At 30.5% G+C, this 72,089-nt stretch overlaps 4 protein-coding genes and 1 long non-coding RNA gene across 7 annotated transcripts; 3 read left to right on the forward strand and 2 right to left on the reverse strand.

Moving 5' to 3' along the window:
• Positions 1-3,974: 3,974 nt before the first annotated feature.
• Positions 3,975-8,361, forward strand: LOC114190846 (phosphatidylinositol 4-phosphate 5-kinase 5-like). The gene is made up of 8 exons (XM_028079892.2): positions 3,975-5,366; positions 5,470-5,637; positions 5,708-5,873; positions 5,955-6,071; positions 6,420-6,613; positions 6,750-6,880; positions 7,387-7,456; positions 7,719-8,361. Exons 1-8 carry the CDS (start codon positions 4,165-4,167, stop codon positions 8,005-8,007), a joined length of 2,337 nt encoding a protein of 778 aa, XP_027935693.1. The 5' UTR covers positions 3,975-4,164; the 3' UTR covers positions 8,008-8,361.
• A 332-nt stretch (positions 8,362-8,693) lies between these two features.
• Positions 8,694-12,225, reverse strand: LOC114190847 (glycerol-3-phosphate acyltransferase RAM2-like). The gene is made up of 3 exons (XM_028079894.2): positions 11,726-12,225; positions 10,633-11,013; positions 8,694-9,798 (listed from the first exon to the last, which is right to left on the reverse strand). The coding sequence occupies exons 1-3, from the start codon at positions 11,954-11,956 to the stop codon at positions 8,884-8,886; spliced, it is 1,527 nt and encodes a 508-aa protein (XP_027935695.1). The 5' UTR covers positions 11,957-12,225; the 3' UTR covers positions 8,694-8,883.
• Positions 12,226-18,582: 6,357 nt separating this feature from the next.
• LOC114167304 (uncharacterized) lies at positions 18,583-21,186 on the forward strand. Its single transcript, XR_014996618.1, has 4 exons — positions 18,583-18,881; positions 18,953-19,063; positions 20,373-20,474; positions 20,549-21,186. It is a non-coding gene; the product is annotated as an uncharacterized LOC114167304 (long non-coding RNA).
• Positions 21,187-24,759: 3,573 nt separating this feature from the next.
• Positions 24,760-29,499, forward strand: LOC114190059 (sucrose-phosphatase 1-like). 3 transcript variants are annotated; one of them, XM_085675528.1, is made up of 10 exons: positions 24,760-24,917; positions 25,002-25,051; positions 25,485-25,611; positions 25,695-25,994; positions 26,145-26,246; positions 26,546-26,740; positions 26,846-27,133; positions 27,506-27,692; positions 29,024-29,070; positions 29,157-29,499. In XM_085675528.1, exons 3-10 carry the CDS (start codon positions 25,552-25,554, stop codon positions 29,175-29,177), a joined length of 1,200 nt encoding a protein of 399 aa, XP_085531654.1. In that variant the 5' UTR covers positions 24,760-24,917; positions 25,002-25,051; positions 25,485-25,551; the 3' UTR covers positions 29,178-29,499. The 3 variants fall into 3 exon arrangements, with proteins under 3 accessions (XP_085531654.1, XP_027934621.2, XP_027934623.2); XM_028078820.2 differs by having other exon boundaries at positions 24,761-24,917; positions 29,173-29,499; XM_028078822.2 differs by lacking the exon at positions 25,002-25,051 and having other exon boundaries at positions 24,763-24,917; positions 29,173-29,499.
• A 19,386-nt stretch (positions 29,500-48,885) lies between these two features.
• On the reverse strand, positions 48,886-51,962 carry LOC146884570 (uncharacterized). Its single transcript, XM_085675334.1, has one exon. The coding sequence runs from the start codon at positions 51,960-51,962 to the stop codon at positions 48,966-48,968; it is 2,997 nt and encodes a 998-aa protein (XP_085531460.1). The 3' UTR covers positions 48,886-48,965.
• Positions 51,963-72,089: the final 20,127 nt, after the last annotated feature.

Below are 72,089 nucleotides of genomic sequence, written 5' to 3' on the forward strand. Positions count from 1 at the left end.
CATAGGCGATTACTCTAGGTATGCATAATTATAGCTTATACATGAAAAATCTCAATCTCTAGACGTATTCAAATCATTTAAGGCTAAAGTTGAGAATTAACTCAACAAAAGGATTAAGAATGTCAGGTCTGATCGTGGTGGTAAATTCTATGACGGAAATGACTAATTAGGTGAACAACGTCCAGGGCCTTTTGCCAAGTATCTAGAAGAATGTGGAATCGTCCCACAATACACCATGTCGAGTTCACCCAACATGAATGAATGGTGTGACTGAAAGGCAAAACATGACTCTTTAGGATATGGTAAGGAGTATGATTTATCATTATACCTTGCCAGAGTCACTATGGGGAGAGACATTAAAGAATGCAACTTACATTTTAAATAGAGTGCCAACAAAGGAACCTGTTACAACACCTCATGAGCTTTGGATTGGGTGAAAGCCTAGTTTAAAAAGACTTTCTCACAAGTTTCATTGAAAGACAATTTTAGAACAATCATGGCTCTTGTTGCACATTATGATTTGGAGCTTCATCAAATGGATGTCAAGACGATGCTTCTCAATGGCAACAGTGACGAGACAATTTATATGGTGCAACAAAAAAATTGTGTCAGGAGACCTAAAGAATATGATTTGTGAATTGATAAAATCCATTTATGGACTAAAACAAACATCTCATCAATGGTATCACAAATTTCATCAAATGATTCTTTCATTTGGTTACGGTACGATTAAAGCGTAAAATGTAAGTGATTGAAGCGGAAAAAATAATACTCCAACGCGACATAACAGAAAAGCAAACTCCAAAACAAAATCATGTCTCTGCAGTCACACTTAAAAAGAAGAGGAACGAATAAGAACAAAGAAAAATCATGGGAGGAAGGTTGATGCCAACAACATGCCTCTTACTCCTCAAAGTCTTATAGATAAATACTCTTCTTCCTAATTCTTTTTGTTCTCCTCAATTCCAAAGGTGGCTAGGCTTATGCCACATATGTTTCTGTTACAACCAATTCTGCTTCCACGTTTCCATGGGCCAACTCATTACCCCTACCTGTTACATTTGCTCTTTAATTATTAATTGTTAATATGGATTGGATGCATAATCTAAACATTACCCACTAAACCCTTTCTCAAATAGTTTCTCATTTTATGCAACTCTTGATCTTCCTCTTGTGCACTTTCTACAACAAAAAAATTACCCGATATCCTAATATTAACATTTTGAAGCTTCAAATTCCTACCACATTCATAATAGAAATCTCTTACACATTAACAAATATGTAAAACCTAAAACTAATCTCTCTAATTTTTAACTTATAACTTATAACCTCTCTTCTAATACAATATTATTACTTTAATTAATAATATATCGTATTATTTCTCATCATTTCCCTTCTTTTCCATTAAATCTTTATCATATTATTTCTCAACCATGATGTCCTAGTTTATAGAGTGCTTTAAAATTTAGTAACAAAAGGACTTCCTTTCCCACACATGACAATCAATTAAACACTCCTCAATTTCTCATTTTCTTATAAGGTTGATGATAGTCACTTTTCTTTACCCATTATTCAATTGGAACTTTTTCATAAGTCACAAGTTTTATGAAACTTCCTATCACCTCTAATTAACATTTGAATTGTTTGCTTACCCTTGAAATTGTAATTTTGTTGATGATTCATCAACTTTTTATTGTTTTCAAACTCAAAAGTATTTGCTTCTGACTGATATAACACAACACTACGAGTTCAGATTTTTTACTGATTTTTTTGGTGATGTTCTTTGCTGAACATTAAAAATATATTGTATTGACATTTTAAATATCTTTTTAATATATTTTAAAACGTCAAAATTAGTGATAATCAGTGTATTATGAAGATACAATAGAGAAACAACATCAAAAAACCTTGTAGAGAATCCAAATTCCGACACTACACCTTAGGCACAATGAAACATCTTCATCACCTTCCTTCTTACAATTTAAAAAAACTTAAGGATTCATTGAATTTCAAAATAATGTATCTTTTTAACTTAATCAAATTCTTCGCTTTTTTACTCCAAATTTTTCTAAAGAAAAAACATTCAAACCTTACATTTATAGTATCTTTAGTAACATCAATCATCATGATTGGAATGAATTTAATACCCTCAACATTATCCACAATCATAAGAGATGGGTTTGATATGGATTTGTATTCATTTTCTTTGACTTCTCTTCAACCAATCTTCCTGTTCAACACGTTCTTGAAATGAATACAATTATTAGACTAATGAGCATAAATATTATGATGCTTATAATATTTCCTCCTCTTTCTTTGTTCTAAATATTATGATTATCCCTCAATTTAATTTGTTTATATCCTTTAACAAAATATAAAAAAAAAATATTGGTTTTTGTCACATCAAAACTACATATTTGATTTATCATTTTATCTTTGACATGTTGTAACAATTTCCAAACATAAAAAGTCCTATTTTATATGAAATATTTACATCATTGCTTTCACAGAACATTTTGTTTTCATCCATTTTATTCAATTCTTTATTATTAATTGAAGTTCCTAGGTATGCTATTTTTCTCATTGGTTTATAAATTTTTTCTATATCTCTCTTTCTCAAAGATTATTTATTCAATTCTTTCAATTTTATTTGTCAATGGCGCCATATCTCTTAAATGTAAATTTACCAATTTCTTTCTTATAAAAAAACGTAACCTTCTTCTAGTCATACCAACCCAACTCAAGTTCAATGATTTGCTCATAAAAAAAATTGTTCAATGATTTGAATATAACATCTAGATTTTAATTATTTAACTTGAATTAGATAATCATCAATATTCTGACTATTATAAATATTCATCAAATCAATTAGACTTATTCGAGTTTTGTTGTCTAAGAATTTGCTGACCAAAAATTCTTTCCAATTAAGCCTATAATTAAATTTGGTGGTAAATCGGTAAATGAAGTAAAAGAAATTTTTGTAATAAACTCATAAAATACTTCACTTTTAGATTTTTGTTAAATGTCATCATCTCCACATTCTATTTAATATTGAGCTATATATCTATTTTTCTTCATTTCCCTATAGAAATGGTAAAGTTTAAAAAACTTATATCCTTTGAACACTAATTTCGGGGGATACAAAATATGATTGGTTGGTGTATCTCATTTTCAATCCTTATTGATTCATCATATATTCCATCATCTAATTCATTCGTAAATTATTTTATTTTATTTCTTAAAATTTTAGTTGTTTTCTCTACTTGCATTACCTAATAAAAACTTGATCACTACCTACAACCAAAAAAATAACTCGATATCCTAATATTAACATTTTCAAGCTTCTCACATTCATTATAGAAATGAAAACACTAAAACCAATCTCTCCGATTTTTAACTGATAACTTATAACCTCTCTTCTAATGCAATATTATTATTACTTTAATTAATAATATATATCAGTTATAATTTCATTTAAATATATATCCCATATCACCACAATTTATGGATTGTGTATTGAATCATAGATAAATAAATGTAATTCATTTAAATTCTTTCTTCTCTCCATCCAAATTTTCCATTGATAAAACGGAACTTAAACATCATCTAATTTAATGTTAATCGTAACAAAAATCAAGAAATCTTGAAGAGGTGTTGAGGATGGTGAGACTCTAATAAATTATATTTAAGGTTAATTATGTTTCAAAATGGGGAAACGAGTTAGAGTGTGAGTAGAGTAGAACAGTGACTGCGAACGCTAAACGAAATTTATCGAGAAGCTAATAATAGTTAACAAACCCCCTGATTTAGTACATGTCCCATGTCGCGGTTCTTAGAGGTTGTAGGAGATCAAACATGGGAGGAAAACGCTGCACCTCTGATGAATAATTTTTCACGCTTTCGTTTCATGAATATCAAAATCGACCAAATTAAGGAACGGCTCCTCTACCGAACTCTCTCTGCCATAGCTGTTTCATCCACCACGGAGCAGTGAACGTGAAAAATGACCCAACAGGAAAGAAAAAAAGAGTTAGAACCTTGACGACCCACCAAGAACTTTAATGCAAGTTGGTATCGGGTTGGAACAGAAAAAACATGAGAAGAAAGGTGGTGTTTGAGAAGGTTAAAAGTTAAGATTTTTGAGGGAGAAGGAAGAGAAGCACGATGATCGGCAGAGATAGTAGTGTAATGAAGGCATGGGAGGCGACGGTGAGAAAAACACAGGCGGTGGCGAAGAAGCGTGCGAACAGCATATTCGGGTCAACGTACATGGCCCATGCGGAGGATGAAGATCAGGGGAACAAGGATGGTGGAAACGGGAGAGAGGGACATGAACTGTATCATGCGGAGAAGGTTCTGTCGAACGGGGATTACTACAAGGGAGATTGGGCAGATAATTTTCCGCACGGGAAGGGGAAGTACGTGTGGAGTGATGGGTGCGTGTACGTGGGAGAGTGGTTCAGAGGGAAAACGAACGGGAAGGGGAGGTTCAGTTGGCCGAACGGGCCACATTACGAAGGGGAGTTCAAGAACGGGTACATGGACGGAACGGGGACGTACACGGGGTCAAACGGCGACGTTTACAAGGGGCAGTGGGTGATGAATTTGAAACACGGGAATGGTGTGAAGAAATTTGTGAATGGAGATACGTACGAGGGAGAATGGAGGAGGGGGATGCAGGAGGGGCAAGGGAGGTATGAGTGGGGGGATGGGAGGTATTACATAGGGGAGTGGAAGAATGGGAACATTTGTGGGAAAGGGTCATTTTGTTGGGGTGAAGATGGGAATAGGTATGATGGGTGTTGGGAAGATGGGTTGCCAAAGGGGAATGGGAGGTATATATGGAGTGATGGGAGTTTTTATGTGGGGAATTGGAGCAAGGATCCAAGGGATCAGAGTGGGGCATTTTATCCAGCAGGGTCATTGGAGGAGGGTAGCCTAGAGTGGGACCCACAGGAGGTGTTTGAGGAGTTGGGGAAGTGTGAGATATGTCCAGGGGAGAAGGTTTCAGTGTTGCCATCACAGAAGAGGCTTGCAGTGTGGAGGTCTTCAAAGGGGGGATGTGATGGTGGTAAGCCAAGGAGAATGTCCATAGATGGGAGGGTGAGTGTGGGAGTGGAGAAGCCAAGTGATAGAATGCAGTTGTGGGGTGGTGCAGAGGGTGATTTCAGTGGGACCAAGACCCCACCTGGGGGTGTTGGTTTGGATGATGAACTCATGGCTATGCAGTTGGATGGTGCTATTTCAAGAGGGAGTAATCAGCTTCAAACCCTCAGAGCACCCACCAAATCAAAGAGGCAGGGGGAAATCATTTGCAAAGGACATAAGAATTATGAGCTTATGCTCAATTTGCAGCTGGGAATCAGGTACATACATAGTCACAACATTAGATCCAATTTTTCAAATTTTAGTGTGGCATCAAGTGTAAAAGAAAACAATAATATTGAATTTGTTTGACTTATTGCATAGGCATTCTGTTGGAAGACCAGCTCCCTCAGCATCACTGGATCTAAAGCCTTCAGCTTTTGACCCCAAGGAGAAAGTGTGGACAAGATTTCCCCCAGAAGGTTCTAAATACACTCCACCACACCCAACATCTGAGTTCAAATGGAAGGATTATTGTCCGGTAGTCTTTAGGTAAGCGACTATTTTTACAAGGTTAAATTATACTTAAAATTTACGACGAGGTGAATATGTGTTCTTGCAGAACTCTCAGGAAGCTATTCAAGGTGGATGCAGCTGATTACATGATATCTATATGTGGAAATGAGGCTCTTCGTGAACTTTCCTCTCCTGGTAAAAGTGGTAGCTTCTTTTACCTCACCAATGATGATCGTTACATGATAAAAACAATGAAGAAAGCTGAGGCAAAAGTGAGTGTGGTGTATCATCTAACTTCAATTTTTTTCTAGGACCTTCTAACTTATATTTGGCCATGTATGCTTATGATGCAGGCCCTTTTAAGAATGCTTCCAGCTTATTACAATCATTTTCGAGCATTTGAAAATGCTCTCGTCACAAAATTTTATGGTCTGCATTGTGTTAAGTTAACAGGAACAGCTCAGAAGAAGGTATAAATGCTTCTCTTGGATTACACATAGGAAAATATGATACATTTATGTTTGATTATTATGAGAACAATTTTGTTATAAATTCAAGATTTTTTCTTAATAAAGTTATGTCTAGTTAGAAGAAAGAAAACAATATTGTCTTCTGTCTAGATAGAGATAAAGTGTGTTGATATTTTCCTTTCACGCATCATAGAAAAAGAAATGGACAAAATTTTATGGTGTGCATTGTGTTAAGTTAAAAGGAGCAACTCAGAAGAAGGTATAAGTGCTTATTGGATTGATTATACATAGAAAATTATGAAAATTATGAACTTGAATAATCTTTATAGTGCGTTTTGGGATTTGCAGGTTCGATTTATCATAATGGGAAATCTTTTCTGCTCTGAGTATACCATCCATAGACGCTTTGATTTAAAGGGTTCATCACTTGGGCGAATAACAATTAAGCCTGAGTCTGAGATTAGTGAAACAACCATCCTCAAAGATCTTGATCTAAATTTCATATTTCGACTACAGAAATCTTGGTTTCAAGAATTTTGCAGGTGATGAAAGGTTTTGGCACATTAATTGTGTTGGATCTGAGATGTTGTGTCTGTCTACCTTGTTAAAGTTGAATTCTTTTCTAATACATCAACAGAAAAAAATAAGCACAGAAACTATATATATTTGTTATCTCAGGCAAATTGATAGGGACTGTGAGCTTCTGGAACAGGAGGGAATTATGGACTACAGTCTTTTGGTTGGTATTCATTTCAAAGATATATCAGAAAATGGGGAAATTATTTCTTCAGAATCTCACACTCCTGCTGGTACTGCTGCACCTAAACTCCTTCTTTACATACCTACACAACATTATTTAAAGACTTAAATATGTTTTTTGTCTCTTAACTTTTAGTAAAAATTAAAATTTGTTTTTCTATGAAACTTTGGATTAATTTAGTCTCTCATATTTAATTATTAATACGTTAATTTAATCATTTTAACCAAATTTTGTAAATTTTATTTAACGTTTCAAACGTGTTTCATGATAACATTTGACATATTTTTACTTTAATATTAACTGAAAAAGATGTAAACAAATCAAATGCTATTATAAAACGCATTTGAAATGTCAAAAAAACTTAACAAAATTTGATTAAAAGAACTAAATATACATATTTCTCAAATTAGAGGACTAAATTGGATCAAAACTTTAAAAATGAACTATTTCAATTTTCTCTAAAAATGAACTATTTCTAAATTGGACTACAAAGATATTTAATTTTTTTTCAAAATTGAAAAATGAAAAAATTGTTTAACTTGTGTGTTGTTCCAGATTCAGAATGTGAAGGAACTCCATGTACTTCTAGAGCAGACATGGATCTACTTCTCCTAGATCCCACCAGGTCACATATCTTTTCAAATTTTTCTTTTCTTTTATCGATAAATGTTACTTGCTAGTATTTTGTTACTAGGAGAGTTAAATTCACAACCTCTCCCACTCTTTCTTTTAAATCTACCAAACCAATCTTATTTTTTCAAATTGTTAGTAGGATCGAATCCACGATTTTTCCCTTCCTTTTTCTTTTAATTTTTTCAAAATTTGAATGCTTAAGTTGTAATGTGATTCATGTTGTTGGGTAATACATGTTGTAATTTATGTTTCAGATGGGCAAGTATCAAATTGGGTGTGAACATGCCAGCAAGGGTTGAAAGAACAGTGAGAAGAAATGATTGTGAATTACAACTCGTAGGAGATCCAATAGGAGAGTTCTACGAAGTGGTTTTGTTTTTTGGTATCATAGACATACTTCAAGATTATGATATTAGCAAGAAGCTTGAACATGCCTACAAGTCCATTCACTATGATCCAACCTCAATATCAGCCGTTGATCCCAGACAATATTCAAGGCGTTTTCGTGATTTCATATTCAGAATATTTTCTGAAGACTCTTGAAACCCAATATTCTATTCAGAATATCATACCTGCTACTCTCTGCCATCTCACTTTTCTACAATCCATTTTTTTCTTTTGTATTTCTTAATTAGCTTATTCTTATGTATAGTGAGCAACTTAATTAGTAATGGTTAAAGCAAGAACATCATGTGATTCTACAAACTTGCTAGAATATAATTATTCTTCCCAGAAGGGAGAAGAGATCACAGGTACTTCATACATTTAATATCAGATCAAGATGTATATTATTGTATAGCAAATGGAAGAGTAGTGTACATGTTCAATCTTTTTACTTTCTTTCATTAATTTCCCTGCTACTTTGTGGAATCACATTCAATAAGTGAAGCCTCAATTTAATTACTCTTTCACAAATTTTATCTCTTCATGCACTAGAACTACTTATGTTAATCATAGTCTACAAAACTAATATTATGTAAGCTAATTTCCTTTACATTGCAACTTGAATTGATCAATGCATAGAGATTCTTTCTGTTCATTCAGATTCTAATATGTTTCACTAATTACAATCATAAATACATAAATCCCACAATATCTTATCAAGATAGAGAAATAGAAAAGGAGTAAAAGTGTGTAATTAGGAAAAAATAATAACTCCTGTTTTGAAATCACTGAAATTAAAATCACCAAACGAGCACAATAATTTTTCTTTAAATAAAACAAAAAAAGAGGGCACAAAATTCAAAAGCTTCATATACAACTTCTTTCTATACGTTTTGGCATCATTCGATTTATTTCTGAAACATATCAGTGTTGAATATCATTTTTTTTTTCATTTCTCCGTGACATTGAAAGCAAGAATTGAAAAAAGTGGATGAACATTAGAAAACCATAGAAGAAAAAACGACAACCTAAAATTTAGCAACCCATGACTTTGTTGGCTTTAGCAACATGAGCCTTGTCAACCACAACCCCATCATTCCCCGCAAGTGCCCTGTACTTGTCCTTCCTCGTAAACCCAGTGCACTCATACGACAATGTCGATGCAATCACCCTCTGTATGTAATTCGCAACATCATGGCTGGACTTGTTCCCTGCGCCACAAGTCAAGTCTTTGGGCAATTTGTTCAAGAACGTGACTTCGTAAGCGGGACTAGGGTTCATGAAGAAGTAAAACGGGTCCATGCCCTTCCACCCTCTTGCCGTTGTGCCGTGGAACATGCTCATGCGGTTCACCATGGCCACGGGGACGAGCTCGTCGGTGAGTTCGGCGAACAGGGCGGAGAATCGGAGGAGGAAGGGCTCTCTGCAGGTTGTGCCTTCCGGGCAGATTGCTAGGTCACCCTCTTGGAGGAGCTTTTTTATCATGGCGGCGTCGGTGGCGCGGTCGCGGCTGAGACGGACGGTCTTGATGGGGGAGATTATCTCGGAGAGGCGGGAGACGGAGTAGGTGACGGCGGGGATGGGGCGGCCGAGGGCGGCGGAGAGGAAGATGGGGTCGAGGAGGGTACGGTGGGAGCAGATAAAGAGAACCCCGGAAGTGTTAGGGTTAGGGTTTGATTTTGTGAGTTGTGGGGGTGGGGTGCCCTTGATAAGGACACGGACTCCTAGGGCCCAGAAGGCATAGTAGACCATGTGCATAGGTAGAAGGGAACCTGCAGCGATTCGGAGACATGCTAAGGGGAACCCTATGGGGATCCAGAGAATGGTGAGAAGTGCAATGAGAGGTGTTGGTTTCTGCACCAGTCTTCCATCGTGGAAGATTATGGGCTTCGGAAGCTTGTCTGTAGAAACTGATTTCACGTCACTTTTGGGTGGGACTATGTAACCCTCCTGCATGCATGCAAGCCAAATAGTTTCTTTTTAATGCATCAAAACTTGAATTGAATTCAACACTTTTACATAAGTGGGGGCAAATTTGCCAGCAGTAAAAGGGATAAGTAATGAAAATAATTACTTGTTATGGACCAAGTTTTGTGGACTCTATATGACTTTTAAAATAAAATTTATTAGCATTTCACACAACTTCTATTTGAATTTATTAAAAAGTAAAGTCAAAAAGAGTCGTGACGAACTCAATGTTACTATCTATACTAAAGTCGTGGAAATAAGTTATAACTTTCAGTTGAATTAGTCAAATTAGAAGTTAAGAGGAATTTGACAACTTTTGCAGAATTTTTGCAATTAATTTATGGGTTAAATATATTTTTGATCTTTTAAAAAAATTAAAATTATTCTCTCTTTAAAATTTTAACTCAATTTAGTATCTTAACTATTTTAAAAATGTTTGAATTTAATCCCTTTAATCCAATTTTATTAAATTTATTTGTTGTTTCAAACTTGTTTAATAGTATTTTTGAGTTAATATTGAAATGAACTTTTTTTGAACAGTATAAACAACTCAATACTATCATGAAACATGTTTGAAACATCAATTAAATTTTACAAAATTTGATTAAAATTATTAAATTTATACATTTTTTAAATTAAATTAATTCGAAATTTTTGACATGAACTAATTTTAATTTTAAGTAAAAATTATGAGACAAAAAAACATATTAATCCTAATTTATTGCAAACAAATTTGTCCCACTTATTTTAAAAGAAATTCCCATTTGAACATAGATCCTTGGACAACTTGTGAGATGTCGAGAAAGAAGATGTTACCTTGCACAAAGCCATGAAGGGAGCATCAGTTTGTCTATCACCGAGTCCAACGTGTGGTGTTTCATCTCCGAAAGTGTTGAGGAGAGCCTCAGCTTTCTTGTTGCCGACAAGTATCCCAGGGCTGCACACCAACCCAGTTGCTCTTCCCTTGAAAGTTCCGATCTCAGTGCCCAAAACCACGTCTGCACCTAAAAACTCCTTCAAGAAAGGTTCCACCATCACTCTCGGATTCGCCGTCAGCACGCACCGCTTCCCGCACGACGAGAACACCCGCCACGTCTCCGGGTGAACGTCCTCCGCGTAGAACTTCGGAAGCACCGCTCGCGCCACTGATTCTATGCTCGACACCTTCATCCCCGCCATTGCAGCAAATATCAGAACCTGAAATCCCACAAATATCACCATCTTTTCTTCAAAGCTTTCTCATATACTTTTGAGCAAATTCATCCACAAAATACAACAATAATAAAATCTAGTTAAACTATGAAACAACAAAATAATTTTAAGTCAGCACTGAACTCTACAAAACGGATTTGTACAAAACTGATTTGTTAAGTGACTGTTGCAGTTTTTTTTTTTCTTTTTTGTTAAAAATGGGTCTTTTGAATCCATAATTATAAAATAGGATCATTTGAATTTTTTTCTATAGAACATGATGAAGTTGTTTTTCAAGAATTTTCAAGAAAGAAGTCGTTATGACTTATGACGGTTTTGATATTAAAATCAGTAGGATTCATTGTGACGACTTTAGTATATTTTTTTAAACATAAAAATCAATAGGAGTGTTGACAATTTTTCTTTTAAAAGAAAAAAAAAATCGGTCACACTCCTACTGATTTCAGTCTAAATATCGTCATGAGTCTTGACAATTTCATTGTGATTTAAAAAAAGTTAAAAATTAACTACCCTATTTTATAATTATCCATTCAAAATAATCCTGATTTACAAAAATTTTAAGTTTTTCCCTCATTTTATATATATATATATATATATATATATATATATATATATATATATATATATATATATATATATATATATATTTATCGTAAATTAGTCTTATTTTTTATAGTGAAAGGAAGAAGATGAGAACCTGAATACCGGCGGATTCAGAGATGAAGTAGTAGAGAAGGGCAGCAATGGGAGAAGCCAAGACAAAGAACAAAAGGCGAAGGAGGCCACCAGCTTCAAAGGCCACAAGAGCAAAATAAGGGAAAGAGCTTCGACCTATGAGTAAGGTTCCATCCATGTCTGCAACCACAGTGTCTTTTTCCCTACCAATGGAGGAGCACTTACTCACACTAGGGAACGTTGAAAAAGCCATGTTTTTCTAATTGGTTTGGTTGCATGATTTTTTGTTTTGTGGGTGCATATATATGTAGATTTGGTCTCACACACATAGTTAGGGGGTATGTGAGACAAGTTTTGGTTTGGTATGAATGACTATGTGAACGATGACAATGGTGGCTCCGAGATTTCCAAAAGCGATTGAAATTGATTGATGTAAAAGGTGCGATACAAACGAGGGTTTGCGATTCTTGTTTTTGGAAAGGTAAGAGAATGTGGTAAAGTAAGTTTTTTTTTGTGCTTGGTTTGCTCCGTCACGTTTTGTCTTCCATCTTCACTTCTCATTGCAATTCACATAGCTTATTCGAATATTTGTTTTCATTTCAAGAGCTTCTTTGAGTGGATCTGAGTACTCAAAGGCCTACAAAATTCCCACTTTTCTTGAAAACTAAAATATATAAATTATTTATGAGAGAGATGGTTGCTATCATCATGCTCGTCAAAAAATGAGTTTTGGTTATTTTATGCATCGATTATTTGAATCATATAGTTATGAAATTGTTAATTTTTAATCAACGATTGTTACTATATGCGATTTTTCATAGGTAAAAAATTTCTTTGACTTGAGCTAAATTCTCTTTGCTTATTTTGGGATTTGGCTTCAAGTGTATAGATGTAGAACACTAATGGAATAATACCCTTTTATTAATAGTCACTATTCTATTCTCATATCCATTTTTTTTCTTTCAAACTTTGCTTGTTTTAGAATTTCAATGTATTTATTTATGAAACTTTAATTAACATTGATGTTTCCAAGCTACTTTACTTCACGGCAGAGGATTAGTGTCGTATTGAAATTCTTCATTGAGAAAAGAGAAAATTATTCTTCACAATAATAGATTTAAAAAATATACAAAATTCAAGATAAATCTAATGTTACTAATTAAATTAATTACTTTCATTAATTCAATAATGAATTAATTAGATGTATAAGTGGAAACGAAAAGCGTGTTTATTAATCATTATAGTAAAAATTTAGTTCATGAAAAATGAAAGAGAAATGCTATACAAAAGTGTAAAATAATATATAAATTTAATTTAGTCTAAATTTTTTAATTTAAATAATATCTTTTTATGTGTGAATAAAACTTTGAACAGCCGCTTTTAAAGTAGAAGAAGTGCTCAATTATCCAACTTCAATCTCATAATTAGATCCATTTACACAAGTTTTTCAATTAAAACGTTTAAAAGAAAAATAATATATTATAAAAAATAATGAAATAAACTCTTCTTACACATTAAAATTAATTTATACACAATTCAAAATTAAAATTAAAAAAATATATACACCAGAAAACTTCTTTAAATTAACATAATAGAAAAAATATTTACTAGCAATAAATCCTATTAGATAAAACTTGTTCAAAAATATTATTTGTGATACAATCTACAGTTTAAGACATATATATATATATATATATATATATATATATATATATATATATATATATATATATATATATATATATATATATATATAGAGGAGAAACAAAATGCTTGTTTTTCATGCTTGGTCTTAAGAAGCTCTTGCATTTATTACTGTGCATTGGCTAACTCCACACGTTCCTTTGGCGTGGAATAAGTGATTTAAGTTTTGGTATATTGAAAGCAATTAAAATCCAAATATTAGCATTCAATTCTATGATGGTTTTTCATGTTCTATTTCAGTACCTACAATCTCCTTTAAATCACAACTTCTCTTTCTTAGCATTTTCATTATGTAAACATGAAAAGCATTTGGTACTACTATTTTTCTATCTCAGGTTTTTTTTTTTTTTTATATATATATTACACTATATCTCAAAAAATACATGCGTACGTTATCCTAAATTTTTGTTTTATTTATGCACTCTTTTCGTCTAAGATATTATTTTTAATTAAAAGAAAACCCGAATCAGAAAGTAATTTGATAATTTTTAAATATAGTCATCGCCAAGCCTTAAGTTTGTGTATTTGTGAATGTATTTTAATTCACATGATTGAATTTGTTATAGCATTTAAGATATTGTTTGAATTAATTATTCATGCCTTTTACAGATTTTTAGTATGTATCTTATGTATAATTATTTCAATAATTTAAGATTCTTTTATATTATACTATATATATATATATATATATATATATATATATATATATATATATATATATATATATATATATATATATATATATATATATATATATAAAGAAAGAAACATAAATGTATCAATTATTGAAATATTTTTTTTCTTAATAAATACATTTTTCCTTTGTTGTAAATACACATATTAATGTGATTAATTTACAAGCAAAAAACTAATATTTTTATTCGAAAGGTGCTAATTAGATTATTTGTCTACGATTGAACATATTGATACACAATTAAAGGATAAGATGACAAAGTTATTGTGTAAGTGTTCGTTTATTTATAGTGTTGGCGAAACATTGCCAAGATAAGGTTTTGATGATGACAATTACAAGGATTTACAAAGCAAATATTAGAAGATAGATTTGAAGACCATTTAATTACTGTTTAAAGCCTTATTTAAAGCTCTATTGTAACAAGTTAATGTATTAAGTAGTTTAAGTTTTTTTTAGAACTTCATGTAATTGCAATCAACTAGTCTTTCAGGACATTTTTATTCTTCACAAAATATATTATGATAATCATTGTCACTTAAGATAATCGATTATTCAAAGTTTTATTCAGTTTTCAAGAAAGTCACTCGAATAATCGATTATTTTTGTAGATAATCGATTATCAACACAAACTTCTATTTTTAGAAAACGTTCTGGAATAATTGATTATCATAAGTAATAATCAGTTATCCTTGGCAGTTAGAATATGTCTTCTCAGCTTCTTGACCTAATTTTCTAATCTCTTTATATAGAGCACTTTCTTACTTTCGAAAATCACCTTTTCAAGAGTAAGAAGTTCAAGTGTTATGACTACAAAGTAACTCTCTAAGTGCTCTTGAAAAATAATTGTGAAAATCCTAGTGGGGGTAGAGCGCTAACTTTTCCTAAGTGGGTTCTTGGGAGATTGAGTGTTGTTGTTGTTCCTAAGATAGCTAGTCATCCTCTCTGTGATTCAGGGGAAGTACTTCTTCATCTCTTGTGTCTTCAAGAGAGGTGTTCTATAAACCTTGTACTATAATTATTTTATTAATTCAATTAATCTCTTTGTTTTAAGAGATTAACAACTGGACATAGGATCTTTTGAACCGAGCCACTATAAATACTTATGTTCATCTTCTTCCCTACTCTATTTATTTATCTGCACTTGCTTTAAAGGAACTAAAACTTTAATTAAAATGGTAAAATTTTGGTAAATTTTTTAAAGTATTAATTTTATTAATTAAACCAATTCACCTCCTATTGGTTTTTGTCCACACACGAATCATTCCACTGTGTGATTCTAACAATTTGGTATCAGAATTTGCTTTGATAGTAATTCAAAAATTTTCAAAAATGGTTGGACAAAACCAAGCCTTTGTTGAGGATGTCTCTATTAATAGACCTCCACTTTTTGTGGAAGAAAATGATCATTTTTGGAAAGTAAGACTGCAAATTTTTCTAAAATATGTTGATAGAGGTATTTATGATGTAATAAATGGTCCATTTGTTCTTGTTATTATTGTTAATGATGTGCATGAAGCAAAACCCTTTGCATAGTGGACTGCAAATGAAAGCAGAAGAACCAATATGATGTAAGGGCGAGAAACATAATTTTATCTGCCTTAACCCTTGATGAGTTTTACATGATCTTTGTCTGTACAAGTGCACGCGAAATGTGAGAGATTCTTTGTGTGACTCACAAAGGAACAAACGACGTAAAACGTGCTCGGAACAACTCTTTGATTCAATAGTACGAAATGTTTCGTATGCAGTAGGGAGAAACCATTTACGACATGTAGAGGCGGTTCACACACATCGTCAACCATCTCACTAGGTTAGGTCAAGCTTCCAACAGTGATGAATTGAATATGAAAGTTCTAAAATCTTTGAATAGAACTTGGCAGCCAAAGGTAATGGCCATCACAAAGTCAAAAAATCTTGTAACAATGTCTATGACTACTCTATTCGGAAAATTAAGGGAGCACGAGCTTGAACTGGACAAATTAAATAAAGAAGAAGACCACGAAAGAAAGAAGAACATTGCCTTCAAGACTAAGATTGTCAAAGGAAAAAAGCACAAAGAAGAAGAAGAAGATTTTAATGACAATGAGAACTTGAGCCTTATCTTTCGAAATACATGAATTTAGTCCTTTTAATCAAATTTTGTTAAGTTTATTTGACATTTCAAGCGTATTTCATAATAGTATTTGACTTAACATTAAAGTAAAAATGTGTCATGTAACATCTCTACTAGAAATTACTTATTTAAAATAAATATTTAAGAAAATAAATTCAACTTCAAACTGTTATTACTCCCAAACACGGAAGAGTTTCATAAATTATTCCGACTGTCAAAGATCAATTAAAGCTATAAAAGCATTTTTATTACAATTTTCAAAATCCAATAAAATAACAGTATTATAAATAGTTCCTAGCACGAATCCCAAGCTAGCCCCTCACTCCGTCTCAGGTGTTAGTAGTATCACCTGTATCATCAATTGCTCCCGTGTAAAGAATTACACGATCATCGCCAAGCACAAACAGAAAGGGTGAGCTCAAAAGAATATAAGAAACATATCAATTAAATAATATACATACACCCAATTATATTATCATAGTTAGACCATGGTTAAATACTTAATAACCCCAAGGCTTTTCAACCTCCAATTCAACAACAAAGTTAGCCATGGACTCAAGATTTATGATGCTCACATGAACCTGCCCGCTCGTGGTCCTGCCTCTACGAACCTCCCCGCTCGTAGTCCTACTCTACAGACCTGCCCGCCTGTAGTCCAACACATGTGATTCAGTAGCGCACTTGCAAAGTCTCGCTTAGGCGAGCCCCACCTTCGCCTAAGGCCAACACTCTCGCTCGCCTGAGCGAGACAACATGTCACCTAAAAGCCTGGGCCTCCGCTTGAGCGAGTGGCTCGAGCAGAATCCTTGGCTGGCCCATTGCCTCTAGGGTTTTCCCACCCTTTCACATTCAGCCCACAATTATATTAGCAAAAATAAAAAAACCAATTTCACTCTCAACAAGATTTGAACACACAACCACTCAAGCATGAAGCAAGTGCTCAACCAATTCAACCAATGTATGTTTCGTGATAATTCCTATCATTCTATAGTTATATTATCACTTAACATAATCATGCATATTATAAAAATTAATAATAAATCAAATAACACATAATTAGCATCCATAGAACTCAAACCCAAGTCTTCTCACACAATCAAGTACTCTCAATCATTTGAGCTAGTACTTTTCCACGTCACTACAATTAACATTAAATGCCATAATGGCTTCTACTACCCGCATTTATTAAATAATTATTTAATTTTCTCGGGTCTTACATGTCAAACCGTATAAAGAACTCAAATATAATCCTGAAATGCGTACAAAACATCAAATAAACCTAACAAAATTTGATTAAAAAGACTAAATCCACACACTACAAGAAAATTTCTATTTTGCTAGAGAAATTAGCGAGGGAAAATATTTGTAGCTAATTCCTCGCTAATTTGCGAGAAAAAAGTGAAAGAATAAAATTGTAGCAAGTTTGTAGCAAAATAGCTACAGATTAACCAGAATATATATTTGTAACTAATCTCTCACTAATTTGCGAGAAAATAGCGAAGGAAATAATTTGTAGCTTTTTCGTAGTAAAATAACTACAAATTTACTAGAACATATATTTGTAACTAATATGTAGCTAATGTGCGATGAAATAGCGAATGAATTAAATTGTAGCTGGTTCGTAGCAAAATTGTTACAAATTTACTAAAAAAATATATTTATAGCTAATCCTTCTCAATTAAAATATACTATGATTATTTTTAATTTTAATATAAATATATATTTTTTAATTTAAATTTTTTGAAATTATTTTTAGTTTAGATATTTTAAAATTATTTTTAATTTAAATATTTTAAAATTATATTTTTAAATATAATGGTATATATTTAAATATAAACTATAAATATAAATATTAATAAATTAATTAAAATATATAATAAAATAAGATAGGAGATTAAATATACAAATTTCAATTTTACTAAAAGAATTAAAAGTTTAAAATAAATATAAATTACTTTATATTTATTATATTACTTTAATAAAATATTATTAACATTATAAGAAATTAATTAAATATAAACTTATCGAGAAACTAATTATAATTAGTTATTTACTATATCATTTGTTATTTTTCATGAAAAAAGTATTTTTTACCAGTTTTTAAATATAATTATATATATTGAAATATAAATGATAAATATAAATATTAATAATTTAATTATAATATAATATATTATATACTTTTAAAAAATATTAAATTATTGATTATTTAGTGTTATGTTATATTTTTAATTTTAATATCGTTATTGTAAAACATAATTTAAAATTTATTTGTGTTTCTTAAGTAAAAGTTTAATTTATTTTCAGTACCTCCGTATCCAATATAATTTTCAAAGTATTTTCATAAAAACTCTTTCTCTTTCATAAAAGCTTTCAGTACTTTCCTTCTGCAACCTTTTTTCTCTTTCTCTTTAAGTTTTTCCTCGCTGCTTGAATTTGTTCATCTTCTTTTTGTAGCATTACCTTCGTATGGGGAAATCTAAGAAGAAATTTCCTCGCTGATTGAAGAAAATGTAGAATTTGTTTCGTTTATCTCCATCTCATACTGTTCACTGTGGGTTCTATCTCTTACCACCGTTCGATCATCTCCGTCTCACTGTTGTTCGCTGTTGTTCTTCCTCTCACCATCGTTCGAGTAGTTGCATCTATTGTTTGCTCCTATAATCGGTAATTTACTCTTCTCTTTGCTTTTCAATCTTCAATATTCCACTCACTCATGACAATAATTTTCGTTTAAGAGCTCATGGGGTCGTTCAATCTATTCATGGTGTCGGCTGATGTTCAAGGTTTCAATCTTCCACTCCAAATCTGAATTTGGTTGGGGCCTTTGATTCAATTAATCAAAACAGGTATTTCGTTAGATTTTTAGGGTTTGAAAATTCGTTGAATCTGAAATTTCGTTGAGGCTTGTATGATTTGTTTTTCTCCCATGATTCCTCTTTGTGAAATAGAGAAATAAGAACACTGCAAGCTTAGAAAGGGGTCATTTGGGTGATTGGAGTTAAGAAGGTGTGAATTTATTTTTATTTTATTTTATTTTTTTAAAACGGGCCAACGGGCCAGGACGGGCCAGCCCGTACTTTGGCCCGTCAAGTTGACGGGCTGAACGGGACGGGCCAGAACGGGCTGACGGGTTGAAATCTTCAACCCAGCCCGTTCCTTTTAGCACAGGCTGACGGGCTGGCCCGTTGGGCCCAGCTCGTTTTGCCACCCCTAACAATAAGTGATTTTCCAGCTTATGGAATGTTGTCTGGATGGAGTACCCATGGAAAATTTGCTTGTCCCTATTGTATGGGGGATATTAATTCATTTACTTTGAAGAGTGGTGGTAAACCTTGTTGGTTTGATTGTCATCGTCGATTTTTACCTATCAATCATTCATTTCGTCGTGATCAATGCTCTTTTAAGAAGTCAGTAGTTGAGAACTCTTTACCACCACAAGAATATAGTGGCATAGATGTAATAAATCAAGTAAATCAACTTCAAAAAGTTACGTTTGGCTTGAAATCAAGCAAGCAAAAGCAACCTAATTTTGGTAAAACCCATAATTGGGTTAAGAAGAGCATATTTTGGGAATTGCCTTATTGGTCTACTAATATGGTTCGTCACAATTTAGATGTCATGCATGTTGAAAAAAATGTTTTTGACAACATCTTCAACACTATGATGGACATAAAGGCCAAGACAAAAGATACTGCAAATGCAAGACAAGATTATGGGCAACAGAAGAATGGAAAAAAAAGTCTACTGCAGGTAAGAGCAATAGGGCTGCCAAGCCTGATGCCATGATTCACACAGCAGGATCACGAAGCTTTGGACAACACTTGAAAAAAATGGTATTCTTACTTTTCACATTTGAATTTATAAGTCAAATATAATGCATTGTAATTTGTCACATTCAAAATGCAATATCAGATAGCAATTGTCTGTCAGATAGAAATGAGTTGGTCACTTGATAGAAAGAAATAAATATTTTGGAATTGGTTAGCTGATAACTTACTAAAAGGAGATATGATACAGAGAAATGGAGTTATATTGTACATGTTTGATATAAACCAACTTCCACACTAACATGGCAGAAAGTAAGATGAATATGTCCATTTACTATCATTAAGGAAAGTAATCAGTTTTTATACATAAATTGCATTTTTTTTACAGGAAGAAGAATACAAACGCCCAATTTCTTATGGTGAATTATACAACAAAGTTCACAAACGAAAAGATGGTCAATATGTGTCCAACAAAGCAAAAAGCTTCATTGTAAGAATGTGTTTATTTTATAAATGTTAAACTACTTATTTATATAATATTGCTAACATATTGATTTGATGTAGGAATCATATGAAAATGCTATGACTGAAAAATATGGGGAAGACACGTCAAAGCATCCTATAGTTGACTCTGGTGTTTGGATAAAAACAGGTGGTTAAAATAGGAAAGGTAGAATCTATGGAATTGGTCACAGTTTGGATCTTGGCATTGGCCCACATGTTTCATCCTCAACAGTTGAAGGTCCCTCCTCCCAAAATCTAAATCCAACAACTGAAGAAATCACTACACTGACTACACAAATATCTAATTTGCAAGAGCAGGTGAAAACACAGTTGCAAGCACAGACTGATATGCAAGCATTAATGCAAGCACAAATGAAGGCACAAGCAGAAATGCAAGCAGCTATGCAACAACAGATGCAAGAGCAAATGCTATCTTTTAAGAGAGAATTATTGTCTGCTTTGAAGAAACAAGAATGAAGACATGTCTTAAAGAATCTAAAACTTTGTTTGTGTTTTAATTGTGTTGATGCATTACTTTTTGTTGATACCCTCCAATGCTTTTGTGTCCTAAAACTATTATACATTGGTGGAAACTTTTATGTTGTTTTGTACTGTTGGATGGATATACTTTGATCGTTGTAGGATTGATTATCTATCCTTTTTAAATAGGTATTGCAAATATTGGAGGTATTTAGACACTTTTTTGTGAATAATTTATTTTCTGTCTTCTTTTTTTATTATGGGCATAGGTTTATGGACATGACTCATAATAGAAAGTGAATAACAATTAAGTAATTACAATTAACAAAATAATATTTTTAAATCTAATATTTTGTGAATAACAAAATCAGTGATAAAAGAATTGCGACAAATTAGCTACAGATTAGCGAGAAACAAATTGCAACAAATTAGTTACAGATTAGCTATGGATTAGCGGGGGAAAAATCGCGACAGATTAGCTACCGATTAGCGACCTATTAGCGAGAACAAAATTGCGACAGACTAGCTACAGATTAGTGATAACAGAATTGCGACAGATTAGCTACGGATTAGCGATAACAAAATTGCGACAGATTAGCTACGGATTAGCGATAACAAAATTGCGACAGATTAGCTACGGATTAACGACAATAGAATTGCGACAGATTAGCTACGGATTAGCGACAACAAAATTGCGACAGATTCGCTACAGATTAGCTAGAAAATTTAAAACTTTTTCACTTCAATTAAAGATGGAATAGAGAAGGATTAGCTATGAATTAGCTACGAATTAGCTAGAAATTGTAAAACTTTTTTACTTCAATTAGAGAGGGAATAGAGATGGATTAGCTATGAATTAGCTACAGATTAGCTACGGATTTTATCCCTCTCTAATTAGCTACCTGTATTTAGCTACGGAAAATTCCCTAGCAAATTGATAGTTAATCTGTCGCAAAATAGTTTAGCTACGGATTAGCTACGGATCAGCTACGAAATTGTCCGTAGCTAATATATAAAATTTTTGTAGTGACATATTTCAAAAGATGAATGACTAAATTGGTCCAAAGTTTCGAAATGGACTAATTTTAAAATTCATTGAAAGTTAAGGGAGTAAAAACATATTTAACCCTTATCCAAACACAAGGTAACACTTAATACTTTTTTAGACTTTGTGTAGTCTAACTTCTATTTTATATATATATATATATATATATATATATATATATATATATATATATATATATAATCATTCAAACCTATATAATAATGAAATGTTTTACACACTAAATAATTTTTTAGATGACCTATGATATTATATATTATTATTGTTATTAAAGTCATGGATTTCTTTTAATCTTCTCACTTAGGGATGACAAACATATCCATGTCTGCAGATATCCACGGGTAAATTCTGCGACGAATAGTTGATACCCACGGTAACGGGTAGTAGGTATTCTAATATGCGTTTATAAACGAGCCAGGTGCGAATATCATACTATCTGTATCCGCGGGTACTCGTTACTCACAAAAAATTAAATTAAAATTAAATTTGTTTTATTAAACTAAATTTAATTAAAATTAAAATTATATTTTATTAGATTAAATTTAATTAAAATTTAATTTATATTTTATTTTGTAATTTTATTTTAAAAATGTATAAAATATATTTTTTTAAAATATTTGTGGATATTCATGGATTTTAAAATATCCGTAGATATTTTTAAGCGGGTACCCAACGAGTAAATAGGTAGATTGCAGATGGAGTTTCGGATAATATTATCCGTGCTTGATCTGACCCGTTGTTATCCCTATTCTCACTTTCTTCCATTTTTTTTACTTAACACACTATTATAAACATTCTTATGAAGGTTTAATGTAAAACTTTGAGAATAATTTTTCTTATCACGATCATAAAACTTGATGAAAATATTAGTCTATTATCACACAGGTTAAATTACTCTTTTGGTCCCTCTATTTGTTATGAGATTTCAGTTTGATCCTCAAGTTTTTCGTTTTCTCAATTTGGTCATCATTTTCTTAAAAATGACTCAATTTGGTTCTCACCGTTAACTTTGACCAGACGGTGTTAAAGTCAATGCCACGTGTCAATTTATGGTTTTTTTGAATTTTTTGAATTTTTTTTAAAATTTTTTCACACATGTCACTTCATAATTGTGCCACGTGTCAATTTTTTTACACGTAGCATAACTGTGAAGTAACATGTGTAAAAAATGAAAAAAATGAAAAAAATTAAAAGAAAATAAAAAAAATCAGAAATTGACATGTGGCGTTGACTTTAACATCGTCTGGTCAAAGTTAACGGTGATGACCAAATTGAGTCATTTTTAAGAAAATGAGGACCAAATTGAGATAACGAAAAACTTGAGGACTAAACTGAAATTTCATGATAAATAGAGGGACCAAAAGAGTAATTTAACCTTATTTTTATTACCATTATTTTTTATGTTTCTATTACCAAATTTTTTGCTAATTTTTTTATTTCTTTATTTTACTTTTAAAATATTAAAATTAGTATATTTTAAAAGTAAAACATAAAGATAACCTTAAAATACAACTTATTGTTAAATGAAACACAACATAATGCACACTAGGATTTTTCAGAAAAGGATGGATATTGGAAGTGTGCATAACTCCATGTATAAATTCGTACTAACTTGATATAAAAAAATTGGCACTAAAATAATATACTAAGCAAAATTTTGATGTATTAACTTTTTAATATTTTTGAGCTAAAGTTATGAATCGCAACACGATTTCAATATTAGCTTTTAATTATAGTTCAAATGATTCTAATATAAATGTATTTTGATATTCCAATAAAATTGTTATAATATAAGGCTTTGCTTTCCTTTTTTAGGTAAAAACACAAATTCTTTATATAAAAGTCTTCTTTTAAGTACAATTTATTCATCTAGGTAACCTTCTTAAAAGTTAGAAAAACAAATTACTCCATTTTTTTAAATGCCATAATGTCTATGTCACTTCAACAATTTTGAATGAGAAATTCTTAGTTTTAAATCGTTAAAAATTTACACTAAGCTGTTTGGAACATGTTAATGATAGGGATGGCAATTAGGGCCTGGTCCGCGGGCCCGGCCCGTAGGCCCGCATAAAAAACGCGGGGCGGGCCAGGATAGTGAGCCCGCAGGCCCGCGCGGGTTCGGCCCGCATAGGCCTGCGGCCCGCACGGGCTAGCCCGCGGCCCGCGCGGGCCGGCCCGCAAGCCCGCATAAAATTAAAAAAAAGAAAAAAAACTTACACTTGTGTATGTTAATTACTTCTTTTATGGACTCTTGCATTAACATTTCAAATTCTTGTATAATTGGAAAAGACAAGTATTATGTAATTCTTAATGTGCTAAAATTTAAAGAATACATTGTGTATGTCATAGTATGAATATGATGAAAATGTTGAATTATCAATTTATCATCTAATTCCCCAAAGTCTTTACTTAATTTTGTGAACTTCTTAAAGTTTCCCAATTTTTAAACATTAAAAGTTTTATCATAAAAAAAATAAATAAATAAAAAAATAATAAATAAAAAGCGGGCCGGCCCGCGGGCCCGCGGATCCGCGGGCCAACCTTTATGCGGGGCGGGCCAAAGTATGCGGCCCGCATAAAATGTGCGGGGCGGGGCGGGCCGGCCCGCGGTGTGTGGACCTTATGCGGGACGGGCCTAAACGGGGCGGGCCGGCCCGCATTGCCACCCCTAGTTAATGATGCTTTTAAAAGAACAAGGTAATTGAATTTTGTTTAAAGTTATTGTCATATTTTCATATAATCAATTAATTTACGTGTTCAAGTTTGATAAGATGAGAATACTACAACCGAGTTTACCTCGGGTTGTGCAGGATTGTGGAACTTATATTGCAGATTCAGTGTAAGGATAAACCCATTTGTGCAGATGTTTTGAATTGTTTAAAGCAGGTAGCTTCTTGCCCCTCTTCTTGTATATTTATATTATTTTCCTTTTTCTTAGGATGTTTTTTTTTAATTGATGTTTCATTGAAGATCGCGGTACTTTGGAATGGTTGGGTTTCTGCATTTCGAATTTCAGATTGGTACGTGATCATATTGATAACAAGCTTGAGGATGAGCTCGTAGGGTTACTCTATTTTAGGGTTGAAACTTGAATTTGTTATTTATTCCCTTGAGTTTTTTCAATCTCAATGTATAGAGCTGCAGTAAAATTTTTATTTTCACCTTCATACCCTAGTCAAATTAGTATTTTTTAGTTTTTATATAAATAGCATTGATGTTATTGAACTGCATTTTGACTAGTTATAGACACCTGTTACCACCGACCTTGATTATTTGGCAAAAATGGGGGGTCTAAAGCCTATATTTTGTACTGTGATCTTGCGAATGTTTCTAGATTGTTTTTTGTGAATCCTGGTTCTTATACTTGCATTAAAACTGGGTATGATTCTTATTCAAAACGGCTCTGAAGTCTGAACTGCGATATGTTGACCTAAGTTAGTGGAGAAATTGCAGGTGGATAATTCTGAAGATATTTACAAGTTTTGGGAATTTCAAGTGATAGAAAAAAGAAGATAAACTTATGGACCGACTCAATGGTGCTGCCAATCTAATGATAGTGTCAGATCTTGATTTTACAATGGTAGACATTATAATTTTGATAATGATCTGTTTAAGGATTAATGCTTGGGTGAAATCTGGTGAAAATTGTGTATCTCACTGCAGGTAGACCATGATGATCCAGAGAACCTTGCTCTTCTCAAGTTCAATGCGCTGTGGGAAGCTTATTATCGTCATGATTCTCTGCTAGTTTTCTCCACTGGGAGATCGCCTACTATTTATGGAGATTTAAGAAAACAGAAACCTTTGTTGACTCCTGATATCACTATAATGTCTGTGGGTACTGAGATTACATATGGTGAATCCATGGTACCTGATGATGGTTGGAAACAGTATCTGGATCATAAGTGGGACAGAGACGTGGTTTTGGAGGAAACATCCAAGTTTCCTGAACTAACTTTGCAAGTATGTATCTACCTTTCTTGTCGGAATTTTTATACGTTGAATCATGCTCAGAAGAATGACCTGAAATGAATTTTGGTATTAGCTATTATATAGAAGCATTGATATTCATTTATCAACTTGTTTTCTTTGAAATTTCTGGAGTAACTGCAGTCAGAAACAGAACAACGGCCTCATAAGGTCAGCTTTTATTTGGAAAAAGGGAAGGCCCCAAATGTCGTCAAAGCTCTCTCAAAATGTTTGGAGAAACGCGGGGTAAGATTATAGTTCATAGATAACTTAAATGCACAAATTTGTGTACTTCATTTGAAGCTCTCTACCTACAATTTTTTTTTTTGGATCCTGTGCCATCTTTTCTCATCTGTAAAGACAAACAACTGACAAGTATATATAGATACTTAGTTGATTGGATTTTTCTTGATCTGATATTTTATTGACATTCTACAATTTCATTATATATATATATATATATATATATATATATATATATATATATATATATATATATATATATATTACAGTGACTTCTGATATTACTTTCTAATCTTTTCCAGTTAGATGTGAAAATAATTTATAGCAATGGTATTGCTCTGGATGTATTACCCCAAGCTGCTGGAAAGGGAAGGGCACTTGCTTTTCTACTTCAAAAACTAAATGCTGATGGACTTGGACCACGCAGCACTCTTGTTTGTGGTGATTCTGGAAATGATGCTGAACTGTTTACTGTGCCTGAAATTAATGGGGTCTTGGTTCGTAGTATTATAAGAATTAACAACTTCAACTTACAGTTGTTTGTCTTGTCTGCAAATGTGATTGTACTGTGAAAAATGATCTTTCTTCTCCTGAATTTGAAGGTCAGCAATGCACAGGAAGAATTGCTTCATTGGTATACAGAAAATGCACGGAGCAATCCCCAAATAATTCATGCAACGGAAAGATGTGCAGCTGGCATTATGCAAGCCATCGGTAACTTCTCTCTTGGTCCCAATGTGTCTCCAAGAGATATTGGAGATTGCATGTCCAGCAGGAAAGTTCTTGGTCCTAGCCATGAAGTAGTGATGTTCTACATATTTTATGAGAGATGGAGGCGTGGTGAAGTTGAGAATCCTAAGCAGTATATGCAAAATTTGAAATCAGTCTTTGTAAGTTTGATCCAATTGTAAGATTTTACTCACAACTGCAAATCCATTGCTAAGCCTAATCAGAGCTGAATCTTTTGCATACGTGAATAGTGAGTGAGATTTGAAATTGGAATACCTAGAACTGTTAGGGTATTGAAAGAAAGCAGAGAGAAGTTTAAATTGCATGAGAAAAGACATGGTGGATTTGAAAAGACGTTGTTTTATCATAAATAGTGAAAGGAGAAACACAACACATGAGAAGTTCCTGTTGATGTGTGATCTATGAAGTTTAGACTTTTATATCCCCAATTGAGGGACTTTTTATGTAGGTTTGGTTAATCTGAAGAGGAGCTGATGCTATTCTTTTCTCAATTTTTTTTTGTTTATTTGTAGCATTCTACAGGAAATTGTGTCCATCCTTCCGGAGTTGACCAACCTATGCATCAAGTTATAGATACCTTAGAAAAAGCTTTTGGTGACAAGAAGGATCAATACTATAGAGTGTGGATTGATGGTGTATCTTTTGCAGAGGTTAGTTTGGGTTCGTGGCTGGTCAAATTTGACAAATGGGAGACATCTGGTGAGATTTTTCTTAACTTTAATTCGTTAGTTTTAAGTTCTATTCTTCAATTGGCATCTTTATTTTTAATTCATTAGTCTTGAGTTCTATTCTTCAATGTGCATCTTTATTTGCCTCATTGCTTTCTGTTTGATATGAGCATTTGGGCTGGCAAGAACAGGTCTAAGGTTGTAAGAATACTGGGAGTTGCTGTGTTAATGTTTGAATTTTTTTTTTTTCCATTTTGAGACATTAGATATTGAAGAGAGTAACCTTTACTCTGAATAAATAAATTTAGTAGAAGAAAAAAATGGATGTCTGTTTCTAAAATAGAGAAACAAATCATGAGACAAAACATTATTCCATCTCCATGAAAAAATGGATTAGATTCCATCTAAGGAGCCTATTTCAAATTCCGGAACTAATTTCAATCTTTGTAATATCTAATATAAAGTGTAGAGATTAACTACAAAAGGCATACTACATCTATTGTATCACCAAATACATAAAATAATTTTATAATTATCAACAACTTCACAATTTGTAAGTGTTTCAGCCAAATTATATCGAGTAATATTTATGACCATATATATACTTGAGAAATACCTCTATATCTAATATTTACTTTCAAGGTATCAGTAATGGCCAGCTCTGCAGAGACCATGCAGTACTCATTCTGCAGAAAAGTACATTGGATTTTTTTCATTATTATTAAACTCATCATTGTATACCTTAGCATCTCAGTTATGCTAACATCCTAAAGAACACAAATCATTTGTCATCAAGGAACAACTTGAATATCCGAGAATTCCTTACATAACAAAGACAAATCAGTTTCTAACCAAAGCCTCCTATATCCAGCCATTTGAGAATGTTCAATGACCTAAGCAATCCCCACTATATCAGCATACAAAGACTTCTGCACTCTCAAAAAAGATAAGAAACTTCCAATATATTTATTCCTACTACCTCTAAACAGCCCCAGCGCCAGTGGCATTACCTGGACAGCCACAAGCTGCCCCATCTGTGCTCACTTTAAACCAACCTATATCCGGTCAAAGAACTTGCATTGGATTTTATGATCCAAATGATTGATAGCACGAGAGATAGTGATTGCTGATTTTCATGTGTTATTCTGTTAATAAATTGCCTAATTCAATGCAGCATGCCAAGCTTCCTTTTCTTGTTTTCAATTTTTACTCATTTTCATTGTACTATATGCTACTCCTCTGAGGCTGTGTAAACAAGTATTGGAAGATTTTCAGTCCTTTTATACAGTACTTTTACAAATCCTCTTTCTATATTGCTTACAATTCATTGCCTTATTAGACTCTGTACTGTCATCTAATCAGGGAATAAGTCACAGGGTTGTTTAACAAAGGTTTTGGTGAATTCAAAGGTAAGCCCTTACTCAATCTTTATCTCAGTTTTTATTTAGCACATAATTTTATCTTAGTATTCTGATCTTCATAAATCTATTAATAGGTTTGGATTTTGGCAGGTTGATGCACCACATCATTATACCTGGATGCACTTACATCAGACTTGGTTGGATGGCTTAGGAGAAAAGGATGAAGTGTCTTGGTTGTTGTAGTTTCTAATCACTTCTCTTTGGTTCAAGGTGAGTTGAAGCAGCAAGAATGCAAGATAAATGGTTAATAAGGGTATTTCATTTTATCTCTTATTGAATAATGATGTATTAAAAAAATTAGATAGATTTTTTATTAAATTAACTAAACTAATTAGATCAAGGTTTCTAACTTGGCAAAGTATTTCTGATTAAATAAGCTAGATAGATATACTAAATAAAAATAACTTATATCAGACATTATTTGGTGTTAAGTATAGTAATCTGTGTAAGCAGTGTAAAATAATTTAGTTTAATAAAATAAGTTTGTTGAAAAATATCTTTAAGATGAATAATTTAGTTTAGATGCAAAATAATCAGTTTATTTGCATTTTTTTTATGAAGTTGAAAAGGAAAAACATTTGTTGAAAAAAAAAATTATGAAGTTGAAAAGGAAAAATGCAAGAAAACAGTTTTCTTTTCCTCAAAGAGGAGTTAAAATCTTAGGATGTAAGGTATTCCAAACATGCTCATGTCATGTTATAAATTTGGGTTCTATGGTTTATTTAATTTTGACTTAAAATAAGAATGAAAATTTGAAATTTGTTAAAATGGTCTTACGGGTAAAGTTAAGTCTGGTTCGAATAGAAACATTAAGGATGGATTTGTTTAACTTGATCTTTTATTTATTGGCTAAAATATATGTTTAGTTCTTTGACTTATATAATCTATTTAATCTGGTTTCTATATTATTAAAAATTCAATTTAAACTCTCAATCGTTAAATCAGCATCAATTTTTACATTAGTAATGTCTTATATATGTCATTATCAAACAAATTAGGAACAAAGAACAAAATGGAAGAACTTAATTGAAATTTTTACTAATACAAGAACAAAATTAAATAAATTACATAAAAACAGAAACCATTAGTCAACTAGATCTCTCCTCTTACTTGGATTGTTTAGGTAAAGACAGTCCTTATAAGACTAGTTATTGAAGAATTTTTCATGAATGGTTTTAGAGGATATAAAAGGAGTTTAGCTTTTGATTGGTGAGAATGGATGAACTTTAGGAGATATAGGAGTGTTCCGTAAAATTAATTCCAGATGATATTATATGTGTTCTGGAAATTTTTTTCGAAATTCCATTCTAGAAAACTTGTTTCGAAATGTATTTCATGGATTTTGAAAAATTTATTCAGAAAATCTATATTTTGGATATCTCATTTTGAAAATTTTGTTTTGAAAAGTTTACGAAACTTATAATCCAAAATTTACTTTTATGGTAAAATGGTTATTTTACAAATTTGAGAGAGTGCATAAAGAAATTGTGGAGGTACAGGAAGTAAAACCCTGGAGTAACCCCTGTAAATTTAAAGTTTTATATATTTAATTTAAATTATTTTTCAATTTTATTTTTTTATTTTTTATTTAGCATTTTTTACTTATTTTGTATTTTCTAAAGTAATTTTTCTTTTAATTTTATGTATTTTATAACTTTTAATATTTTTAATATGTGTTTTAAAAAATAAAATAAAGTAAAAGTTAGAAAACATAAATTTTAAAAAGAATTAAAAATATTAAAAATAGAATTAATTTTTTGACTTCTGGAAGTCGACTTCGGAGTAATGTTTTTTGCTTCCGGAAGTCGACTTCCGGTAATAATTTTTGACTTCTGGAAGTCGACTTCTGGTGATACATTTTGATTTTCAGAAATCGACTTCCTGTGGTATATTTGGACTTTCGGAAGTTGACTTTCGGTGATATATTTTAACTTTCGGAAGTCGACATCCGGTGATATATTTTGACTTCCGGAAGTCGACATCCGGTAATATATTTTAACTTCCGAAAGTTGACTTTCGGTGATATTTTGACTTCTGGAAGTCGACTTTCGATGATATATTTTGACTTTCGGAAGTTATATATTTTGACTTCCGGAAGTCGACATCTAAAAATAATTTTGGAAGTGTGATGTCCGTGGATTTTTTTAAATGATCAAGGGTTTTTTGAGAATTTAAAGAAATTTTGGAGTGGCAGAAGAAATGCTTGTGTACTGACCCAATCGACCAGAGTCCAACCAAAAAAAACAAATATCCGCCATAAGCATGCCTAAAATTGATCCAAGTGAATACTATTAAATCACTGGGTTGTGCCTTTGAGAACCGGTCATAGTTTGGAGGGCTGGGTAGGTAAAGTCTTTAGCAAATAGTAACAAATTTACATTCTTACGAGATGTTTTGGCAAAAATAAAAATGTTTACATTTTTTTATCATCTTTTTATTTTATAAATATATGATTTATAATTTAAGTGTCCAAAAATAGAAAACCAAATTCATGACCTAAATAATTGAATATTTTAATTTAAAAGTACTATTTTGAATCGGATTACTCACTCTTTGCTTATTCTCTGATTTAGAATTCTAAATCTTGACCAAAACAAAATTCAATAAATTTTTTTGATTATTTACCTATGTGAAACTCAATTTACATTTCTAACCATGATAATCATCTGTTTATACTGATATATAAATATATGGGTTATCTTTTACATATAAGCATCCGAAGATTTTATACCGGAACAAAACCCATATCCAAAACACAAAGTTCCTCATGAATTACGTGTGCATTAGATTATGGTGATTTCTTGATGTACCGTTATAACAAAACGGTTTTACAGCGTCATGATCTGGTGTCTTATGCTGAGTCTTAGTCCACAAAGTTAAGTTCTCATAACTGAGCGGAAAGTTATTCATCGCTTTTGAAACGATCTAGTTGAATTTAGAAAGGACTAAAACGGTTATACGTATTGAAGATATATTTTCTTACGAAGAATTTAGGAACTAACGTAACTAAAGAAAAAAAAAATGATTTTCTGTTATTTTAGATTTTTTGCTTATAATCATGAAACCTGACTTAAAAGGGACACTTGAATTCATTCCCTTAATTAGTACTTAATGGCATTCTCCAACAGAAAATTATTCTCATAAATGGTAGAGATTTTATTAGTTGATTATGGTATATTTATTGTATATATTTAAGTACATTTTGGAGATTACCTCTCGAGATTACAGCTGCAGAAATGTTCAATGGATAATTTGTCCCCTTGTTTTTTAGGCTAATAAGAGGTGGTGATCAATTCTTAAAATATACGGTTTAAGGGGAAGAGAGAAGAATTAGAAAATTCTAATAAGAGAAAATAAATTTGATTGATAAAGAAAGGGGAAAGTGTGTATTTCATGTCTATCGAGCTAAATTTTTGCCACTAAAATTATATCCAAAATTTTGAAGTAACTGTTTAATGTTGGCTTTTAGTGTAGAATTGGAAGCAAATATGAAAGAAGTGAGCTAACTCAAATTCTATTCTTAAAACGCATTTGGACGTAATCAAATTAAAATTAAATTGTATAAAAATTGAATTATTTTAAAAAAAGAAAACTAACGAAAAATATTCTTACGCAAAAGAAAAAAAGTAGGTATACATCAACTTTGAAATGGTCTACTTTGAAAATTAATTTTGTTTTCAGTCTACTTGGAAAAATAAATGACAGATTTATTTGGAGAAAAAATTCCACGAATGCATTAAATATAGTTGATATAAGAAGTGCACAAAATCTCTTCCTCATCTCTTCATAGTTGACTACGTACAAAATCTCTTCCTCACTTATTGACTCTATTTAAAGCTCATGAAGGAGGTTGTAGGACTCTCCCCGGGGAGGTTGTATGACTTTGTAAGAATATAAGTTTGTTTCATTAGTGAGGGAGATTATAAGACTTTGTGTGAGTCAGAGTTTGTTGCATTAGTTAGGGAAGTTGTAGGACCGTGAAAGTTTGAGTTTGTTATTTACTAAGGAGGTCGTAGGACTTTGATATTCTGAGTTTGTTTCATTGGTCTGGAAGGTTTTAGATCTCTACGTGAGTCTTGTTTCATTGTTGGGAAATCGACTCGAAAGAACAATGGTTTTAAATGTGAAATATTTGGTTTATTTACTTGTTTTATTGGTTTTCATTTTTAAGAATATAAATTTTTAGGTTTCGTGAAAGATTATTGAGTTTGGAATGGATTTGATTTTCTAAATTAGAAATAAGATGTGTGAAAAAAATATGGAAAAAATTATAATTGGGAAAGACAAGGTTTTTAAGTTGTCTGTGGTGATATACCTATCTTTTTTGGGAATGTACTTAATATTCTTTCATATACTTTACTTTTAATAAAGAGAAAGATTATGGGTAAAAGTTAAATTTTTATATGTTCCAAAATTCTAAACAATTTGAGATTTATTTTCAAAACATGATTTGTGTCTTTATGTTAGCTTACTCTTATGTTTGCTTGTGTTTTGTTTTTTACTGTGATGATCGTGTTCTTTGAACCGGAGCAAGAGTAACTCATGTGCTGATACACGACATTGAAGGATAAGAGTTGTAATTTACTATCATGTTGTAATTCTACAATTTACAATTTTATAAATTGTTCACGATTTTAACTATAATTTTTACTTTAATCTCATAAAAGAGTAGATAAGAGACGAGAGATCATACAGCCGTGATCTCAGGACTGGTTAATTTCAAAGATTTTGAATAATAACGATCGTTAAAAATTACATCTACGCTAATTACATGTGTAAAATTAATTTAAGAAATTAAAATAGAGTAAATTAAATTAAATTTTTGAAATATTCTGAGAGGAGGCGAACGTTCCCTGCCTTTCATAGTGACTTTTCTTATGAGGATACAAGTAATGTTTTCAAAATTCAAGCGTAATGTGTACGTTAGGAGAAGGAGCACAGGTAGTATAAAAGAGGTGTTTTGGTTGATTGAATCATAAATAAAATTGGCAGATTAATTATGAAGAGGAAGATGGTAGTATTGTTCCTTATACTCACCATCTTCACCCCTACAACATTTGCTGAGTTCACTGGTGAAGGTTCCCCTCTGCAAGATTTCAACCCACCACCACCGTCACCTCCGCCGCCACCACCGCCGCCATCACCACCACCACCACTACCGGAACAGACTATTCCTAGTCCCGACCCTCCAGGACGCCTGCTAAAGAGGCAACCACCTCCTATCGCCCCTGTCCAGATGGACATCCCTCGTCATCGTCTTAGGCCGCCACCAATTGACGACGGGACAGGATATACTCCGTCGCCATAGCCTCCCACTATTTTATAGCATACACCATCTTTCCATTCTTCACCAAACAAATAAACATCTTAAGTTTCTTCCTCTATTCTAAAAGGAAATTGCAGTTGATACATGTGTATAATTTTTGCAACCTCCTTTATTAGTTTGATGATCTGTAATATTTTAACTTACCTCTAGTTGAGTATGTTTATAAGTATTTCTTACCAAAACAAAAGTATCATTGATTTGCACTGTCAGAATCAAGTATCGATTTATTTATGATTAATATTGGCTTGGATTATTTTTTTATAATTTATATAAGGTTAAACATTCACGTTTTTAACATTACTAGTTTATATAAAATTTAAATAAATGACAAAATAAAAATACTAAAAATTAGAATTTTAAAATTTTCATTATATTTAATATTATTACATGTGTAACCATTATAACCATTATGTATATTAAAAAATTAAATAAAACTATATAATTTGATTTTTTTTTAATTTATACGTTTTAATTTATATTTTTAGTAAAAAAAACTTGTATAATTTAAATTATATAAAAATGATTAATTCTTTTTCAAATATCAAAAGTTTTTAAAATAAAAATTATAAATGAGAGTAATGTAAATGTTTATATCCAAAAATCAAATTTAATAAACACTTAATTATATTAAATTTATAACTAATATTCTTTAATTAATGTTAATATTTATCCTTTTTAGTAATTAAAATATATTAATTGCATAAACATTGGTTTAACTTTTACTCACAAAAATGATTTAAGTAATATATTTTGTTTGATAAACTAAATCTAAATTTTACTTTTTACTTACATAAATTCATTTATCTATTTAAAAACATACTGTAAAAAATATATAAGTTAATTAATAACTACTAATTTTAATAAAATACTAATAATAATACAAATAATTATTATTATTTCAATATAATTAATTTCTTTATATAATTTTATTTAAATATATAATTATGTATAGTTATAAATAGAATATTTAATAAAAAGTTTAATAATATGAAAAAATTAAACAATTAATTGCAGTTATTTTTTATAACAAATTAATTAAAAACAAATAATATTATTTTATAATAATATTAAATATAATAATAAATTATATTATTTCATAATATAATATACCAATTAATACCGAACTGAAATTATAAATATAAATTAGATCGAAATTCACGTCTTTTAAAGTTACATTTAATATAGTTATTACTATATTTGGAAAAACATTTATTCTATACCTTTTTTTTCTACCATAGTCTTTTTTTTTATATATATAGAATTCATCATTCGGTGTTTTGATTTCTTTGAGGAAGAAGTATTCATCCAGGTGTTATAGTTTTTAAAAAAATTTAAAATTTTGTCCCCTTACTAATACGGATAAAGTAAATCGATTTTCATCTGGGATTCATGGTTTGATCAATTGAGTTTCTAGTAACCCATTCGTAGTATTTATTTTTTTATTTTATAATTATTTTTTTAAATCGATTTTGGATCTCTAGATTTGTTTCATGAAGGATTGGTTTTATTATAAATAGAATGATTGTTGGCGGAATAGTAAGAATGATTGTAAACCTGAACGATTGTAAACCTAATGTTTTTTAATTTAATAATGTTTAGATGGATTGATTTACATGTTCAAGTATGTATTTGATTTGAATATTAAAAAGTCATTATACACAAGATATGTAGAATAGAACAATGGATTCGGCCTCCTTAGAATAACTCAATACATAAAACATGTTTTCAATTTAAAGTTCTTGTGTTTATAAAAAATAATAGTAAAAATTTGAATGCACATTACTAAAATCATGATAGTTTTGTACCAAGGACTTTTTAAAAGATTTTTTTTTGTTATTATAAACAACAATAATAATACAAATTAGAAATTTTTTTACAATAACATAGTATTTAAACACATAGAACTTTAATGTTTTGATTATATCTAATATCATTACATTCAAATACTATTTAACAACTTTCTTCCGATCATTAGAAATACATAAGTTCTTCACCCATCTCCAATCTTGGTGCTTTTTGTCGGAGAATTTTCAATTAAAATTTTAAATTTAACTGATCTACGTAGACAATGAAGAAAAATATATTTGAATATTCCTAAATGAACATTTTCTTCAGAATGTAAGGGTAAATCCTGCATAAGAAATTCTAATCTTTATAGAATAAGACATTTTATCAATTGTAGTTTATAATTATGTCATTTAAACATGAATTTGGATTCATGACACTATTTAAAACCAATTAAAATAATTTAAAATGGTATTTCGATGAAATGCTTTGAAAAAAAACAAAATGACATTGGTTACGACCTAAATAAAAAAAGAATTAATCTAATAAAAATGATATAATTTTTTACTATAGAAACAATAATGTATAGAGAATTATGATGTTGCATTTGAAACTTATAAAATGATATTAAAAAAAAAAAACTAATCTATTTTTGGTATATTACCACTATAGCTACTTATAATGATATTGGCAATTTTAGAATGTCATGTCCATTTCTAATAAAACACTCCAAAAATTAAGAATACATATTAAAAAATTCTTCTTACCATGTAATACTTTAATAGTATTTAATTAAAATTTTACATTTAGTATTAGGATTACATATGTAACCATTATAAGTAAAAAAATATAATTGATATATTAGAGGAAAATAGTCTATATTAAAAGATTAAATAAGACTATATATTTTGATTTTTTAATAATCTATATGTTTTAATTTATAATTTTAGTAAAAATGATGACTTTTTTTCAAATATTTAAAATTATTAATAAGCATTATAAATGAGATATTAATGTAAATATTTATACCTAAAAATTAAATTTAATATTTATTTATATTATATTTAAAACTAATATTCTTTGATGTTAATATTTATATTTTATAAGTAATTAAAATATGTTAATCGCATTAAAATTAGTTTAACGTTTACTCAAAAAAATATTTAATAATTAAATGTTCTTATAAAAATAAAATTTATATATGTGCGGAAGTAATGTATTTTGTTTGGTAAACTAAATCTAAATTTTACTTTTACTTTCATAAATTTATTTATCTATTTAAAAATGATATCGTAAAAGATATATAAGTTAATTAATATAGATTAACTATAATAATAATAAAACATATTTTATTTTATATATAATTTTATAAAGAACAAATAATTTTAGCTATACAATAAGTTGTAATAAAAAAATCACATAGATTTAATTAGATGTATTTTTTTAAATATATAAAATGAGGGAAACTTATATTTATACAATATATGTAAATACAATATATTTAAAATATGTAATTGAATGATGTTATATAGAAAAATATATTATTACATCTTTTGTTTATGAAAAATAATATAAAAATTGCGAACTCATATAACTTAACAATAAAATTTGAATATAAAAAAATAAAACATGAATACAAATAAATATATATGATAAAATATTAAAAAAATCATAAATTAATGCAGAAGGATTTCCTAAAAGAATATCATAAATAATAAATTTTTTTAAACAATATTAACTTTAAGATTTCTTTATATTGAATATTTGTTTTTAGGAACCTAATATAATAAAAATTAAGTTTTTCAGGAAAGAGACAAAAATAAGAGAAGTTCTAAATTTTCTAAAAATTTGTTTGGTGTAAAAAAAATATACATTTTAAGTCATAAAAAATAATTATTAATGTATTTTTTTAAACCTTAACTTAATATAAATTTAATTTTTTGTTTAAAATTTTTGAGAACTACCTTAGGTGTTTCTTGAATGTAGCTACATTTCACCCAAACACAAAATTTCTCTCGAGATCTCGCCACAAAATATTTATTGGCTTAAAATCATAATTATTCATTTTTTTTTTAATTTCTTTATGCTTTAGTTTTGAAGCTCATATTTGTGAATATATAACAAAAAAATGTAGAGAAAATTTATTTTTTTTATAAGAAATAATGAAATGAAACAAAATTATAACAAAAATAGGAAACAAAAATGATCGTAAATTCTCCTCTAGAATTTCTCCCACATACCATTAAGGATACCTCATTGTTAACAATCAAAAAGAAAATATTTTTGAAGTGAAATTAATTAAAAAAAATTATCGTTTCAGTTTCTAAAACTTTTATTAAATATATACATAATATAATAATAAAATAATAATAGTACATCAACTATTTGACATGATCGTAAAACCTACTTCTCTCGGAAATGCTCTTAATTTAAAAATCTTTTTGGTTACCGTGCAAAATGAGTACTTTTGTTGAACATAAATAGTACAACCAAAATGAGACTTTATTTATCAAAGAAAAGTAAACATTGGTATCAATGTATATTTTGTTTAGAGATGAATTTCATACCTTCTTCTAGTAAAATAGTGAGATGAAATTCCGTTATTTTCGTCCAATGAAATAATGAAGAAAATATATTTGTGGAAGATTAAAAGTAAGAATGCTAAGGTCAATTTAAAACTTTACCAAAGCTTTTTTAAGAAAGTAGTTAAATATTTGAATAAGAAAATTAAATTAAGAATAAAAATAAAATAAAGTAATGATGTTATATATAAAGATAAAACAAAGTAATGGTGATTTGAAGTACTAAGTAATTATGACAACTTTACAAAACTTCTTGAGAAAGTCACCTAAAATTCAAAAGACAAATTCAATTAAAACTTCAAACTTGGCCACGTATCAGTATTTGGGTAGTGCATTGAGTCCCACAAAGCATAATTGATAAGTGATGCTCACATAATTGGAAGATATGTGTTTCAAGTGCATTAAGACACCAAAACCCAAAATACTAATTGCTTTGTTCAAAGAAGAAGATGAAAAGTTAAGTGTTGGAAGACAAAAAAATGACTTTGATGAGTGAGAAGATAAGTGTTGGAAAATGAAGGTGAAAAGTTGGTGACGGTAGTCTTGGAAAACGAAAAACTTTGTAGTAGTGGTGTTGGCATGCTGAATTAATTTTGTTGGGAAGATGGAAAGTAGGTCTTTACTATTGAAGAAGCTAGTTGAAATTATGCAAGAATTATTTTTATGACTTTTTTGAAGATGCAAAGTAGGTTTCTATTATTTGGTAGTAGGGAAATTGGATAACATCATTGAAATTTGATTTTTTATTTTGAAAGTTGGATAACATCAACTAAACTTTTACTAACATCATTGTCGCATGTAGTATTTTGGATCTTACACGAAATGAGGAAGAAGAAATGTTGAAAGACAACAATACAACGAAAATGACACATTATGTATTTGTGGATTTGTGAAAGATAAAAAAAACAAATGCTAAGATGATAGATTTACCAAAAATAATAAATTTTATTATTTTAGGGATGTCCATCCAATGCAAATATTTTGTAGAAAGAAAAATTTTATTGTTCATTGCATTCTAGTGCTAAGACAAAGAAGTTTTACAATGTGAAAACTTTTCATTGACACTTTGACAAAAAACTTTATGATTTTAGAATTTCAAAATGGGCATTTGGTCCTAGAAAATTGTTGGTCTTCATAATAAATAATAACAATGCATTATAAATACGCAAAATTTTCTTGTTTATTAAGGATCTGCCCGTTGATTTCAATGCATTAAGACCATAAAAAATGAATTGCTTCTAGTGACAATTAATGTTGTGTGACTTAATGCTTGGTGAGAATAAAGCTAAAGTCTCAATTATTAATTAATTTTCATTATATTACTTTCATTAATAATATTTGAGCATTAATCATTAAGCAAAGTATTTCAAACACATATTTTCATAATCTGAAAAAAAAAATTAAAAAAAAAATCACATTTTCCAATTACAACTTATTGTAAAGAACTTTGATGTCGATGCTAATTTTGTTACACTCAACTTTGAACAAAAAAATCTATACTTTCCTCCAAAGTATGAAGAAGGAATGAGTTAACATAACAATTAAATGCAAACTACACTTACCAAGATGTGAGGGTTTGACATGTAGTTGGATTTTTCAGTTACCAATATAAATTGAAATTGGACTTTTGAATTATTGAAATACAAATTCAATTAATAATTTTAATAAAAAAATAAAAATAAAAATGCCTAAATAAAAATAAATAAAAGATTAAAATTTGCAGTCACCGAATAATACAAAATGCTAATTTCAAATCCTAAAGACAAACTTTTTAGTTTATTAAACTATCAAAAACTGAGTTTTGAATTTGCCAAAATCAATTAAAGAAATAAATATCACTATATAAGTCAAACAAATTTGAAGCTCAATATTTATATTTAAATAATTATATAATAAAGATTAACTTATTATATAATAAAAATAAATCTTCAATCAGCAATGACATTGATAAGTATAGATATATGTTTATTTGTTAATATTAAAATGTTTGCTATCAGTACTATTGGTTATTCTTATTATTGTTATTAATCGTTACTATTTTTATTATGATTATTAGTATACAAAAAATATTATTGAAAAAAAAAATAAGTATGTCCTTTTGATATTGAAAAAATATTTACATTACGTGATTTATAGTAATAATTTCTAATCTCAAATGTTGTGTAGGATTCTAAAAGATTGAACATTATTTCAGATATACATCTCTATTGCATACATCATTACTTTGCATATATCATTATTGCTTCCAAAAAAAAGTGTTTACATATAATTGAATTAAATTAAGTTAAATAGAATCATGTAATATATTATTATACATTATTATTAAATACTAAATAACAAATGTCAAATATTAATAATTATATTTCTTATATTAAAATTAAAATAGCAAAATACAACTCATAAAATAATAATCCTAAATAATAAAAAATTGGTGTAAGAAGACCACGAGAGAGCATTGAATATTTTGGAAATGATTAATTGTTGCATGCTGCAACCAAAAGGTATGCGACAAGAAATCTGTTGTTATCTTTTCACACTTGAGTATGCTTTGGAAGATGCAAAAGTTACCTAAAACATAAAAAAAAAGTTTGTCAACAATCCACGTATTTGAATCAGTCATAAAAAAAAAATACTTTATACTTTAATTCAATTTTAAAGTATCTTTGATAATGCATAAGGAAAAAATATCAAAGTACTTATTTGACCAAAAAAAGATTATTATAGTCAAATACATACTTTTTCTTGTAAATAAACTGTAATAAAACCATCTTTAAACTTTGTAGCTAGTAAACTTGGTGTAGTGAGTGTCCATTGATATATCTATATGTTTGCAAGAGATTTGGTAAAGAAGACGATGTAGCAAATATATAATTATAAATGTAAAATAAATCCAATATTATTAAAGAAATGAAAAATGAAGAATTAACATATGAACAACATGAACAAAGCTAGGTTCACCAAAAAAATCAAAAAGAAAAAATAACATGACAAAGAAAAGGAAGAAATACACCTAAACAACAATCGAAGAAATGAAAAAAAAAAGTGACCTAAAATGGTAGTGAAAAAAAGACAAAAAAATGGTTAACGTGTTTGGATACAGAAAAAGACTACTTTTCACATCCAATACATGACATATTAACCGTATGGGTGGGCAAAAAAATCAATTTTCATGATCCATTCTATTTTTTCTCTAATTCAATCTATTTAATATCTATTTTATTAAAAATTCAATCCATTTAAAATTTATTTTATTGGATTTGGATTTCAATATGATCTACATTTTATATATTTTATGGATTGGATATCCGTTCTCTAAATCTAGATTTTCAAAATGGATAATCCAAAATATCCAATCCAAATTTTCCATTTATATTTTTGGTGAGGTTAGGTTAAAGGTCGAGACAGACTAGCCCAAATTTAGTCGTATTTGATTGAGTTGGTGTGACCCTATATGAAATTTGGCCGAATTCAGTCGTCGGTCCCGATCGAAATTTGGCCTAGCCGGTCCTGGACAAAATTTGGAAGTGTTCGGTCAAGTTGACCCAGACCTAAATTTGACTACATTAGGCTGAGTCGACCCAGACAAAATTTGACCGTATTCGGCCGAGATGACCACAACCAAAATTTGGCCGTATTCGGCCTAGTTGGCTCCGGTCAAAATTCGGTCGAATTCAATTGAGTTGGCCCCGATTGAGATTTGGTCGAGTCAGCCCTGGCCCAAATTTGAACATATTCGGCTGAGATGGCCTAAGATGAAATTTGACCGTATTCAAATGAGTCGATCACGATCGAAATTTGGTCGTATTCAACCGAGTCGGCCACGATCAAAATTTGGCCGAATTCAATTGGGTTGGCTATGGTCAAAATTCGGTCGTGTTAGCCTCAACTGAAATTTTGCCGAGTCGGTCCTGACCCAAATTTGGTCACATCGTCCTCGACAAAAAACTGCCAAATTTTATGGTGTCGACCCTATGGACACAAGTTTTCGAAAATTCAATTTAAATTTATTTTATGAAAAATGGATTTTGGATTTTGAAATTGATTCAAATATTTGGATCTGGATTTAAATTTGATTCAAATATTTGGATTTGGATTTTAAAAAAATCCAATCTACTTTTTCTGAGAAAATGAATTTGGATGAAAAATCTAGTCAAATTATTTGGATTCAAAATGGATATGGATTGGATCATGATCACTGCTGACCGCATTTAGTATTTTCGTATTGCACTAAAATATGAAATTCAACAAAGTTAATCTATTTGAAAAGTAAAACAAAAAGATTTTAATAGTTTCATTGAAGTACTAAATAACTTAGGATAAATCTAAGGCAGATTATGTGACGACGAAGTGAAAGAAAAGTTATTATTAGTGATTACAATACATTATATGAAGTAAAATGACAATGCACACTAGAATAAAACATAACTTGTACCACAACTTTCATGTTTGGAGTTGACTTTTTATGTAATCAACAAAACCACACCACAATATTATCAGTGAAACAAATAAGTATCAATTGCCCATTAGACCAAACATATATGAATTTATTAGTGATGTTATTAGTTTAAAACATGGACATTTGGTGAGTTTAACCTAGGCATTATAAAAAGTGACATGTAAATCTTCTTTCGAGTTTATTGAATCTAGCGTTCAATGTAAGTCTTACATTCAATCTTTTTATTCTCAAACTTTTGTATTGATCGGATGTTACAAAATTAACAAATATACCAAATTACACAAGTAATAGAGTGAAAAGTAAAAATATCATTTTTTAATATATTAATGTAGTTTAAGAAACAACATGTTTATTTACTAATGAAGGTTAAAAATTTTCAAATAAAGAAACATTTTGATGAATGAGAAATAAGTTTAAAGCTAAGAAAGTAATAAAATTCACACAATAAAAATAATTAATTTAATTTAAGAAAATATACGATAAAAGCTTTACATTGAGTTTCATGATTCAACTCAAATCAAAAATATCAAACAATATACTTCTAATTTTTTCTCTGGTACTCATACCTTTTGTAACAAGTCTCAATTCCTTACCGACAAATCTAAACTTGAAAAATAAAAATTCAATGTCTAGCAATTTTTATTATAAGATCAAATTAATGATCAAGTTTCTCATGTTATGAATGACTAAATTCTTCACATTTATGTTTAACATGTGAAATCTATTAGCTATTTTATCCTAATCAGTTCTTGCAAACTATGTAAGGCCCCATTTCTTTTCTGCCTAGAGTTGGTGGGCTGCCCTTGTAAATGGGCCTAAGGGTTGGCCCAATGTATATAAACCCTGCTATGTTGCCCTAATCCCATCTCACACTCACTCTTTCAGAAACCAGCCGCCATCCCTTACTACCTCTCACGAAAAGCTTTGTTAGGGTTTACCCTAAGGTCCCCCTCCTTCAAGCTCAAACTCAGTCTTACTTCCTGCACGACGTAAGTGACCCTAAAACCTATCATCTCCACTTTCCTTCTTCGTATTCCACCGTTTAATGTTGGTTGATGACTCTATTCTTCCTGTTGTGCCGCTGTTACACCAGTTCCTGACCCGTCTCCCGAACTGCTGTGCTCCGGAGTCCAGTGCCGAGGTCTGTACGAACCCATTTCCAGGTACGGGGAGTTAGGGTTCTAGTTTCGAGTCTTTTTGGAACTGCTTATGCGTTGATTGTTGATTTCATGGTTGGATTTGTCGCTTTGATGTGTGAAAGTACCTTGCATGTGTTGTTTGGTCGAAAAACTTGGCTGTTGCAGTGAAGAACAGTGACGAGACCTGTTAATCTCGTCCAAGCGAGTCAGTCTCGCCTAAGCGAGATGAAACAGGGAGCTCGCCTAGGGCTTCTGCGCGAAAGGTCGCCCAAGCGACCAGCTCGACGTTTGAGCGAGCGAGCATCTCGCCCAGGCGAGAGGGGTCTCGCCTAAGCGAGATCCCGCATGTGATCCTGCTCCCTTTTTGAGCCCTCGCCTAGGCGAGGGGGAGGCTCGCCTGAGCGAGACCCTCCAGCCTAAGCGAGGTGCTGGGCGAGACAGTGTAATGTGGGATGTTTTCTTGGTTTTGTATGGATAATGTTGGCTTGGTTTTGAGTATCTGTGCTAAAGGCTTGGTATGTGTGAGTATGATAGAGTAATGCAAGTTGTGAATTATGTATAAAGGGTTGACATGAGTTTTGCATGAGATTGTATTGAAAGGGTTGGTATGAAAGAGGCATGATAACATATGAATTGGAAGTCCTTGGTACATGAATGGTTCATGATGAGATGAAATGTGTTGAGCCTGGAACATGAAAGGCGTTGACTTAAAGGTCGGTACAATTAACATATACATGCGTAGTGAATATCATTTTGGTTGTGCGGTTGTGTCCTGTATGTGTCAGTGCATAAGTCCTTGGGGTCTCTAGGTGAGACTTTCGGGGTTGCGCTTCAGTGGTCGGGACGTAATCCCATGGCCCTTGTTAGTAGGTGTCCATGGTGGTGCCCCATCTGTATAACTAAGTAAGGATTCAAGGTAAGGATTGTATCCTGACACTCTAAGGGGCCAGTTAGTCTCACTTAGAGCGGACTGACTCCTGTGGTGAGAGTAGCAGGAGGCCTGAAATTCATTAAGGGCTAACCTTGTGGTGGGAGAGATTTTGATTTATCGTAACACTTGTATTACATAGCTCAGGGATCAAGCAGCTCAGGGTCGAGCAGAGGTATCCACCACAAGTGCAAGCATCCGCTGAATCCGACTAAGTTATACGTATCCGGATGAGTCGAGTCGAGTCGTAGTGTATTGAATGAAGAGTCATAACATGTTTGGTTGCTATGTGGATATGAGATGATGAAAATATATTTGACTGCATGATGAATATGTTGTTGGCTCTAGCTTACCCGTTTTGTTGCATGGTTGTGATGTATGTGGCTGTTCTTTCTTGCGATGATCATCAACTTGGTTGATGGGAGCAGATGGGCGAGGTTCTCGTGGTCAACAAGGGAATGGCGACTCGCTACTTAGCCATCCGGGCTGGATCTCACACTTCTTTCTTTCGTGTTTTCTTTAGGGCTATGGCCCCTGTATTCGTGGTTATTAGATTGGAAACTTTTAGTTAAACAGCTATCCTACTTTTGTTGGCATCGTGGTGTGCCTAGTTTCGTAAGGGTGATGCTGAGAACCCCAAGACTGCGTTGTTATGCTATCTAATTGTGTGGCGTTTCCTTTAATTGCATTTATAAATTAAATAGGATGTTACAAACTATCTTTCAATCAAATAGTACTTCCAAATATGCATCAATAATCATGAATGCTAGATATTAGAATTCAAATTAGGAAACAATTGAATCTTGATTATTGATACAAATTTGATTGAATGAGATTGAAATTTAATTTGTATAGTTCAACTTAGTCTATTAATTGAATTGATTAATTGTTAAACTTCTATCTAATTCTTAAACTATGATCTTTGAATTATTTGGTTGTTTGAATTTGTTGATTGATATGTCTCGATTACAATTAATTTTGACTTTGCTACTTACCTATGTTCTATGTTCTATGCTAACTAGGTGTAGTTATTATCTTACCATGTCATCTCTAATACCGGTTGTTGCTAAATATTATTTTATACTTTTAAAATTTTATAACTTATAATTTATGATTTTATAATTTTTAAATTTTATAATTTTAATATTTTAATTCAAAATTGAAAATATATTATAATTTTATACTTCACTATACAAACCATAACATCATATAAACTCAATACCATATACAGAGTATTCAATTCCAAGAATTATACGATAATATTCTTGTAATTCCAAATCTCAATTTCATTATCAAATGTCTTCCACGACCTTCACGTACAACTACAAATTAGTTCACCAATGTCACATATGTTAGTAAGTTCAGTTCTTATATTTGAAGACTCTATAATTGGTATTGACTTTTTAGTGTTATATTTTCTAGAATGAAATATAAAATTATGATATATTTTTAATTTTTAATTCATATCATAAAATTATAATTTTATAATTATACAATTTTGAATTAAAATAATTAAAATATTAAATTATAAATTATACAATTATAAAATTTAAAAAGTATAAAATCGTAAATTATAAATTTTAAAATAATAAAATTATATATAGTGACAACTCAACAAGATAATACATGACAAGATCATAATTACATGAGTCACCACTTAACAACCATATCACCCAATTACCAGCTAAAACCCAATTGAAAAAAATTAAATTTATCCAGTACTCAATAAAAATACAAATTTACCATGAATTCAATTAAATAAAATATAATTAATGTTAAATTTATGTATAACAGTGGTACAGGTACAAGGAAAAACTAATAGTGAGGAAAATGATCACACGTTTTTATTTTCTTCAAGTTGAAACTAAAAATTATATAATAATAATTATAAAGTATTATAATATTTCCAAGTCACCAGAAAGATCAACCTCTTTAAATGAGTGTAGGGGAGGATGTATCACTCAGATTATTTGGAAATTGGAAAAGGACATAACATGGAACATTTTAGCTAGGGCCGGACATAATTTACTAAACTATACTAAACTATAGTTAATTATACTATATTAAACTAAAGTATACTAAACTATTCATAATAATAATTGAACTGTACTATAAAATAGTTCAGTTTTAAGAAACTAAACTTATGATAAGTTAACTAAGTTAACTAAGTTAACTATTGAACTATAGTAGATTGAAATAGCAAAATACCTCAAATAAAATATTGGTATTAGGATAAGAATTGGACTTATGTGTTTTATGTCTTACATTCTATTCTTTCTCTTTCATATTGAAATATTTATTTTATTTTGTCTTAATTTTTTTTTTCACTCTTTCTTTGAGAAAAATATAAAATATTTATAATTAATTTATTAAAAAAAATTATAAATTAATTCAATATCTTATTTTATTTTGAATGAATTTTACTATGTAATGTTATTTTTATGTTATGATTTTACAGAAGTTATTTTTAAAAATTAAATTTTGTGACAGCTAACATTTTTATAATTTTTTATTTATATTAAAGTTTTTTGTAACTTAAATATTGAAATTAGTATAATAAATATAAATATTGGTACTAACATATTTTTTATTTTAAAATCTTATGTAATATTATTTTTTAGTTTTAAAATATTTATTATGTGGCATCAACTTTTTTAAAGAGAATTTATTTTAAAAAATTCTTAAAATATTAATTTTAAAACTTCATAAAATTTCTATAACATTTTTCACACAAATATTAATGAATACAAATGTTAAAAAAAATATTAATTTTGAGAATTTTCTAAAATAAATTCTTTTAAAAAATTTTACGCAACATAATAAACATTGTAAAAGTAAAAAGTAATATTACATAAGATTTTAAAATATAAAAAATAATTTAATACCGATATTTATATTTATTATATTAATTTTAATATTTTAATTACATTTTAAGTTACGGAAAACTTTAATATAAATAAAAAAATTATAAAAATGTTAATTGGTGTATTGAAGTATGATGCATATTTCAAGTATTATTTTTTAAGCACTTTCAAATTATATAAACTTTAAATTATTATTGTGTAGTACAATCATATGTAATTAGTGCAATTCGATTCAAAATAGTGTAATTCAGTTCAAAAATAGTGTAATTCAATTCAAAATCAATGCAATCCGGTTCAAAAATAGTATAATTCAGTTCAAAAAGAGTGAAGTTTATTCAAAATCAGTGCAATTCGGTTCAAAAATGGTTCAAAAACAGTGTAGTTAAGTTAAAAATTAATGCAGTTCAGTCCAAAAATAGTGTAGTTCAGTTCTGACATAGTGCAGTTCATAAAACAGTTCAGTTTGTAATAGTTCAGTTCAGTTTATATTATAGTGCAGTGCAGTGCAGTTCAGTGCAGTTCAGTCCAGTTTATTTTTAAGAATAACAGTTCAGTTCATCTGAATTGTTTTTCAGTTCAGTGCAGTTCATGCGAACAATTTTTTAGTTTAATACAGTTTTTGGTAGTGCAGTGCAGTTTGGTTTATTTTGCCCGGCTCTAATTTTAACAATTATTATGTAAACGAGAAATTCTACAAGTAGCATTTATTCCTATTTTACAAAGTCCAAGTAATTACTTATGAAGCAAAATAAACATGAAATCCTCCCAATAGCATAAAAGAGAGACAGAATACATAAAGACTACTATAAAGTATCACGCAGCTTCAGGATTCCTGTCAATGATTCCTTAAAATTTGCTAAATGTATCGCCAATGATACATTTATTCTGTGTGTTGACTCATCAACATACTGAAAGTAAGCAACCCTCCAACCTCTCTGCAACAACAAGCTTCCAGTCACAGCCCAAAATCCAATAAAATAGCCGAGTGCAATGACAGAGTAAAACCACAATTTCTCAACTTCCTCTTTGTCATCTTTTTCTTCATCTTCATTACCACCTTTCAAATGATCATCAAAACACATATTCTGCAGTGGAGGTCCACAGAGAAGTGGGTTGCCAGCATAAATAAAAGGATCATCAAGGGTTGATAATTGAGTTCCTTTGGGAATTGGTCCTGAAAGGTTGTTGTAGGACAAATTTAAGTGGCTTAACCAAGTTAAACTAGTTATGCTCTGTGAAATTGCACCAGAAAGTTGGTCATGAGAGAGGTCAAGAGATTCTAGTGATTTCATGTCCCCTATCCTTTTGGGGATATGTCCTGACAAACGATTGTATGATAGATTTAGGCCATGCAATGCACGAAGTGATGTTATTCCATCTGGAATAGATCCAGTCAAATTGTTATTTGACAAGTCCAAGTTTACCACAAGTTTTAGATTTCTGGTGTACTCTAGTTCTATTCCTTTCACGACCTCTCTAACATCTTGTTCATACCATTCAACAAATCTACTAGATTGGTTGACAGAAATATTCTTTCGTGAGACCATACCTGTGAGATTTCCGATGCAATGAGGGATTGGACCCATCAAGTTGTTGTTTGAAAGGTCCAAAATTTGCAGTGCAGAGAGTTGGCACAATTGTAAAGGAATTGTTCCATTCAACCAGTTTTGCCTTAGCCTTAGAATCTGCATCGAGGAAAATATATTCCCCATCCATGAAGGGATAATCCCAGACAAATGGTTCTCTCCAACATCCAAAATTAAAAGTTGACTTAAATTTCTCAGGGATGATGGAAACTCCCCATGAAGGCTGTTATTGTTCAAATGTAACCATGCTAACGTGGGTAGATTACCCAGAGAGCTGGGAATGACACCTGATAGTTTGTTGGAAGCCAAATTTATAACATTGAGTCTTTGAGTAAGACTCCAACAATTAGGAATTTCATCAACTAACATGTTTCCTGAAAGGTCAAGACTGTACAAGGAGTCTATTTTGCACAATGAATCTGGAATGAGACCACTTATAAGGTTGTTTCCAAGAAGCAAGTGAGTGACATTGGGCAAACTATCAGAAATATCTTGGGGAAGTGACCCACTGATATGATTATTTGTGAGATTTAAGTAGACAAGTTGGCTGGGCCATCTTATGTCAGACACCAAATTCTCCAAATGATTAAGGGATATGTCTAAGTTGCGGAGGTTTAGAAGCAGACTAAGGCTGTAAGGAATGTTTCCGTGTAACTTATTTTCAGGGAGATAGAGGGTGGACAAATTTTGAAGTTGACCAATATTGTGAGGAATGGTACCATTTAAAGAGTTTTGTGAAAGATCTAGATCTTTTAAGCTTACAAGTTGCACTAAACTCCTTGGAATGACCCCATCAAATTGATTGGAAGAAAGAATTAAAATTTTTAAACTGACAAGTTCCCCGATACAGTCAGGAAGAGAACCGGTGAAATTATTGTTGGAAAGCACCAAATTCTGCAGATTGACGAGTTTTGTTATTATAGCACAAGGAAGTGATCCCACCAAATTATTGTCAGTCATAATCAATGAAGTTAGATTTTCAAGCTGTCCCAACCATGGTGGCAAATGACCATTGCATTCGTTGTGACTTAAATCTAAATACATCAAATCGTGGCTAATGCATTCAAACTGTGTATGGTTTCCAAGTGCATCACTTTGAAGTTTGTTTCTTGACATATCTAATTGTTTAAGATGGCAACAGTTTCCCAGAAGATGTGCTAGAGATCCCTCAATATGACTTACATCATTACCTGAAAGACTGAGGTATTGAAGACCCTTTAGCTCACCTAACCAGCCCGAAACAGAATGAAACTTGTTTTGAGAAAGGTCGAGAGAAACCAGGGAAGTCAGATTGCGTAAAGCAGATGGAAGTGAGCCATAAAGGGCATTACTGTCAAGAAATAGACGGACGAGGTTAGCAGAGGTTCCCAACCAGAAAGGAGTGGAATTAAGGTTGTTGTGAGAAAGGTCGATGACTGCAATGGAAGTCATATTTTGAAAAGCATCGAGAAACGGAGTCTGAAGTCCATTTTCTGCTAGATTGAGGTATTCCAGTTTGGAAAGGTTTGTGGTGCTAACATGTTGATGGGTGTGCAACTTATCAAGTCCACAATTTCTCAATTCTATTTCTATCAAAGAAGGAAGCATGTTGAGTGACTGTAACAAATTTTTTGGCTTACCAAGATACACATCACTCATGTAAAGGTATTGGAGGGATGGTTGAGAAATCCAGTAGAAGTCATCCGCATATAAATGAGAATTGAAGCTCAAATCAAGAATGAACAGTTTTGTGAGGTTCCCAAGATTGTACGGGATCCTACCACTAAAATGACAATCAGAGAGATAAAGGACATGCAGATGCTGCAGCATTTGAATGAACGCTGGTATTGAAGTATTATGAAAGTTGTTTCCACTCAAATCTAAATAAGTTAGATATTTAAGGTGCAATATCGAAGGGTGAAGATGTTGAGCTTCAAGGACATGGTCATAAAACTTACAGTTTGGTTGAAAATCTCCTTGTAAGGGATAACAAGGATTTCTGAGATCAAGCTTGACGACATGCCCTGTAAGATGATTGCAGCCTACACCTTTCCATTGGCAACAACTACTTCCTTCCCAAGATGAAAACCTTGATGAATCTTTAAAGCTTCCTTTGATCCTTAGAAGTGCTTGTCTTTCTTCTTCATTGCAACCAAGTGGTGTATGGCCACACGAAGATAACACTGCAAATGCTGCGGTCAAAAGGAAAACAATAGCAAAAGCCAACCCCAACATGTTTGCTGAAGAGTGTCAGAGTACAAAAAAGAGAGTTGGTGAGGCGTAATGAAGTAAACGATATTTGGGTGTCTCTTGGTTTATCAAATAAAACTCTGAATACAGGAAACTGAAATATTGGTGACTCGGCACCACTAGAAAAGTGGTCAAAGCCAAAGTGTGGAAGTTTGATTTTTGTGGTTATTAGACACGTCGATAATTTAGATAAATTCATCATAAGTTTATATTTACATTTAGTTTTAAAATATATACTATAAGTGAAGATAAGTTAGATTAATAAAATATCAAATCATTTTTTTATGTGTTTGGTAGAAGTGTCAATCTCACCCATACCCATGAAGTATAAGTCAACCTCAATCCACTTCTAAAATAGCTCTTCTTTTATTAGTTACATAACAAATATATTGAAAATAGTTTCAAAAATACTTGTAAAATATTGAAAGATGTTTGCTTGAGATAAGAAAAACACTTCTTGAAGAATTTTTTGGTTGATTCATTACTTTAGAGTTCAAAATTCTCTCTACATTTCGGAGTTTATCTTTTTTCAAAGTGTGATGTTGTTCCTTTTGATGTATTTTTGTGTGTTGTTGTTGTTGTTTAATTAGAATGGCAAAGGTGTTCTTGCGATAAGATTTAATATCTTGGTTTGTGAGAGTTGTATTATATAACAATTTTGTTTTATCTTATTCCACTACTTCTAAACAATAGAGTAGATATTAATTGTTTTTAGGTTTGTAAATATACTTATACACCATCACTGTAAGATATACATTGAATATTTCTAATTAAAAACCTTTCTCTTCAGTTCTAAGAAATAAGTGTTAACCAATATAAATAGAAAAGTTCTTTGTTCACCTCTCACTTTAGGTGTGATCTCTTACTTTTCTCATATTTAATATTTTTTTTGGAATATTAAATAAAATATCAAATTCTCAATAAATGTGTATTCCTTCTTGATACATTGAGATTCAATAGAAATATTGATTATTCACCTCTTGAACTCAATCTACATTTTTAACATTGATAACCATCTGTTTATATACCGATAAATATATAGGATTACGTGTACATTAGGTTAGGGTGATTAGTTGATATACAGTTATAACAAAATGGGTCTTATAATTCAGTTTTACGGCGTCATGATCTTACGATCCGGTTTGGCTGAGTCGTAGTCCACAAAGTTAAGTTGTTGATCGTCTTTGGTGTACTTTAATTTATAAACGACTAAACGAAATATATATGACTTAAGAGGAAGTTAGAAGCATTAGAAAATTCTAATTGGTGAAATAAAATGAAAAGGGAGAATATGCATTTGATGTCTATGTAAAACTAATTAAGGATTTTTAAGAGTTATGATTTTCACTCTGATAAAACATAATAGAGCACTAACCTTGATCCATGAGAGATCCTGTGAATATGTGTTCTTCAAATTTGTAATCTTGTGTGCTCTTCAACCACCGTTTCCCAATCTATCTTTTTGCCTTTCTTTCTCTTCTCACACGTTCTTGATGGGTTACAGTGAAAAGAACCTTATGGCCAGAGACAGAACTCCTATTCCTTTTATAAACCAACGTCCATCAAGTTGATTTTATTTTATCTTTATTTTATTTTATTATCACTTCCCATAATAATAACCAAGTCTTTATATTTTTTATTAAATCACAGTTGGGCCCATCATAATATTTCAAATGAGTCACTAATAGAATTAATTCGTCAATTAATTCTAACATTCTCCCACTTGACTCATATGATGTCATAACATTATGTGATTTAATACATAAACATAATACGCAATAAAAGACCTTGCATAAATTGGTTCCATCATTATTCATAATTAAAGATACAGAAATAATAAGAGTCATGGCGGTCACACATCATTTGATCGACATGATCCCTTCCATGTACTACTATATCACCCCTTTCTCCTTAACATGACCTTAAAAAATGAGAAGTCCATAATGGGTTCAAACATAATGTCATTTTACAAAGCAATAACATAACATAATTTGTTTTCTTCATCATAATTTGCATGCATAAACATAAAGAAGAAAACACAGATTTCAGAAATTTATACATTAGGGAGCTTAGAGTGTCACATAAACATTAAAAAACATTAACATTCAACATTTAACATTCACTAGTAGACATAATGCCCATATTCTTTACATGACCAGCATACAATTTGGGCGGTAACCCTTTTGTTAAAGGGTCAGCAATCATAAGATCTGTGCTAATATGTTCTATTGACACTTTACGTTTTTGAACTTCTTCTTTAACGGCAAAGTATTTCAACTCCATATGTTTAGCACCTTTAGAATACTTGTCGTTTTTAGAAAAGAAGACTGCTGCGGAATTATCACAATAAATTTTCAGCGGCTTGGAAATACTGTTGACTACTCCAAGTCCTGAAATAAAGTTCCGCAACCAATTAACCTGAACTGTGGCCTCAAAGCATGCCACAAATTCAGCTTCCATGGTGGATGCAGCAATGACAGACTGCTTCGCACTTTTCCATGAAATCGCTCCTCCGGCTAAAAGATACACATAACCAAAAGTAGACTTTCTTGTATCCACACAGCCGGCAAAGTCTGAATCTTTATAACCTATCACCTCAAGGTGATCAGATTTTCTATAAGTAAGCATGTGATTCTTTGTTCCTTGTAAGTATCTTAAAACTTTCTTTACAGCTTTCCAATGCTCCAGACCTGGATTACTTTGGTATCTACCAAGCATACCAACTGCAAAGCTAATATCTGGCCTCGTACAGGTTTGAGCATACATCAAACTCCCAACAACAGATGCATAAGATATATTTTCCATCTGTTTCCGTTCCAAATCATTCTTTGGACATTGCATGAGACTAAACTTGTCTCCTTTCTGTATTGGAACAGGAGATGTTGAACATTTATCCATTCTGAATCTCTCTAAAACTTTATTAATATATGCATTTTGAGACAAACCTAACAGTCCTTGTGATCTGTCACGGAATATTTTTATTCCTATCACATAGTATGCCTCACCCATATCTTTCATTTCAAAGTTATTAAAGAGAAACCTCTTAGTCTCACTTAATAGACCAAGATCATTAGTCGCAAGCAAGATATCATCAACATACATAATTAGAAATATAAACTTACTCCCACTGACCTTCAGATATATACACCGATCAACGATGTTTTCCTTAAATCCAAAGGACACAATAGTATCATTGAACTTAAGATACCATTGCCGAGAAGCTTGCTTAAGTCCATATATCGATCTCTTAAGTTTACACACCATGTGCTCCTTTCCTTCTTCAGCGAACCCCACCGGTTGGTCCATATAGACATCCTCTTCTAAATCCCCATTCAGAAAAGCAGTTTTAACATCCATTTGATGTAACTCAAGATCATAATGAGCTACTAATGCCATGATAATTCTAAAAGAATCTTTCTTAGAAACAGGCGAAAATGTTTCCTTATAGTCAATGTCATCCTTCTGAGTAAAACCTTTGGCAACAAGACGGGCCTTGTAACGTTCAATATTGCCTTGAGAGTCACGCTTAGTCTTAAAGACCCATTTACACCCAACTCTCTTGCATCCTTCTGGCAATTCCACAAGGTCCCATACGTCATTATGTGCCATTGATTTAAGCTCATCTTTCATGGCATCTAACCACTTATCAGAATTATCACCATTAATGGCTTCTGAAAAAGAAATTGGATCATTATCAATGCTTAAGTCATTTTCTGACTCTTGTAGATAAACCACATAATCATTCGAAATAGCAGACTTTCTATCTCTGTGAGATCTTCTTAATACTATTTCTTGTGGTTGTTCTACTATCGGTTCATTATTAACCTCGGGATCATTAATTTGTTGTTCTTCTTGATTGTTGTGAGTTTCTACAACATGTGGAACAACAACTCTTGATAAAGAAGTACTAGTTATAGGAATTTGTACTCTAACTTCCTTAATCTCCACATTTCGTGAAGCTTCACTCCCACTGGTTTCACCATTTTCAATGAACCGAGCATTTCCAGTTTCAACGATTCTAGTACTATGGGTAGGACAGTAAAACATATACCCCTTTGATTTTTCTGGATAACCAATGAAAAATCCACTGATTGTTCTTTCATCCAGTTTCTTTTCTTGCGGATTGTATATTCTTACTTCTGTCTGACAACCCCAAACATGCAGGTGTCTCAAACTGGGTTTCCTATTCGTCCATAACTCAAAATGAGTCTTTTGAACAGCTTTACTAGGAACCCTGTTCAACAAATACATGGCAGTCTTTAAAGCATACATCCACAATGATACAGGTAAACATGAATTACTTAACATACTCTTAACCATATCCATTAAGGTTCGATTACGCCTTTCTGATACACCATTTTGTTGTGGTGTGCCTGGCATTATGTATTGAGCACAAATACCACGTTTCTTAAGGAACTTAGCGAACAGACCAGGGTGTTGTCCACTTTCATCATATCTTCCATAATACTCACCACCTCTATCAGACCTTACGATTTTCACCTTTCTGTCTAATTGCCTTTCCACTTCATTTATATAAACTTCCAAGGCATTTACTGACTGAGATTTCTCATGCAGTAGATAGACATGTCCATAACGCGAAAAATCATCAATAAAGGTGATGAAGTACTTCTCTTTATTTAAAGAATTTACATCAAACGGACCAGATATATCGGTGTGTATGATTTCAAGAAGCTGAGTGCTTCTCGTGGCTCCTTTCTTTGTGTGTTTAGTTTGTTTGCCTTTAATACAATCCACACACATTCAGATCAGTAAAATCTAAATCCGAAAGGATTTCATTCTTTACTAATCTTTGCATTCTTTCTTTGGAAATATGTCCCAAACGTTTATGCCACAAGTAAGCAGATCGTTCATCCACTAAACTACGTTTAGTGCCAACATTGTGATGCAAAGTCATAAGAGTTTTAGCATATAAATTATCCAAATTCAATTTATACAATCCATCATAAAGTGTACTAGATCCAATTATAAAAGTACGCTTAAACAAACTAAAACAACCATTCCCAAACTTAAAAGAATATCCAGCAATATCAAGTTTAGACAAAGAAATTAAATTCCTAGTGATACTAGGTACATAAAAAGTATCCATAAGGTCTAAGTGATATCTAGTGTCGAGGATTAGACGATAAGTCCCGACCGCTTCCACTGGAAGTTTCTCTTTATTGCCCATGAAGACAAACTTCTCATTTGGGTTTATGGTTCGGGTTATAAGAAATCCCTGCATCACATTAGAAACATGAGTCGTACATCCATAATCAATCCACCACGTATTATGGGGAACTTCAGTTAAGTTTGATTCAAAACATACGTAAGCATTATGCTCACCTTTCTTTTCGAACCAAGCCTTACGCTTTATGCAGTCCTTCTGGAAATGTCCAGACTTCCCGCAGAAATGACATTTGTCATTTTTCTTCTGGATTTTGGTTGAGGACTCGTCAATCTTCAGTGGTCCTTTACCCTTTCCATGTTTCTTAGCAACTTTCTTTCCAACAACTCCTTGATTCTTCACATACTGAATAGAGTGGCTTCCTAAGTTCTTCAGTCGGGTCTCCTCCTAAACTAGCATACTGTGCAATTCATGCACATTCCAATTGTCTTTCATGGTGTTGTAGTTCATCTGAAACGGACCATACTCAGACGGTAATGAGTTCAGAATGAACTGCACGAGAAAACCTTCATCCATTGCCATTCCTAAAGACTTAAGTCTTGCTGCGATATTTGTCATCTCGATCACATGCTCATGCATAGTACGCGAACCATCAAACTTCATAGTGGTCAACGTACTCATCAGTGTCCCAGCGAGAGACTTATCAGCAGTTTGGGAGCGCTCTTCCACAAATTTCATAAATTCTTTTGCGTCATCAGTTTTGGGAAGAGCTGACTTTATATTGCTTGCTATGCTCATTCTCATAAACATTAAGCTAAGTCTATTTGATCTTACCCAGGCTTTGTAATGGACTTTCTCTTCATTGCTACTAGCATCTGTGATAGCAGCCGACTTTTCAACTAGAAGAGCTAGATCAAGATCCAACACACCTAAGTGAAATTGGACTTGCTCACTCCAGTCAGGGAAATTCAACCCATTAAAGACTGGAACAGACGAAGCATGCGCGTGTAAAACTAATTAAGGATCTTTAAGAGTTATGATTTTCACTCTGATAAAACATAATAGAGCACTAACCTTGATCCATGAGAGATCCTGTGAATATGCGTTCTTCAAATTTGTAATCTTGTGTGCTCTTCAACCACCGTTTTCCAATCTATCTCTTTGCCTTTCTTTCTCTTCTCACACGTTCTTGATGGGTTACAGTGAAAAGAACCTTATGGCCAGAGACAAAACCTCTATTCCTTTTATAAACCAACGTCTATCAAGTTGGTTTTATTTTATCTTTATCTTTATTTTATTTTATTATCACTTCCCATAATAATAACCAAGTCTTTATATTTTTTATTAAATCACAATTGGGCCCATCATAATATTTCAAATGAGTCACTAATAGAATTAATTCGTCAATTAATTCTAAAAGTCTACCCATTTGACTGATAATTCCAAAATTTTGAAGTCAGTGTTTACTTTTGGCTTTTAGGGTAGAATTGGAACCGAGTATGAAAAAATTGAGTCTAACTCAAATTCTACTCTCAACAAAATTTTTAAAACGTATTTGGACTAAATCAAATTAAAATTAAATTGTATAAACCATTGAACTATTTAAAAAACTACATTAAATTGTCATATTAATTTAAGAAATTAAATTATTTAGATTAAACTAGATTACATCTTGAAAATATATTTTAAAGAAGAATGTTAGAATGACAATATAATTCAAATAATTTGTACAATTTAAAATGATTTAGAATAATTCAATTCATTAAATTAGGATATAATTTATTTAAATTATTATATAACTGTTGTGCTGTACATTTTGGAGATTACTTCCTGAGCTTACAGCTGCAGGAAAGTTGAATGAATAATTTGTTTCCGAGGAAAATAAGAGGTGGTTATCAATTCAAATGAAATCTTAAAATGAAAGGTTTAATGGGAAGAGAGAAGAATTAGAAAATTCTACTAAAAGAGAAAATAATTTGACAATGAAAAGGGAAAGTGTGTATTTGATGTCCAACCGAGCTAATTTTGGCCATGAAAATTATATCCAAAATTTTGAAGTAACTGTTTAGTTTTGACTTTTAGTGTAGAATTGGAACCAAATATGAAAAAGACTTGAGTCGAACTCAGATTCAACTCTTAAAGCGCGTGCTCATACAAATTTCAATAGAATTGTTAAAATTCATTAGGTCTTCTAATGCATTTGGCCTACTTTGAAAATTAATTTTGTACTAGCATTTATACCCGTGCATGGTGGGGTGTGATGTAGTTGGAATTTTGAAAATTAATTCTGAATAATTTAGAAAAAAACCAACGAAAAATATTGTAATGCATTTGGCCTACTTTGAAAATTAATTTTGTACTACTAGCCTTTATACCCGTGCCCACGGTTACGGGATTTTAAAAATTTAAAATTATTATATATTTATTAAATTAATTAAAAATTATTAAAGGATAATTGAATTTAATATAAATATTTTATTTTATAAAATTAAATAATATTTTTTTAATTAATTTTATGATAAAATTGTATTTAAATTATTTTAAATAATATATTAAAATTTAATTAATTAAAATTAAGAATTAAACTTAATTTTAAATAATTTACTGAGTAGACAATATTATTAAATATTATATTTGATAACATATTATTATATAGTTATAATCATCAATTTTTTTTTTAATTTTTGAATTTATACATTTTTTATCATAAATATTAAATATGTTTATTAAAAAAAACTTTTTGTATATATATTTTTTATTAGTTTTTAACATTTCAAATTTAAATTTAAACTTTATTATATATTTATTTATTTATTTTATGAGAAATTTCTCATAATTTAAAATCAGAGAAAACATTTTAATTTTCAATGAATTATTTTTGAAATTTATTCTGAAAAGAATGAATATATTACATAATATTAACTATTATCTAATGTTTGAAAAATGAACTATGAGATGTAGAGATCATCTTTCAAGGATATTAAATGAAAAAAAAAAGTTTTCAATATAAATTCAATATAGTGTAAAATTATATAAAGTTATAAAATGATAATATTACATTAATTCTATATAAATTTAAATTTAAATTTAATTATAAATTAATATAAATTTGAGAATATAAACATAATAATTAATATTACATCAATAAGTTTCAAAAACATTAATAATAGAAGAAAATGTTGGATTCTAATGCAATATTTTTAAACTGTCCGTTTAGTTTCATTAATTCTAATTAATAATTAATATTATTGAACAAGAATAAAAGATTAAATATTAATAATTAATGATAAATAAACAACCGATGACATTTTCAAAAAATAACGTCATAATATAAAATTTGTATATTTTATATATGCTTAAAATTGATAAATGACACTTTTTGAAATACCTTATACCCTAATTATATATTAATTTAGTTTTAAATAATACTCCTTAATAAGTTATGCATTATCTATTAAAAGAATAATATTAAGAAATAATGTAATCTAAGAATATATATATATATATATATATATATATATATATATATATAATAAATTTGATTTTTATTGATATTCGAAAGAATATATATGGAAAGGAAATTAATGTTGAAACCTTCTATTTCTAAGAACGTTAATTGAAAAAACATTTGATTTGAAATGCAATATTCTTACATTATCATTTTTGTTTTATTAATATTCATAAATGTCATATAAAAATAATAAAATTTAAACTTTAAAACTATAAATGGAAAAAGAAAATAAAATTGAAATATATTGAATATTAGATTCAGATCTTATCAATTTTTTTAAAATAGTCTAAATTTTGTCTTTTTAGTGACTATCGGAGTCAAACATACCAAATATCATGTACAAAAAATATGTTTTTAAAATACGACAACACTTTACAATACATTATAACACTATTTTAGAAATCGTGAATACATTATAACGCTATTTTAGAAATCCTGAAGTATGGTAAGGTTTTTAGTGATAGAATGAAGAATATTTAATGAGCCTATTACTGAATTAATGTAATGCACATTATTTATCTTTTTAAAATTGATTAATCTAATAAATAAAATTTAAAATAAAGATTTGAAGTACAGGATCTCTAGTCTTCCAAATTTGATTGATGTTTGACATTGCATTGAGTCCCACAAATTATAATTGTTGTTTTTAGTAATAAATAGAGTTATAATTAGAAATGAATAAGTGTTGGAAGATGCCAATTTTCTTCATTTATGTGAATCTGCCTTATTGTACGTTGGCAATGCATCGAGATAGACAAATATTGAATTGTTTTTTGTTCGTAATTAATGTTCTCTAAAGTCCAATAATGCAAAATTTTTGGAAGACGAAAAGTTGTTTATATTTGACAACAAAAATATTGAAAGACAAAAGAATATGAGAAGTTTTTCATTGATAGTGTAACCAACATTTTTTCATTCATTCTATATATTGTTGACATTTATATTGGAAGACGTAATTGTTGATTTTTTTAAGCTTATTTAAGAAGCTACTTTGAACACTAAGAAAAAAATAATTTCGTATGAATTAACAATTGTTAGAAATTAAAGGTTGAAAATTTTCCAAAACCCCAATTCTTGATATATTAAGAAAATAAAACATTTTTACAAATTAACTATTGTTGCTAAGAAATTAAGAGACTTTACACATAAAAGCTCTCCACATTTAACAATTAAAGGAATATTGAAAATCGGAGGTAAACAAATATGACATTTCGTAACTCACTAATCTTTAAACTTTGAAGTTACAAATATTCAAACTCAAATTTAAAATTGTAAAATAACTTGGAAAAATTGTACTTTTCTTATCAATAAAGCTATCTTCGTTATGAAGTTTTCTTTCATCTCTGATTATATGACATGCTGATATGATATTAGAAGTACAATTATTTTCTTCTACAGCTTGTTTAAATATTTCTCCCCTTGTTTGGTCATTTACATAGTATAAACTTTTTTCAGGAAGGTAGGTAGATTTTTTTAAAAAAAATTCCATTTAAAATTATAATACAATAAATTCAACTATAACATTGCATTGAGACACACAAAAAATCATTTGTTTCTTCGTAATTAATGCTAATTAATGACAAAATCGTGTTGGAAGTAGTGTTGGAATAAACTGAAAAGTTATTTTTATTTTTCTCAAGATCTTTTAATTTTTGGAGGATGAAAAATAGTTTTTGAAAAGTATAAAAAACTGCTTCAATAACCTAGGTATAAAAAATAAAAGTCTTAATTTTAAATTTGGTAAATAAATGTATTTAAAGTAAGTAATTTTATTTGTATTTATTATTATTATTAATTAATAAGAAATTATTAATTGATCAGATTCAAAAAAATGTGTAATATGTAATGATTATTCTTAAAACAAAATTATAAAATACCTAATTTTGTTTATAGAAAGGAGAAACTATTAATATTTATATAAAAATATTTGTTAGTTACAAGCTGGGCCATTATGTATTTCTTTTTATTTTAAATTATAAATCTTTTTTCTACTCTGAAATTTTTAAAATGTGTGTTATGGATTTAACCTATTAAACTTTAATAAATATTTATTGGGGTATGAGCTTCATATTTTAAGTTTGTTTGTCCGAAAAATTTAAAAAATTTGGATTCTACCTTTATGATTTGCATTTATTTTAAAAATAAATTGTAGTTTATAATTTTCATTTACTTCACTATTATAATTCTCAAATAGTAAATATTAATATTATCCTATCAAATAACATTAAAATAATATTTGAAAGTATTCACTCTCAAGGCTGCGAAACATTTAAGTAAATATCGTGTAATATCTGTAAAATCCACACTAAATCCTAATTAATTTATTTTATTACAAATTTTAATTTAATTTATTCTGAAAAAATTAGTTACCTTCTCCAAGAAACTATGAAATTTAAAAACAAATTGGTTACATTCTCAAAGAAACTTTATAAAGGTTCTAAAGTGTCATCTTATGATACTTACTACTTCAAAACATTAATTATGAACCACCAATTATATATTTTTTTGGGACATGAAATTTCTTCACTACATTAAATGAATGTTGTATCTTCCAATGCACGCCTTCTCCCAACATGTCATTTCCAACCTTTGTCAAACATAAATGTTCTACCCAAAGATTAAATTTTTCACATTAATTTGTGTGCTCTTATGACCTCTATCAAACATAAATGTTCCACCAAGATTAAATTTTCCCATATAGGCCTGTGTTCTCTTTTGTTCTTAGCAATTGCGTAAATGTCTTGGGCACAATTTTGCATCTTCAACAAACATCTTTTGGCTCCCTCATTCTTCTTAGACACCCACCATATTCATCTTTTCAAAAAACATTGCAGGTGTGGTCTGTGAGGAAGAAAATTTGGAAAAAAAGACAAAAAAAAAATAGAATGAAGTTTTAAAAATGAAAGATTATTACTGATTGTTATCAATATATTACAGTCATTCAATATTATATATTAAATTATTTCATATGATAAAATAATTAAATATAAAAAATATATCTTGATAATGTTCAAAAATACAACTTTGAAGATTGAAGATTGTTATTGCACTCTGTTAATTAAAGAAAAAAATGAATGAAGTTTTAAAAATGAAAGATATTTAATGAACTCTGTTAATAAAAAAATAAGAGATTTTTGAAAGATAATTATTGATCAAACAAGATTAAAAAATCTAAGTAATCTCGCAAATAACTATTGATTCAATAGGTTTCACCATTTTTCTATTGTTCAATGAGTTCATTGAACCATTTCGCAAAAAATCTTCACGGATATCCTTGCCTCAATCAATTAATGAATCTGAAAAAAAAAACCTGACCTAACAGTTAAATGTTACAAAGAAAATGAGTTAGATATTACATATTGTAGAAGAAGAAAAGATAAGACAAAAGAAGAAAAACATTGACCTTGTTTGGCGTTCTTCAATTAGTTAATGAATCTCAAAGAAAAACCTTGGTATAACATACAAATACTACAAATAAAAGTAGTTAAATACGGTAGAAGAACAAAAAATCAAAGTGAAGAAGAGAAGTTGTTACCTTTTTTGTGTTCTTTACCGTGTTCATGAATATCACCAGAAGACATCCATCCAATAGAGAAAAACTACAAAGAAAAGTGTTTAAATATGATAGAAGAACAAAAAATCACAGAGAAGCAAAAAAGTTGTTACATTTTTTGTGTTCATGAATCTGAGAGTAAAACATCTATCTAACAGAGTAATACTACAAAGTAAGTAAAACAGTTGAATATGGTAGAAGAACAAAAAATCGCAGAAAAGAAAAAAAAGTTGATACCTTTTTTGTGTTCTTCACCCTGTTCATGAATGAGAGCAAAATATCCATCCAACAGAAAAAATACAACAAATAAGAAAAGTAGTGTGAAATATAGTAGAAGAACAAAAAATCACAGAGAAGAAGAAAAGTTGTCACCTTTTTGGTGTTCTTCACGGTGTTCATGAATCTTAGAGCAAAATATTCATCCAACATAGAAATACTTCAAAGAAAAGAAAAGTAATTAAATATGGTAGAATAAAAAAAAATCACAGAGAAGCAAAAAATGTTGTTACCTTTTTTGTGTTCTTCACTGTGTTCATGAATTTGAGAGCAAAACATCCATCCAACAGAGAACTACTACAAAGAAAAGTAGTTAAATACAGTAGAAAAAAAATTGTAGAGAAGAAAAGAAGTAAAAGTTGTTATCTTTTTTGTGTTCTTCACAGTGTTCATGCATATGAGAGCAAAACATCCATCAAACAAAGAAATACAACAAAGAAAAGTAGTTAAATATGGTAGACGAAAAAAAAAAATCACAGAGAAGAAGAATATTTGTTACCTTTTTGGTGTTCTTCACGGTGCTCATGATTATGAGATGTGCAACACACAGGTAGAAAAACCTTTGATATTTTTTCGGTGTTCTTCACAATACTCATGAATCTTAGAGCAAAACATCGATCCAACACAGAAATACAAAAAAAAAAATAGTAGATCTGAGAGTAAAACATCCATCAAACAAATAAATTTAACAAATAAAAGAAGTTAAATATGGTAAAGAACGAAAAATCGCATAAAAGTTGTTACCTTTTCCATGTTCTTCACGGTGCTCATGAATCTCAGAGCAAAATATCAATCCAAAACAAAAATAAAAGAAATACAAAGTAGATCTGAGAGCAAAACATCCATCCAACAGAGAAATACAACAAAAAATATTAGTTAAATATGGTAGAAGAACGAAAAATCGCATAAAAGTTATCTTTTTGGTGTTCTTCACGATGCTCATGATTTTGAGACCAAAACATCAATGCAACACAAAAAGTTGTTACCTTTTCGGTGTTCTTCATGGTGCTCATGAATCTCAAAGCAAAACATTGATCTAACACAGAAATACAACAAAAAAGTAGATATGAGAGCAAAATATCAATATGACAAAGAAAAGGAGTTAAATATGGTAGAAGAATGAAAATCGTAGAAAAGTTGTTACCTTTTTGGTGTTCTTCACGGTGCTCATGAATCTCAGAGCAAAACATCAATCCAAAACAAAAATAAAAGAAATACAAAGTAGATCTGAGAGAAAAATATCCCTCTAGCAGAGAAATACAACAAAGAAAATTAGTTAAATATGGTAGAAGAACGAAAAATCGAAGAAAAGTTGTTACCTTTTTTGTGTTCTTCACGTTGCTCATGATTATGAGAGCAAAACATCAATGCAACACAAAAATAAAACAAATACAAAGTAGATCTAAGAGCAAAATCGAGATCAAAACTCGATATCTAGCAGAAAAGAACCAAAAAGATGATTTTTTGAGTAGATCTGAATGTTTGAGTCAGAAAGACAGAGATGAAGTCTCGTAAAAAGGGTAGGACGTATGTAAAATGAGAAAGATAATGTTCTGTGTGAGTGAGAAAGAGAGAGATGAAGCTGAAGATGTGGTGTTCGCTATGGTGTTGTATGTGAGTGATTTAGAGAGAGATGAAGAAGCTGAAGAGGTTTGAGAAAGAGAGAAGAAGCTGAAGAGGGTTGAGAAAGAGAGAGAAGACGATGAAGAGGTTTGAGAAAGACAAAGAAGAAGCTGAAGAGGTTTGAGAAAGAGAGAGAAGTTTGAAAGATGATGATATTGTGTGTGGGAAACGGAGAGTGAGATGAAAGTAGCGTGAGAGTGAATTCTTTTTGATTTTTTTTAATCTTCAAAATTCTGAGAGAGTGACACATTGTCATTTTTTCCTGTTGTAGAAAGTAAATTTTGAATGCAAATGGTTCAGAAATATTAAAATATTGAAGAAGTTGTCATTTGTTAGTTCACAATTGTAATAGTATTAGATTCAATCTTGGAAAAATGAGTTGGGAAAGAGATTTAGTTGGAGAAAAAAATTCAACGAATGCATTCAATAGTTGATAACAACGGCCCAAAATGTCTTCCTCGCCTCTCTATAGTTCACTACTTACAAATCTCTCTATTCACTCTGTTTAATGCTCATGAAGGAGGTTGTTGGACTATGTGAGTCTATCTTTGTTTTATTAGTCGCGGAGACATGTACTTGATTATCATCATTCAAACTAAGTCAGTATAATCATCATTCAAAGAAGGTAAATCCAAGTTAATTATCTCAATCTAATTATGAAGAAATTAGGTCAGCTGAACCAAAGCTCATCTAGGTAAGACTCATGACCTCTGGTATAAAAGATATATTTTACGAAGTACGTGATTATGTTTTCTCTTATATTTATTCTTTGTTATCTCGAACTGACTTTGACATCAGAGTGTCTTTTGAAGGCACATACCCTTGTTCTTGACTTTGGAAGACGAGTTCCCTTTGAGATCGAATTTGTGAACCTTTGAAGTTTTTTAGGAGTCTTTACAGAATATACTTCGAAGCAAGAAGAGTCAGACCCTCTACTGACTTGGTTGCTATACTGGAAGCCCAAACAAAGATGCAATAAGAATTTGCTGACTATAGGAAACAAAATGTTGAAGAGATGGATGTTAGAATTAATTGACAAATTAATTCTATTATGTGACTTATTTGAAATATTATGATGGATCCTATCGTGATTTAATAAAATATAAAGACCTATATTGCTATTATGGGAAGTCATAATAAAATAAAGGTTAAAATATCTTTTTGGTCCCAATTTTGGTCAAGTTTTGTCAAATAAGTCCTAATTTTGGTTTTGTGTTCAAATAGGTCCCAATTTTCATCAATTTTGTTCAGTTGAGTCCTTTTTTGCCAACACTGTTTAAATCATTAACGATCATGAACAGTGACTGTCATGACAACTTTGTGTGTTTTTTTTTTTAATTTTTGTAAATGTCCACGTGTCAACCCAGTAGGGTGTCACGTGTTAAAGTCAATATTCTATATTCAATTTGGTCCCTATATTTGTTATTTTTGTTCAATTTAGTCCCAATTTTTGTTAACATGAACCAATTTGGTCCCTCTCCAAATTGAAACAAAATTTAATTTTTATATTAAAATTCATATTTTTTATTAAATATTTTTATATAATATATTAAAATTCACATCATTATAAATTTTATATAAAAATTAAATTTGGTCATATCTTTGATAGGGACAAAATTGGTCAATTTTAAACAAAATTGGGACTAAATTGAATAAAAATAACAAATATAGGGACCAAATTGAATATAGAACATTGACTTTGACACGTGGCACGCTATTGGGTTGACACGTGGACGTTTAAATTTTTTTTAGAAAATAATTAAAATAATAAAAAAATTCAAAAAAACCATGAAGTGACACGTGACAGTCACTTTTCATGGCCGTTAATTATTTAAACGGTATTAGCAAAAAAAGACCCAATTGAACAAAATTGACGAAAATTGGGACCTATTTGAACACAAAACAAAAATTAGGACTTATTTGACAAAAGGGTTAAATATGTTTTTGGTCCCTCAAGTTTCAGCGAAATTTGGAATTAGTCCCTCATCAAAACTTTTGACCAATTTAGTCCTCCATCTTTCAAAATGCATGAATTTAGTCCTTTTAACCAAATTTTGTTAAGTTTATCTGACGTTTCAAGCGCATGTCATGATAGTATTTAAGTTAACATTGAAGCAAAAATGTGTCAAACAGTATAAATAATTTAAATACTATCATGAAATGCGCTTGAAATGTCAGATAAACTTAACAAAATTTGGTTAAAAGGACTAAATTCACGCATTTTGGAAGATGAAGGACTAAATTGGTCAAAAGTTTTGATGAGGGACTAAACCCAAATTTCGCTCAAACTTGAGGGACCAAAAACATATTTAACCCTTGACAAAACTTGACGAAAATTGGGACCAAAAAGGTATTTTAACTTAGAATAAAATAAAGCCCAAACCAACTTGATGGACATTGACTTATAAAAGGTTAGTAGGGTTTTGTCTCTGGTTATAAGGTTCTTTTACATTAAGTCATCAAGAAAGAGAGTGTGAGAGGAGTAACAAAGACAAAGAGATAGATTGAGAAAAGGAGGTTGACAAGCACACTGAAGAATACATCCTTATGGATATCTCATGGATCAAGGTTAGTATCCTATTATAATTTATGTGCGTGAATATGTGAAAATCATGAACCTTAAGATCCTATAGTAGTTTTCTTAATGAAGTATTATTGCATGAAAACTACAAAATAATTTACATGTGGTATCAGAGCAAGGTTATTAGATTTATGATTCTCCAATTATGATGTTTTTTTTTTCGAATTGCATTTTTTCTAAATTATTATGAACCCTAATTATGATTTAGGGATTTTATGATATTATAAACCCTAATTATGTTTTTAGGGAATTTTGAAATTAAGATAAACCCTAATTATGGATTTAGGGATTTTGAAATTTATATTTTTTCCCAATTTTATGAACCCTGCTTATAAGTTTTAGTGGTTTATTATTAATTAAAGAATTGCAGTGTTATGTTTCTTTAATGTTTTTTCTTTTATGCTTTAATCAGATTCATTGACATGATGATGGGAGTTATTTTTGTTGGTTACGTGTTCTCCATGGGCATCAATGTTAATTATGGATCAAACAAATATTTAATGTGCAAATGTATTGTTTTTTTTTTCTTTTCCGCTGTGCTTTAATTGCAAAATAAAAGGCTTGAATTATTATGAGAAATTCTTGAATTAAGAAATTGAATGTTTGAATTGCAAAATCCATGAATCAATTATTGTTGGATTAATTGTTTGTTTTTCATGGATCAAGTGTGGTGATATTATTGAATTGCGTCACCAATTAATGTTAATATTTTTATTATATGAATAATGTATTTTTTTAATTTCCAATATTGTGTATGTTTTGTTATTGTTAAATTAAAATTAATGAGAATGCTATGTATGGTTTATAGCAATTAAATGTATATTTATCTATTTGAAATCAAGCATGATCAATTTTGTTTAGTCACTAAAGTAGCCAAAATTTTAAAGTTTTTTGGTTTCAAATTATTAATGTTTTTTTTTTATTTATTTCAATTACCCGTAGTATGGATACTAAATTATGGATAATTGATTTATGGGTGAATTGTAGTTCATTATTATAAGGCATTTTAGGATCGCCCAAAGGTTGATTAATTGTTCTTATAATTAATAAGCATGATGGTAGATAATTTTGTATACGTCACTAGTTTTATTTATATACCTAAAGGTAGTAAGTGATTATAGTTGATGCATATGTTAATCATCAATAATGTTATATAATATGATTAACATCATTATGTTTATGTTTTTGTATCAGTGGATCTCCCAAAGGAGAACATTATTATGCATAGAATGATTATTTATGTCTAAATCTGCATTTATGTTTACTTTTATGACTTAAAGCATTAATGTTAAGCATGTGTTAATTGTAGTCTCTGTTGCGGTATCTTTACACTTGCATGCTACGTCTATTGTAGTCTTTAATGGTTTTAATTTCTCTGACTGGAGTGAACAAGTCCAATTTCACGTAGGTGTCTTGGATCTTGATTTGACTTTTCAAGTTGAAAAACTAGCTACTATCACGGATGCTAGTAGCAATGAAGAGAAAGCCCATTTCAAAGCTTGGGAAAGGTTAAACATAATTAGTTTAATGTTTATAAGAATGAACATAGCAAACAATATTAAGTCAACTCTCCCCAAAATTGACGACACGAAAGAATTTATGAAATTTGTTGAAGAGCTCTCCCAAACTACTAATAAATCCCTCGTTGGGACATTGATGAGTACGTTGACCATCATGAGGTTAGACAGTTCGCATACTATGCATGAGCATGTGATCAAGATGACAAATATTGCAGCAAGACTTAAGTCTCTAAGAATGGCAGTGGATGAAGGTTTTCTCGTGCAATTCATTTTGAACTCATTATTGTTTGAGTATGATCCGTTTCAAAGGAACTACAACACCATGAAAGACAAGTGGAACATCCATGAATTGCACAATATGCTAGTTCAGGAGGAAAGCAGACTAAAAAACTTAGGAAATCACATTGTTCATTATGTGAAGAATCAAAGAGTTGAAAAGAAAGTTGCAAAGAAACATGGAAAAGGTAAAGGACCATTAAAGATTGACAAGTCCTCAACCAAAATCTAGAGGAAAAATGACAAATGTCATTTATGCGGAAAGTCTGGACATTTCTAGAAGAATTGCATAAAGTGTGGAGCTTTGTTCGAAAAGAAAGGTGAGCATAATGTTAACATATGTTTTGAATCAAACTTAACTGAAGTTCCCCATAATACTTGGTGGATTAATTCTGGATGTGCGACTCATGTTTTTAATGTGATGCATGAATTTCTTTCAACTCGAACCATAAACCCAAATGAGAAGTTCATCTTCGTGGGCAATAAAGAGAAAGTTTCAGTGGAAGCCATTAGAACTTATCGTCTAATCCTCGACACTAGATATCACTTAGACCTTATGGATACTTTTTATGTGCCTATTATCACTAGAAATTTAATTTCTTTGTCTAAGCTTGATGTTGCTGGATAATCTTTTAAGTTTGGGAATGGTTGTTTCAGTTTGTTTAAGCGTACTTATATGATTGGATCTGGTACACTTTATGATGGTTTATATAAATTGAATTTTGATAATTTATATGTTGAAACTCTTATGACCTTACATCACAATGTTGGCACTAACCATAGTTTAGTGGATGAACGATCTGCTTACTTGTGGCATAAACGTTTGAGACATATTTCGAAAGAAAGAATGCAAAGATTAGTAAAGAATGAAATCCTTTCGGATTTGGATTTTACTGATTTGAATGTGTGTATGGATTGTATTAAAGGCAAACAAACAAAACACACAAAGAAAGGAGCCACAAGAGGCACTCATGTTCTTGAAATCATACACACTAATATATGTGGTCTATTTGATGTAAATTCCTTCAATAAAGAGAAATATTTCATCACCTTTAGTGATGATTTTTCACGTTATGGACATGTCTATCCATTGTATGAGAAATCTCAATTAGTGAATGCCTTGAAAGTTTATATAAATAAAGTGAAAAGGCAATTAGGCAGAAAGGTGAAAATCGTAAGGTCAGATAGAGGTGGTGAGTATTATGGAAGATATGATGAAAGTGGACAACACCCTGGTCCATTCGCTAACTTCCTTGAGAAACGTGGTATTTGTGCTCAATACACAATGCCAGGCATACTACAACAAAATGGTGAATTAGAAAGGCGTAATCAAACCTTAATGGATATGGTTAAGAGTATGTTAAGTAATTCATGTTTACTTGTATTGTTGTGGATGCATGCTTTAAAGACTGCCATGAATTTATTGAACAAAGTTCCTAGTAAAGTTATTCAAAAGACTCCTTTTAAGTTGTGGACAAGTAGGAAACCTAGTTAGAGACACATGCATGTTTGGGGTTGTCAGGCAGAAGTAAGAATATACAATCTGCAAGAAAAGAAACTAGATGAAAGAACAATCACTGGATATTTCATTGGTTATCTAGAAAAATAAAAAGGGTATATGTTTTACTATCCTATCCATAGTACAAG

This window comes from Vigna unguiculata, chromosome 7 (genome assembly GCF_037176805.1).
Source record: "Vigna unguiculata cultivar grain cowpea cultivar isolate G323 ecotype 2 chromosome 7, ASM3717680v1, whole genome shotgun sequence".
Classification (NCBI taxonomy): domain Eukaryota; kingdom Viridiplantae; phylum Streptophyta; class Magnoliopsida; order Fabales; family Fabaceae; genus Vigna; species Vigna unguiculata.

Coding starts and splice junctions, on each gene's coding strand:
- LOC114190059 (XM_028078820.2), top strand. CDS start 25,552: ATGGACCGACTCAATGGTGCTGCCAATCTAATGATAGTGTCAGATCTT. Junction 26,247..26,545: donor AATGTTTGGAGAAACGCGGG/GTAAGATTATAG, acceptor AATCTTTTCCAG/TTAGATGTGAAAATAATTTA. Junction 27,693..29,023: donor TGACAAATGGGAGACATCTG/GTGAGATTTTTC, acceptor TCATCTAATCAG/GGAATAAGTCACAGGGTTGT.
- LOC146884570 (XM_085675334.1), bottom strand. CDS start 51,962: ATGTTGGGGTTGGCTTTTGCTATTGTTTTCCTTTTGACCGCAGCATTT.
- LOC114190846 (XM_028079892.2), top strand. CDS start 4,165: ATGATCGGCAGAGATAGTAGTGTAATGAAGGCATGGGAGGCGACGGTG. Junction 5,874..5,954: donor TGAAGAAAGCTGAGGCAAAA/GTGAGTGTGGTG, acceptor CTTATGATGCAG/GCCCTTTTAAGAATGCTTCC. Junction 7,457..7,718: donor CTTCTCCTAGATCCCACCAG/GTCACATATCTT, acceptor TTTATGTTTCAG/ATGGGCAAGTATCAAATTGG.
- LOC114190847 (XM_028079894.2), bottom strand. CDS start 11,956: ATGGCTTTTTCAACGTTCCCTAGTGTGAGTAAGTGCTCCTCCATTGGT. Junction 11,014..11,725: donor CTGAATCCGCCGGTATTCAG/GTTCTCATCTTC, acceptor GTGGGATTTCAG/GTTCTGATATTTGCTGCAAT. Junction 9,799..10,632: donor CCTTCATGGCTTTGTGCAAG/GTAACATCTTCT, acceptor GCATGCATGCAG/GAGGGTTACATAGTCCCACC.